The 71,767-nt window shown below is 45.1% G+C and overlaps 1 protein-coding gene, 1 long non-coding RNA gene and 1 pseudogene across 9 annotated transcripts in view; 1 reads left to right on the top strand and 2 right to left on the bottom strand.

Moving 5' to 3' along the window:
• NCOA3 (nuclear receptor coactivator 3) overlaps positions 1-8,827 on the bottom strand; it is a 133,099-nt gene extending 124,272 nt beyond the window's left edge. For all 8 annotated transcript variants that reach the window (XM_039249368.1, XM_039249372.1, XM_039249374.1 and 5 more), the window contains exon 1: positions 8,720-8,827. The gene's annotated coding sequence lies outside the window, so the exon portion shown is untranslated. The remainder of the gene's footprint in view (positions 1-8,719) is intronic.
• A 2,364-nt stretch (positions 8,828-11,191) lies between these two features.
• On the top strand, positions 11,192-12,172 carry LOC120243311 (annotated as a pseudogene).
• A 21,279-nt stretch (positions 12,173-33,451) lies between these two features.
• Positions 33,452-63,364, bottom strand: LOC120243316. Its single transcript, XR_005531270.1, has 3 exons — positions 63,283-63,364; positions 35,182-35,324; positions 33,452-33,583 (listed from the first exon to the last, which is right to left on the bottom strand). It is a non-coding gene; the product is annotated as an uncharacterized LOC120243316 (long non-coding RNA).
• Positions 63,365-71,767: the final 8,403 nt, after the last annotated feature.

Genomic DNA, 71,767 nt, shown 5'->3' with positions numbered 1-71,767 from the left:
AGGGTACTGAATAAAAACATTTGAACAACTCACAGAAAGACGGTCCAATCTTAGGACACCTGGGAAATATGAATCCTAAGGCCCAGACATGATGTATCTTCCTCTATAAGGAAGACACAGGTCCCTAGGACAAGGACTCTAATTTTATCTCAATTTCCAGATAGAAAAGCTGACTTGAGCATTAGAACTTTAGAAACTTTCATATAAAAATGCCAACCATTAGGGGGGGACCAAAAAGGAACATAATTGAAAAAACAAGAGGCAACTTTAAAAGCTTGTAAAAAGAGGGGCGCCTGGGTGGCTCAGTTAGGCGTCTGACTTGGGCTCAGGTCTTGATCTCGGTTCGTGGGTTCAAGCCCCGCATCAGGCTCTGCGCTGACAGCTAGCTCAGAGTCCAGAGCCTGTTTCAGATTCTGTGTCTCCCTCTCTCTCTGATCCTCCCCTGCCCATCTGTCTCTCTCTCAGAAATAAAATATTTAAAAAAAAAAAATTTTTTTAAAAGCTTGTAAAAAGAAAGGTCCCCCATGCCTCAAAAATAGAAAATCTGATTGAATCTGCCCCACCAATTAATAAATACGGATTTATTTATGCATGTCAAGAGATAATTACGATTCATATCAGAAAATAAGAACTGTATTTTCAGTTCTGGTGGTCTGGGAAATTGACTTAAACGAGACACGATCTAAACTGGACCTTAATGACCAGGCCATGACAGCAAAGGAGAAGAGGCAAAAAGCAGCAGCAGAACTCAAACTAGAGGCAACAAAAATGGGAAAGACTGATTTTAAAAAGACAATGATTAAGAACTGAATATTAAGTTAAGGAATTTGGATTGTACTCTGCAAATTTTTAAGCAAATAAATGTAATCAAAATGATGTTTAATTTTTTTTTTTTCTAGGAGAGAGAGAGAGAGACAGCGTGAGCAGGGGAGGGGCAGAGAGAGAGGGAATGACAGACTCTGAAACAGGCTCCAGGCTCTGAGCTGGCAGTCAGCACAGAGCCCGACGCAGGGCTTGAACCCACGAACCGCAAGATCATAACCTAAGCGAAAGTCGGACGCTTAACCGACTAAGCCACCCAGGCGCCCCCAAAATGATGTTTAATAAGTACAGAGAGGACGACTTAGGGAAAGAATAGAGACTACCTTGAAAATTACAATAATCTAGAAACAAAGGGCTTGAACTAGAGTTTTAGAAATTGTAATGAAAATATACCTAGGAGAAATGTATCAATAGGATTCTGCAAAAACAAAACCAGTTTAGTCAAATCCACTAACATTTATTGAATATTTAAATGACCAAGTCTTAAAATGGCTTACCTCTGAGCTATTGATAATGATTTCTCACCAACAGAAATTGTCATCTCCGTATTAAAATCTTACTCGTGCTTCCAAGTCCTGCATTCTGATCACCTGGTCAGTAGTCCTTTCCTTCTCTGAACTTCTCCTTGATCTTTATAAGCAAAATAGATTGCCTCGTGCTGAAGTGATGTGAATACCTGATTGATTGTGTGCACTTGGAGGTCAAAACCTTAACTCTCAACGGCGCCTTCAACACTACAAGCTTAATAAACACTGGTTAAGTATGTGTGCATGGGGGAGTGGGCAACCGCCAAACAGTAGCAAATTAAAGATGATTAAAGCTTAAGGACTCATAGCTAAGAGAAGGCTGAACGCTGGTATGAAAAGTCAGTTTAAAAAGTAACATGTGGAAGGCGTGCCTGGGTGGCTCCAGTCAGTTAAGCATCTCTTGACTTTGGCTCAGGGCTCAGGTCACAATCTCTGCCCCCCCCACCCCCCATCTCTTGGGATTCTCTCTCTTCCTCTCTGCCCCTCCCCCACTCATGCACACGCTCTCTCTCAAAAATAAATAAAATGTACAAAAAGAATTAACATGTGGGAGGTATTTCATACTTTGAACAAAGAAACAGAAAAGTGAGTGGAGTTTACTGGGCAAGTTCACAATCCCAGGTTCACCTAACTTGGGATCCCTATACCTAAGGCTTCTACTATTCTAGACGTGGTTGTTCACTTTGAAAGCAGCTTCCTGAATTCACTGTATTGATTACTGATGAGATTATTCTTAAAACAGTACAGTGATAGGCCTGTCTTATTATATGAAGAAGATACTACTGGTACTCCAATGGATGCAACATGTGTGTGGAGTTTTCTCACTGGCAAAGTTAGATTTTCCTAGATGCAACCAAATACTTGCTCAGACATCAGTGGGGCCAGCTAACATTAGCTGGGATGAAAGTCCTATAAAACACAACCCCTTTTACCAGCCCGGTAAAAGAGAAAAGAGATGAGTTTCGACGGAGCAGAGGGTGTTTAGACTAAAGACACAATTTGGTGAAAAGAATACTGGGTAATCCTTAAAACATTTTCAAATAAAGTTGCCAAATTTCAGTCTGGAAACAAAATCAAGCTGATACAGCTACTCTACAGAGTGACTTAAATTCAATAATCCATTTCACTGATGACAGCTTTACTGAGAGTAAAGAAAAATATGACTTCATTCTCTTACAAGAGAAGGAGGGGGTTGAAAATTCTCTCCCCCTCCCCCTTCCCCAGACACGTAGGTGCAGGCACACACTTTGCAGCTTGCAGCATATACTATAAAGTCAGGAGCTCAAAAATCATCCTATCTCCCACCTGATGAGTCAGCACTGAAAGGTTACCATTATCTGGTATAAAGAGCTTAATCCATTTAATGTCTAACCAACAAGATTTAAATATGAGGCCATTCTACATATCTATACAATGCTTTAAGTTTATAGAACTCTCCAATATAATGAACTTTGGAAGATCATATATTCACCCCCTTTGTTTTATAAATTTTAAGGAACATCTTGAGATTGATTTTCAGGAAGCTTACAGTACTAGCATGCAAATTATTCTCAACTCTTCACAAGTATCATTTTCAAAGTTAACAAGCAACAAATGATGCTGATTAGGTGACAAAAGGGGGAAATAGTCAAAGGCTTTCATATGTTGGTTTTTTTTCAAGTTTATTTTTTAGTAATCTCCACACCCAATGTGGGCCTCGAACTCATGACCTGGAGATCAAGCCTCAAGCATGCTCCTCCCACTGAACCAGCCAGATACCCCGAGATTTTTTATTATTATTATTATTAATGTTGTTTTAAAATTGAATGTATGTATGATCATGCTGCTCTTTCCACCAGTAACAATTAACTCTCATTTATAAAAATGTCAGTTTAGGACATTTAGATTACGATAAACATTTCCTCTCAAAGTAAAAATAATTTGGTTTTAGATTTCACTTAAACAGCAAAGAATATTTACTCTAAAAGTCTCCCCCACCCCCTTTTTTTGTTGTTGTTAAAACTCTTTCTTCCCCTCCCCACGCTTTCTCCTCTTTTGTGCTCAAGTTCTCAAATGCGTAAGATGGAGGAACAATACCACAATACGACTGCAGGCTTCCTGCCTACTAGCCAGTCATTATTCTTGACTTGAGAACTTTCAAAACACTGCTTGGGTTGCTTTGAAATTCCCTCTTTCAGATTTTCCCTCCTTCATGGAACGTCTATTTAAAAGAATGACTTCAAAACTGTCTTGTTGCACCCAATCAAAACTCTCTAAGCAAACTGAAAATGCTAGTCTTAGATGTGAAGGTGGGATATAAATGTCTCAAGTTCCTCGGACACCAATCTAAAAGTATAAGACAGGGGAAAAAATAGTGTATTTCTGGCCAGCCATAATAGAAATTTTTCTCATATGTATACTAACCCTGTTTCTGAAAACTTCCACATTTATAACTACAATACTACCATCACTTTTAATACTACCATCACTTTTTTTTTTAAACCATACAGATCTGTGTCTCAAACTACACTGAGATCAATGGAAAAGGACTACCTTAACTATTACCAAAAAAATAAAGTTCACACAAAAGTGAAGCATACTTATTTACTTTAAAAAGTTATCAAGGGCAGAAAAAATTACCAGCAGCAGTCACCTGGAAACCTGGGGAATTTCCCATTTCCTCTGTCCACACTTTGATGGTGGCAGTAGTACTTATAAATTTATTTGGCTGTTGAGATAAACCAATGGAGCTAGTCTAGATCTAAACGTGGGAGCGTGGGGGGATAAAGTACATGTCCAGTTCAACATGAGTTATTTTCCTTTTTAAAGGCAAAAAAAGCATTAAAATTGAACCTGGGACACACTGGTTCATGACTAACAACTTCTTAAATGGTTACAATACATAAAAATTTTTCTAACACCTCTAACAAAAACAAAAAGACTAATTTATTTCAAACAATATTCAAAAAAGCTCAATCCCAGTACAACAAAATAATTTAGCTAGTCCCCTGGAGTTTGTTATAATGGGATTTAACCTGTACACTCAACATTCAATTAACCATGAGGCTTATCCTAATTGAGGATTATGCGGAGTTCCACAGTCTTTCCCCATCTATCCATCTACTACTCCTACTCAGCGGCTGCAGCTACCAAAAGCAAAGCCCCAGGGAGCAGCAGATTATCCATTACTCTGTGGTACCCATGCCAATATTCCCTTTTCATCCTTACATGGATGATGAAGAGATTTTAAACTTAGTAATCTAATCAGCCTAGTTTCCAAAAACTGAACCTTCAGGACCCTCACTCTGAACCTCTCATCAAAGAAGGTAAACATTTCAGAAAAATACCTTCAGAGATAACAGCACACACAAAAAAGTTACACTCTCAAAAAAAAAAAAAAAAATCACACTCTTTCCCAGAAGGGATCGATAAATTCAATAAAAAATAGTAACAGAAAAGAAAAAATAAGACACAGACGTTTCTAAGGAAAAACAGGAAAAAACACTAACAGAAAAGACCAGTACTTTTGCTCATAAAATATTCTTTGAAATAGGTAAAGCCCATTTGCCAGGTAAGTCAGGCTTCGTTCCTTTGCCTCTAGGCCACAGATTTACTACTGTTAAATAAGCCTTTATTACTGCCACCACCCCCCAAACTGGCCCAGGCCGGCAGAACCTACCAAAGGAGTTAATGCTGACAAAGTTGGGAACTGGCAGTATGTGGTCTAAGATTATCCAGTTTGCGGATAAATCAGCCTCCCAGACAGTGCAGGTCTTCCTTTCAACTCCTGCTGTGCATCTTCTGGCCATTTTCCTGTTCATTTAACAACTCGCCACCAGAAGATAGGAAAGGGAATGCGGATTAAATTCAAGTCAGTTCCATCATTTGTTAGGAGCTGAAAATAAGGTTGGACTCTGGATAGACTGCACCCTCAACCCAAAATAATCAGCCAGAAACTCTGTCAGAAAACCAATGGGCTAAAGGAATTCACGTAGCTAAATGCTAAGGAAAAGAAGGAATAAGCCTCATTACAATACAGCCCCTCCTCCACTTTTACTGAGAAATGTTCATTTTGTGATCCCCTCCCCCACCCCCAAAAAGCACTCAATAAAATGGAAGAAAATGCCTACATTTTACTGCAGCATTCAATCCCCATGCTATCCCTGTGGATCTAAACCCACATACCTATTTCTTTAATCCGCTGAACTATGTATGAGAAGGAAGAAAAATTAACATTCATTTCCAATACTAATTTTCTGCTCCCAGAGCTTAAAACACTCAATAATGAAGGGGGCAAAAAAAAAAAATATATATATATATATATATTTTACACTACAAGATATATAATAAGTTCAAACCAAATGGGGACAAGTACTCTCTGGTTTAACCTATAAGAAACTACATGAGAAACTCTTTAACATGATCAACAACTCTCTCTAGTCCTAGGTAACATTAAAGTAACAACTGCATTAAACTGTAGTCACTTTCCAGTATAGATAGCCACTGGTGGCTATACTCATTCTAAAACTTGCAAAAATTAAGTTTTCGAAAGTAGTCTCCATCCTCAGGCCACCGCTTGAAATTATATATTCTTAAAAAAATGCAAAAAGAAACCATAAAGCCATTTATTTAAACACCAATTTGGGTTTATATCTTACCTTACTGTCCGAACTATTTTTAAATTATTCTTTTAAAGACTTCTCAAAAACATACTCGTCTTTAAAAGACTCTAGAATCATTCCAGGCTCATAGTTAATACACAAAAGATTAAATTTTTTTTAAAAACTTATCTTTAGTATGTCCCTTAAGTTTATTTCAAAAGACCAGTCAAGAACGTTTTAGTAAATAACCATTTCAAAAATTATTTTTTACTTTGCGTCTTCAAGAAAAAGGATCCAGAGTCCAATGGTACACTCCTCACTGAATGAATTCTAATTTATTTGTCTAGCGAGTGAAAGGCAATTTAGAGAAATAATTCTTATACAGGGATAAGAATATATCCCTGATAGAAGAAATAACTCTTATGGGGGGAGGGGTGATGCACAGTATACTCAATGTCAAAATATAATGAAATTATTTAATGCAATCCCTAATGGTCTAAACGCTAGTATTACTGAATTTCTTCACTGAATTGTTAGTGTGGGTAAATTTAAAACTACCATTCTGGAACTTGGAAAAACAGAAATTCTGTCAATTATGCTGGGGGTTGTTTTTGCATTTTCAAAGCCTCCGTAGATAAGGAATATTTTATAGCATAAGTATTTCCTACAACTGCTCTAGAGGCATCATAGCCACCCGGACTTATTCTACAATCTTCATGTTCAAAATGTAGTTCTATAAGCTAGAAGCTGGCATGTGCCCTTTTTTTTTTTTTAATGCTGATTGGACAATTAAGTCACTTCTATCAATATATAAAATACCACCATCATTTAGGATCACAGGCAACCTAGATTACTGCTCATTTAAATGCAGAACCTGAAGCAACCTCCAGTGACAGGAGCTATAGTGTTCAATATCATTTTACATGTTACAGAGGCTTCATCTTACAAACAATGAACCCTGGCAGCCGTTCTCCATCCTAAAGCCCTGCGGATTGTTACTTCTTCAAGGGTGTTGGTGCAGAAGGCAACATCAGCCTAAGTTCAGAAGCTTTTTCTAGTAGCTATCAACATTTGTGCAAGGCAGTGGAAAGGAAACAATATTCCCACCACATTTCCCCTTTCTTCTGTTCGCTTTATGTTTCTGCTATTGGTACCCAGCAAGGGTCATGTTTCAAATAAAAAATCTTAAAATAATTATTCCAAAGACGAAGGATACTCCAGCAACTCGCAACACTCACGGTCTCCGAGAAGCCGGGATTGGAGGGTTTACGCGGAAGAGACTCGTTTTTCAATGTGTGTGGACCTTTTTCCCAGCGGGGCATTATACCTGGTACAACCTATTCTAAACAGAGCAATAATTCAATTTTTTCCCCAAGAACAAATATTCCATGAACTTCCAGATTTCTGCTGAACACGTTAGTTTTGCGGCATTCACTAAGAGCTACGTTTGGGGGGGGGGAGGAGTTGGTTTTTGTCTTTTCCATCATCCTCTATACAACCTGCTGCAACAAATACTGAAGCTTTCTTGCAGCCAGGGGGCCAGTTAGGAGGATCCGAGGCTGGGCATTTCAGCCAGGAGATGCAGCGATCTCGCTCGACACCACTACCACTCACTCCTCTCGTTCAACTCCATTTAAAAAACCACTGCAGCGAGACAGCTGGTACTCGCCTTCCTGTTTCTTTACGGCACACACAGGCTTAATAACAAAAACAGGTTGGCTTTGAAGCGTTGCTCAAAAACTGCAAAAAAGGAAGTCTTCACCGTTCGAGACGGGGCGGCGGGGGGGGGGGGGGGGGGGAAAAAAAGTTTCGACTTCGGGACAATTTCATACCTTTCGTGTCATTCCATTGTGGAATCGCGACCTCCTCCCGTGACGGAGGCTGTGAGACGATGCTTCCCCCCTCTCCCCACTGCTCTTTGGGTTAACTTTTCCACCCCGAGTGCCCTCGAGCAGCCAAGCCTTCCAACGACTCACGGATCGTCTTTTTTTTTTTTAAAGGCATGTGCGAGACTATTTAAATCATTACAAACTCAATCAACGTACGTAAGGATCAGACACGGGATCGGGGGGGGAAACACCAGGACACGGATGAAGACAGCCAAAGCCCAAATGTGACCCACCAACTTCCCGCTTGCCGTTCCCCAAGCTTCACACCGGAGGTAGCAAAATGCCTTTTTACTGAGAAAACTGCGGAGAACCCTATCCGTGCCCAAAATGAGATTCCGCAGATAATGCGAGTTAAGAGATTAAAAATGCCCCCGAGCGCAGGAGGAAACACAGCACCAAAACGCAACCCGATTCTGGGTGCGACTTGGGGGCTGGGGTGGGGGTGGGCGGGGGTCCGCGCGGCTGCCCCCGCCCCCTAATTCCTCCGAATAACTGCGAAGGAGCTGAGGCAGCGGGAGGTGGACGCGGGGAGCTTGCTAAAGCAGCCCCAAGGGCTGGGAGGAGATAAAACTTCAGGCACTGGAGGGAAAAGTGGACCCCCGAGGTCCCCCCCAAACTCCTCAGGGTGAGCCCCTCCGCGCGGGCACCCCCTCGGACCCCAGAGCCGGCTGCCGCCCCACCTCAACTCCCCGCCGCGGGCCGCCCCAGGCTGCAGGGAAGCGGCGCGGCCCCGACACCCCAAAACTATCTCAGCGTCCCCCCCCCCCGCTTGGCGCGCCCCTCAGCGCCTCCGCGGAGCCGCAAGCTGCCGGCTCGCGGCCACCCGGGGACTCGCCCTCTTTACCCCCGCCTCGCACTCCACCCCCTCGCCCGCCGCCGCTCCTCCTTTATCTCCACTCACCGCCCGCCGCCATTTTCCTCGCAGCTCAGCTTTAAATCGGAAACTCGCCGCTCAGCCCGCAGCCGCCGCCACTGCCGCCGCCACCGACTAAGCCGCCGCGGCCGCCGCCGTCGCTGTGTACAGGCTGAGGCGGCAGCGGCTAGAGCCGCGGCGCGGGGGCCTCCGGGATATGTAGTCCCGAGGCCACGCCCAGCACTACCGGTCCCAGGGGGCCTTGCGCGGCCTGGGCCCTGGGTGCCCCCGCCCGGCGGCGCTGGCGCGCCGCGAGGGCGTGGCAGTGAGGACCCTCCGGCCGGAGTCCCTCGCTCACTGCCTGGGAGCTGCGGCCGGATCCGGAGTGTTGTAGTGCAGCCTCAGCCCTGCCCTGACTCTTGTCACACTTGCCTTCGTCCGGTAATAGCTAACCTTTACGGAGCGTTTATTGTGTGCCAAGTACTGATCCTCAAAGCAAGCATCCCTTTGGGACCACTAACATCCTCATTGTTCAGGTGAGCAAACTGAGGCACAAGCCACCGGGCTCTTCGGGCTCTTCGTTAGATGCTAAAGTCACTGGGCGAAAGGTTGGTGGGCAGTAGTATATTCACTATATATTCAGCCCCCAGGTGTCCCACGGAATAGCTTGCTTTGCAGCGGACAGTTCTGGCAGACACCACCTCAACCAAAGAGATCTAATCACCAAACACCATCGCTCAGCATCCCCAGTAATGGATCAAACTGACACTACTTGCCTCTTGAAATGATGCAATGGGGATAGCACAATGCCACCTCTGTAGTAGTATCCTTGCCAAAAAAATAGCTAACCTGAACCTGTGAAGAGACAATCAGGCAAATCCAGAATGTGGGACATGCTACAAAACACCTTGCCTGGACTCTAAAAAGCACAAAAGAGGGGCGCCTGGGTGGCTCAGTCGGTTAAGCGTCCGACTTCGGCTCAGGTCATGATCTCGGTGTTCGTGAGTTCGAGCCCCGCGTTGGGCTCTATGCCCACTGCTCAGAGCCTGGAGCCTGCTTCTGATTCTGTGTCTCCCTCTCTGTCTCTGCCCCTCCCCTGCTCATGCTCTGTCTCTCAATAATAAATAAACGTTTGGGAAAAAAAAAAAAAAAGCACAAAAGAAGTGAAAACCAAATGGCAATAGGTGAGCTTTGATTGGATCAAGATTGTTTTTCTTTAATGTAAAAAGGATGGCAGGAAGGGGGAGGGTTTAATATGGACTATATATTGGATACTATTATTGAATCAGTATTAAATGTCTTGATATGAATAGAATAAAGTAACCACTTTATGCTCCGCCACTCTCCTTTCCCACCTGGATTACTACAGTAACTTCCCACTGCTCTTCCTGCTTGCATTCCAGCCTGCTCTCAGCATAGCAGCCAGAGAGGCCCTGATAAAAACCAAATCATCTAATGGCTGTCCTCCAAAGTCTTTACAGTAACCTGCAAAGCCCCGACACAGCTGTCTATCCCCTTTCAGTCTTCATCACCCACTTCCTGTCCAACTTGCTGCTGTATTCCGGGCTCACCTGGCTCCTTGGAGTCCCTACAACTTACCCAGGACACCGGGACCTCAAAGGCCCTGCCCCTGCTATTTCTGCCTAGTTTACTCACCACCCCCCAGCCCCCAGCCCCTTACCCCCACCCTACCCACACCCCCCCACCCCCCCCACCACCACCACCGGAAAGTTTTAACAGCACCCTCCCTCATCTCCCTCCCCACCCCTCATGGTCCAAATGCCACTTCTTCAGTGAGGCTTTCCCTGATTTCTCTATTTTAAATCCCTGCCCATTGTGATCCCAGCTTTCTCTATCCTTCTTCTCTGCTTCATTTCACTTCACAGCATTTTTTATCGTTGGAAACAACACATATTTTTGTTTACTTAGGGCATTTATTATCTCTTTTCCTTACTAGAATGAAAACTCCATGAAGGGGGGCGCCTGGGTGGCTTAGTCGGTTAAGCGTCCGACTTTCACTTAGGTCATGATCTCGCGGTTCGTGGGTTCGAGCCCCGCGTCGGGCTCTGTGCTGACAGCCAGCTCAGAGTCTGGAGCCTATTTCAGAGTCTGTGTCTCCCTCTCTCTCTGACCCTCCCCTGCTCACGCTGTCTCTCTCTCTCTCTCCTAGAAATAAATAAAAATATTTGGAAAAAAAAAGAAAACTCCATGAAGGGAAGGCTTTTGTCTCTTTCCTTCTCCGACGCATTCTCAGGCCCCAACTACATAGTTTAGCAAGAGTACTCCCTCAGATGGTATATGCTCCTTGTATTCAATCCCTCATCAGACAACAGATAATAAATACCGTGTTAAATGTTGAGAATCCAGAAATGAATTCTAAACCTTGCATAAACTTTCACCTGAGCAACTGAAGCTCTCCTTCCCTTTAGTAATCCCACAGACAGTTCCCACACGGTAGCCAGAGGGATCTTTGAAAAATCATGCACTAAGTCATGTCACTTCCAACCTGAACATGATGCAATGACATCCTATTGCATTCGGGATAAAACCCAGACCCTAACTGACTTGGTCACTGCTTCCCTCTCCGATCTCAGGTAATAGATCTTCTCTCACATCTTATCCTGTATAAGACACTAACATTCCTGATGTTTCCAGAGCTTCCCAAGCATGCCTCAGGGACTATCTCTGTGCTGTTTGTTCCCTTTGCTGTAGGCAATTTTCATTCCTCCCGGTTTGCTCCCCATTGTCATTCAGATCTCTGCTACCAATTGTCATTCAGGGAGATCTTCTAAAGCAAAGAAGATGGGGGGGGGGGCACCTGGCCAACTCAGTTAGAGAAGCTTGCAGCCCTTGATCTCAGGGTCGTGAGTTTGAGCCCCAAGTTGGATGTAGAGATTACTTAAATAAACTTTAAAAAATATTTAAAAAATAAGCATAGAAGATCAGGTAGAACTTCTAAATCATAAGCTCCAAGAGGGCAGGGACTTTGTTCAGAGTTCACTGAAGTGTCTCCAGCACCTCGCTGATTGTCTGACTTAGAATAGACACTTAAGTCATTGTGAAGCAAAGGAAAAGAAAGAAGGAAAGAGAGGGAAAAAGAAGAAAGGAAAGAAGTTAAAATGAAACCAATCTATCAGTTATATACACACATATATATATATATATACACACACATATACATACACATACACATATATATTCAGCTCTCTGGTCTCAGGCCTAGTTTGCGGCAACATGACTAAACAGCAAGAAGTTTGGAATCCTCAGGAAATGTGGGACCCGTTAAGGTCCCACAGGAAAATGATGAAGACTGAAATAAGGCAGCAGGCCAAGTACACTTGCTTCTTCTATGGCAAAACCAAGATGAAAAGAAAAGCTGCCGGGATCTGGTACTGTGGTTCCTGCCTGAAAGCGGTCACCGGGGTTACCTGGACCCGTGCTACTACTGGCTCTACAGTATAGCCGGCCGTCAGAAGACTAAAAGGCTGGAAAGACCAGTAGAAGCTTCACCGTTTGAAACATTGCTAGCCTCGGGTGCCTGGGGGGCTCAGTCAGTTAAATGTCCGACTTCAGCTCAGGTCATGATCTCACGGTTCGTGGGTTCGAGCCCCATGTTAAGCTCTGTGCTGACAGCCAGCTCAGAGCCTGGAGCCTGTTTCTGATTCTGTGTCTCCCTCTCTCTCTGACCCTCCCCTGCTCACGCTGTCTCTGTCTCAGAAATAAATAAAACATTTTTAAAAATTTAAAAAAAGAAACATTGCTAGCCTATAATAAATGAATTACTTTATGTGACCAAAAAATATATATCTGAACATGTAGATATGTATAAATACGTATCCATATAGAGTACATATATTCACAGTAAGTGTAACTGAAATTACCAATTAGAAAATATGGGGGCACCTGGGGGCTCCTGAGTGGCTCAGTCGGTTGAGTTATCTGACTCTTAATTTCAGGTCAAATCACGATTTCTTGGTTCAAGGGATCAAGCTCCACGTCAGTCCCTTGGTTGATGGATCTAGTCCCTCTGTTCTGATGCCACAGAACCTGCTTGGGATTCTCCCTCTCTGTCTCTCTCTCTCTCTTGCTCTCTCTGACCCTCCCCTGCTTGCACCTACGCAGCACTTTCTCTCTCAAAATAAATAAATATTAAAAATTAAAAAAAAATATGTACTAGTTATTTGAGAACCCAAGAATAGACCTTTTAACTCAAGGGGTATTGGAAAAGGCTTCCATGAGAAAGCACTTTTGTGCTGAATTAGGCAGGGTTTGGATGGAACCCGCTCACAATCTCATACAGAGTGACATTTGGGAAACATTATTTTTTTTCTTTCTCTAATGTTTATTTATTTGCTGGGGTCTGGCAGAGACATAGAGAGACAGAGGATCCCAGGCAGACTCCACGCTGTCCACACAGAGGCCCATGGGGGGCTCCAGCCCTCCAACCACGAGATCATGACCTGAGGCAAAGTCCAATGCTTAACAGACTGAGCCACCCAGGCGCCCCTGGAAAATACGACTCTTGACTTAAAATTTAAGCCAAATGAGTGACACACTCTTATAAATAGTCTGTGAAGATGCCTGCTACCATTCCTTCCTGTTTGCACTAGCCAGTCCTCCATCAAGGGGTAAACTTTATTTCCTCTTCCTCGAATTGGGGTTTGCTCTGGACCTGGGTGATGAATGGAAATGGTGGCAGTTTTATGGTGGGACTTTCAGCTCACGCCTTAAGATGACACGCAGCTTCACCTTCTTCCCTCTTGGAACCCAGCCGCCATGTAATGGGAACCCCAGGCCACATGGAAAAAAAGGGAGGCACTCCAGTTGACAGTCCCAGCTGAGATCCCAGCCAGGAGTCACTGCCAGCCCCATGAGTCAGCCTTTCTTCACATTCCAGTCCCTGGAGGCTCAGGGGACTACAGCCCCCACCAATAAGATCTAGAACAGAAGAACCACCCACTGAACCAAATCAACCGACGGTATCATGAGAGATAATAAAATGGTTGTTCTTTAAACCATTAAGCATTGCAGTGGTTTGTTAACACAGCAATTGATACCTGAAATATTTGACAGGTGTGCGCTTTCGCTGACCTGCGGCTGAAAACTTTCAGTAGGTAGGAAGGGCAGTCTCAGATCCTAAAGTGACCCCAATAAAATTGCCTTGGTCTAGGGAACACAGAGGCAGAGATTCTGCCTACAACAATTCTGATTTCACGAAGCCTCTGCCTCCACGCCCCCAGGATGGGTGCTCACTTCCTCAAGGGCGGCTGTGTCCTTCGGGGCTCTTGAGCTGCAAGCAACAATAGACTATGGGATGGAGTAAAATGATCGGCAGGAACTCACAGAATCAAAGGAAAGACTAGAAGATCAGCACCGGACATGTCAGAAACCAAGGGAAAAGAAGATCCTGAATATCTTTTCCAGAACCAACAGTAAGTCTAGAGATCGAATCATGTTTTTCTATCTTCTCGTCGCCCTATTCCAAGATTCAAATTCAAGGAGTGCCTGGCTGGCTCAGTTGGTAGAACAGGCAACTCTTGACCTCAGGCTTGTGAGTTCAAGCACCGCCCTTCCCCCCCCCCCCCCCCCCCCCCCCCCTCCGGCTACAGTGTCATGATTGTTTAAAATCTTTAAAAAAAAAGATGAATTTGATCAATCAGTCTAGCTTGAGTCACATGCTGTATATGCAAGTAACAGGCTCCCAGGCTGGTAATCATACTAACTAGCCTACCTATGGCTTACTCTGAAATAATTCAAGTGGGGGGAAATATACACACATGCATGCACACGGAGAGAGAGAGTACATGTGAGCAAAGGTGGTAAAATTTTATCGATTAGTAAATCTAGATTCAGGGTATGCAGGTGCTTATTGTATTGTTGACATTTTTCTGTAGACTTGACATTTTCCAAAATAAAAACTTCTGGCACACACAAAAAGATACTAGCCAGCACTCGTAGAAAACTTGTATTTACCAGACAGAATTCAAAGTCCATTATATATATTAATTCATTTAACTCTTGTGATAAGCCTAAGCAGTGGGTCTTTTATTATCTCCATTTTACACATGAATAAATAGAAGCACTGAACAAGTGAGTAACTTGCCCAATGGTATAAGCTACTTAGTGCTGGAGTCAGGGTATAAACCCAGGCTCGCACGCCTGTAATCTTAGCTATTATGCTTTGTTGCCTCTCCATAGATGCATGAACAATAAAGACATTTAATCGTCACATACGTCTGAAGGTAGATAGACCCAGAGTATGCTCATCAAGAACCAGGATGCTACAATCTTTCTCGGTCCTCTTCAGTATATTGGCTTTCTGTCCTGAGTTTATAACCTCATGGGCACAAGATGGCTGCCACAGCTGAAGAATCACATCAATTCCCATTCCAGTTCAAATGCAGGAAGCAGAAGAGTGAATAGGTGTCAAGACAGATGCCACCTCTCTCCCCTTTTTTTTCAGACATAAAACTCTTTCCCCAGATTTCTCTGATCCCCCCACCCCCCACTGCCACCCCTGAAGCAAATGTCCCCTTACATCTCATCCTAGGAGAGATGGTCACCCCTGGCTGCAAAGGAATCTGGGAATCCAAGCATTTACTTTTCAATCATTCCCTTTGCGTGGATGAGTGAATGTTTCTCAGTTATTTGGGGATAACCCAGAGGCTCTGCTTTGTCCCAGTCCCCCTGACAGTCCCCTGCCTTCTTCCTTCTTTTGCTGTGACAATATAGCCTGGTGGTTCAGAGTGTGGGCTTTGCACTCACTGCCTGACTTGCTCAGCTGGTTCTGCTACTTATAAACCTGTGTGATAATGACTGGTTGCTTGAACTTTCTGTGCCTCCGTTTCCTAAAATGGGAACTAAAATAACACCTATTTCATGGGAGGATTAAATAAAACAACACAGTGAAAGCCCTAAAAACGGTATCAAGCACAAAGTACACCTTTGATAAATGTTCATGATGATCACATAGGGTAGTTCCACTGTTGGGGTTTGCAGGAATTAACACCCAAAGGTTAGTCACGCTTTCCTCCTTTCTCCCCATTTTGCCGCATCATACTTATTATAGTCTGAAATCTCCCTGCGAGTGAAAATAGAATACTTGGGTGGATCCCTAAACCCTGAACATGCTTGACACTCTGTTTTGAAATACCCGATCTGAAAATGCGCTGGCCCCAGGCCAGGCTCCGCCCCTTGGCCGTGTGTACTCTGAACCTCTCCGCTCCTGGGTAGGGGACACACAGCGAAGGGGCAGTCACACAGATAGGCGGGAGAGATTTCGGGTTAGGCATTGCTTTATTTGTTGTTTTGCTTAAAAAGGGAAAAACACCTCCGTGAAGAATCGCATTGAAGGCAAATCTGTAGTTAGCAAAAGGCAGCCTGAGCCTTCTGACCCACAGTAACCTCGTTCACACCTCTTGCTTCAAACCTAGGACAGGGGTTGGGGACGTGTGATCTAGGTCTCAGGAACCAGTGGAAATTGGCCCCTGGCTGCCTGCGACAGGCTTCCCTGCCCCCACACCCTGCACCTGACTCCCCACAGGTAGAAGATGTGAAGCCCAGCTCCCTTTTTGCTTTTTTTTTTTTTTTTTTCTTTCCGGGACTTATTAAATGTGTTTGCTTTAGGAAAAAAAATAGTTTGCTACCAAATGCTTTCAAAGTACCCATTGTGGGAGGGCTAAAATTAAAAAAAAAAAAAAAAAGCATTGGCAAGGATGAGGGAAAACTGCAATTCTCATCCGCGGCTGCTAGGACTGACTGTAAAATGAGGCACCACTTCAGATAAGAGCCTGGCAGTTTTTCAAGATGTGAAACATCGAGTTGCCGTATGATCGAGCAATTCCACGCCGAGGTGTATTCCCAAGCAGATTTAAAACAGAAGTCCACTCAAACTCTTACACAGCTGGGGCGCCTCCGTGGCGCTCGGTCAGTTTAGCATCTGACTTTTGATCTCAGCTCGTCTTGATCTCAGGTCGTAAGTTCAAGCCCCGCTCTGGGCTCAGTGCTGCACATGAAGCCTCCTTCAAAAACAATAAAAGGGGCACCTGGGTGGCTCAGTCAGTTAAGCCTCCAACTTCGGCTCAGGTTATGATCTCACCGTCTGGGAGTTCGAGTCCTGCATCAGGCTCTGTGCTGACAGCTCGGAGCCTGGAGCCTGCTTCGGATTCGGAGTTTCCTTCTCTCTGTGCCCCTTCCCCACTTGTGCTCTGTCTCTCAAAACTAAATAGACGTTAAAAAAAATTTTTTTTAACAAAACAAAAAAATTGTACCTATTCCTTATGGTCAAAAATGGAAACAACCCCAATGACCATCAACTGATAGATGGTTCCAGAAAAATGTGTACCCACTCAATGGAATATTATAGGCAATAAAAAGAAATGAAGTGCTGATACACATTATTGTGGGGGGGAACCTTGAAAACACCATGCTAAGTGAAAGAGGCCAGTCATATGTCACATGATTCCATTTATATGAAGCGTACAGAATTAGCAAATCTAAAGAAACAAAAAGTAGGTTGCTGGTTGCTAGGGACAGAAGGATGGGGGCGTAGGGACGTGGGGGTGGTGGCAAAGGAGGGGTGCGGCGTTTCTTTCTGCAGGGATGAAAATATTTTGAAATTAGGTAGTGGTGATGATAGTGAGACACTATGGATATGCTAAAAAACACTCAAGCACATACTCTAAAAGGGGGCATTTTATGGCATGTGAATCATATCTCAATAAAGCAGCTGTTTCTTTTTAAGTACCCATGGTGGTTAATGCAGTTGTGAAATTAGTAATTTTCACAGCATGGTCAGAGATATTAAAATAAAATAATTTATTTTATTTTATTTTATTTATTTTTTAAAATGTTTTATTGATGTCAGAGAGACAGAGAGACAGAGCATGAGCAGGGGAGGGTCAGAGAGAGAGGGAGACACAGAATCAGAAGCAGGCTCCAGGCTCTGAGCTGTCAACACAGAGCCCGACGTGGGGCCCGAAACCCCGAACCATGAGATCATGACTTGAGCTGAAGTTGGACGCTTAGCCGACTGAGCCATCCAGGCGCCCCTATTTTATTTTATTTTAGAGAGAGAGAGAGAGTGCACCCAAGCAGGGTCGGGACAGATGGAGAGGGTCAGAGAATTCAAAGGGAGCTTTGTACTGCCAGCAGTGAGCCCAATGTGGGGCACAAACTCACAAACCACGAGATCATGACCTGAGCCACCCAGGCGCCCCTGAAAAGAAAAAAATGTTAAATAATGGTAGAAATTCAGAAGGTAAAAAGAGTTTGTAGAAAGTAAAAAGGAAGCCTCTCCCCACCCCTGCTCTCCAATCTTCTTCTTTCCAGGGCTATTACCATCACCATTTTCTTCTTCTTTTTCTTTTTAGTATTCCATTTTTAAGTAATCTCTATACCCAACGTGGAACTCGAACTCACAACCCCGAGATCAAGAGGCACTGGGTGGCTCAGTCGGTGAAGCATCTGACTCTTGATTTCAGCTCAGGTCATGATCTCACAGTTTGTGAAATCAAGTCCCGAGTTGAGCTCTCAAGCAGGCTCTCAGAGGCTGCCTGGGATTCTGTCTCTCCCTGTCTCTCTGCCCCTCCCCCTGGCTCTCTCTCTCTCTCTCTCTCTGTCTCTCTCTCTCTCCCTCAAAATAAATAAATAAACTTAAAAAAAAAAAAAAAAGGCAGCCGACACTTCTCCAAATGAGCCAGCCAGGCACCCCCACCATCACCATTTCCTTACCTGTCCTTCTACACTTGCACAAACATATATGTGTTGCTTCTTAAGAGCATAACGTCCATACTGTTTTGGCCTTTGTGTTTGCAAGGACCTTATGATAAAGTCCACAGAGAGCCGTCATGCTTTTTCACAAGAATGTGAACATTATTAGCAGACATTCTGTTTGTTTCCTGACTGTTACTATTACAATGAATTTCCTTGCACCTCTCTCATAAACATCTTAACAGGTACTAGTAATCATAAAATATAAAGAAAGAAGTGGAGATCTTATAATGGAGTCTGTCTATTTAGAAAGTTTGATGATGTCAGGGGCGCCTGGGGGGCTCAGTCGATTAAGCATCCGACTTCAGCTCAGGTCAAGATTCTGCAGTTCTTGAGTTCTAGCCCCAAATCACGCTCTATGCTGACAGCTCAGAGCCTCGAGCCTGCCTCAGAGTCTGTGTCACCCCTCTCTCTGAGCTCCTCCCTCACTTACACCCTGTCTCTCTTTCTCTCTCTCTCTCTCTCAAAAATAAACATTAAAAAAAGTTTGACGAGGTCAAACCTAAGACTAGCAAAGGACTAGCAAAGGAATGGGACCAGAAGAGGCCATGAGATGAGACAGAGGTGTTTTCTAGCAATGGTCATGTTTTGAATCAAGGCAACTCAAAGTTCTGAAATGGAAGAATCACCAAAGTTGGAGCTTTTTGGTTCGATAGGAAAAGACATGTCTGAAGATGGACACATCAGTGTCCCCAAAAGGCAATACTGGAGTTGGCTTCATTAGACAATATCCTGTTTTCCAGATGGTGAGTCAAAACCCGTTCATGGCTTTGAAAATCAGGGGCACCTGGGGGGCTCAGTCAGCTAAGCCTCCGACTTCGGCTCAGGTCATGATCTCATGGTTTGTGGGCTCGAGCCCCGCGTCGGGCTCTGTGCGGACAGCCAGCTCAGAGCCTGGAGCTTGTTTCAGAATCTGTGTCTCCCTCTCTCTCTGACCCTCCCCTGCTCATGCTCTCTCTCCTCTCTGTCTCTCTCTCTCAGAAATAAATAAAACGTTAAAAAAAATTTTTTTTAAACAAAAACACTTGTGGGAATTTTACGAGGCATCGGAGTGGATCTCCTATGGTGTGTATTGTTTCTTAACATTTTTATCTCGAGTGTATATAGAAGTGTGACCACTGATCACAGTGTGAAATATATTTGTTGCTGTGATTCACAGTCAAATGCTTAAAGCCATTGAAGAAGGAGAGTGACTTTCTGGCCCCTACAGTCTCTCTCACAAACTCAAGCCTTTCTGCCAGGTCTAGTTGATAGAACCAAGAACCAGATCCCCCGCTCCTTCCCAGAGTAAGTTCAAGCGAGAAGTGGGAGGCTGATGGTCTATGAGATCGTGGCCTTGAGGAGCCAGATTCAACCCCACCCTTCTCTTCCCAAGAAGCCCCTCCAGCAGAACCTTCCTGCCTTGGTTGTGGGGCTTTTGTTACATTTCCCCTCCCTCATCTTCTCAGAACTTCCTTCTTTCCTTGTTTCGTTCTTTCTAAATTCCACAAACAAGATGCCAGGTAAAGTCCCTTGGCCCAAAGGTAACTACCATTACCAACCTCTTAGACCTTTTATAAGAGATGTGCTTACACATAAGTACGCATATGTACGTACAGATACATTTTTGTAACATGAACGATGGTGTGCTCTATGCCCTGCTTTGCCCGTAACTTTTTTCACTTCCGGTAGGTATCTGGGACATCTTTCCACATTGGGACCTGCTGAGTATCTTCATTGTGTTTATTGTCTGCATTGCATCTCATCATGAAATCGCAGGGCTGGTTTTGTTTTTTTTTAATATTTATTTATTTTTGAGAGACCTCAAGTAGGGGAGGGGCAGAGAGGGAGGAGAACAGAAAATCCGAAGTGGCCTCTGTGCTGATAGCAGCAAGCCCGACTTGGGGCTCGAACCCATGATCCGTGAGATCTGACCTCAGCTGAACTCGGACACTCAACCAACCGAGCCACCCAGGCGCCCCAAATCTCAGGGCTTTTAAAGGTTCGCTGACCCCGGGCCCTGGAATTACAGTTTCCTTCTTTATTATTATTTTTTTAATGAAGTTAGGTTTTAAAGTGATGACAGTGAGCTTATTTAATGGCTCAACCTTCTTCTAATTATTTAGTAATTATAGAGTAGGAACGTCAGAGGAATGGATGTGTTGAGGCATGAAAACAATATCTATGCCAGGGGTAACTGTGTGAGCCAAGTGAAGATTCTAGATTTAAAAAAAAAATTTTTTTAAACCACCCTCTGGCTATTGTCAGTCAAGTGGATTGCAGAGTCTGTTAAGGATCCGCCAGGACACACATCAATCATGATGCCTGCCCCGCCCATGGGTCCACTGAAGGAAGGACAGAAGTCACTGTCTCTGGTATTATGGATGTGGCCACTTCTGCTCACAACACAACTGACTGCATCGCATTTGAGCTCCGGCCCCAACAGCCCCAATGCATGGGCTGGCTAGGGATTTCTGAGGTGGCTGAGGACAAATATATTGGGCCAAACAGGAAACAGTTTAACAGGTCAGATTTCCATTTCATAGGACTTTGAATCAGAAAACTACGGAGTGGGGGCACCTGGCTGGCTCGGTGACTCTTAATCTCCGGGTTGTGAGTTCAAGCCCTACATTGGGTGTAGAGATTGTTTAAATAAATAAATACATTTAAAAAAAAAAAAAAAAGAGGGGCGCCTGGGTGGCTCAGTCAGTTAAGCCTCCGACTTCGGCTCAGGTCATGATCTCATAATTCGTGGGTTCGAGCCCTGCGTCGGGCTCTGTGCCGACAGCCAGCTCAGAGCCTGGAGACTATTTCAGATTCTGTGTCTCCCTCTCTCTCTGACCCTCCCCTGCTCACGCTGTTTCTCTCTCTCTCAGAAATAAATAAAACATTTTTTAAAATTTTTATTAAAAAAAAAAGAAAAGAAAATTCTGGAGTGAATCGACTCGTTAATAAAAGGATTTGAACCTGAAGGGATAAAGAACAGATAACAAGCGGATGTCCCAGGGTGGACTGAAGAACAGAAACTGAATACCCAGAGCGGGGGAGGCAGACAGGAGATACTAAAAAAGGAAAGTGAAGGCAATTCACCCCCAGCAATATAGCAGACTCAGACAACCTGGAACACCCCGCCCCCCACCTCGACAAAGGCATCTGACAATTCTGGGTAAGAGATAACAAATATTCTTGCAGACGAAAAACTGAGTTCACAAGAAAGTGAGGGAAATCCCCGCAGGCCAAAAAACAAAAATGGAACCAAAAACCAAACCAGTAAGTGCAAACTGACTGCTGTGAGTGCCCGGAGAGGGAGGTGTCGTGGGTCTTGGGTTGAAATGCAAAAGTAAGGACAGGAAATGGGGCCCTGGGCTCCGACAGCCCCAAGTGACAGCACACAGAAATAGTCCTCATCGAGATAGGAATCAGCAGACAAGTAAAGATGCGATTAGACCCCCAAGCAGACAAGGGTTCGGGGGAGATAGGATAATATATAGCGGCAGGTAAAGACACGCTAAAAAGGAACCAAAATAGGAGGGAAAGAACAATATATTTCATAAATAGAAAGACAAGCACATTTGACCAAGAACCAAGTAGAGTAGAGAGTGAAAAGCTAAGGGGCACCCGAGTGGCTCAGTCAGCTGGGCGTCCGACTTCAGCTCAGGTCATGATCTGAAGATCTCACAGTTAGTGCGCGGGTTTGAGCCCCGCGTCGGGCTCTGTCCTGAGAGTGCTGAGCCTGGAGCCTGCTTGGGATTCTGTGTCTCCCTCTCTCTCTGCCCCTCCCCGGCTTGTGCTCCGTCTCTCTCTGTCTCTCAAAAATAAATAAACATTAAAAAAATTTTTTTTTTATTTTTTTAAAGATTAAAAAGGGAGTGAGAAGATGGTAGGCTGCAGGAAGAAAACAAGATGGCGCCTGGAGACTTAACGATACAGAAAGTAACTGAAGGCGGAAGGGCAGAGCCCTAACTTTGCTAGAGACATCGGGGAGGGCCATGACCATGTGGCCAAGGCCAGCAGAACTCTGTGAGCGCTGGGAGGCCTTCGTTCACTCCTCTTCTTACCAAATACTTATTAGGAACTATATTTATTTCCTGTTGCTGGTATAACAAATTGCCACATAGTGGCTAAAAGCAACATAAATTTATTATCGTATAGTTTCAGACGTCAAAACCCTGGAGTGGGTCTTAAAGGGCTAAAATCAAAGACTGCGTTCCTTTTGGGGGCCCTGGGGAAGAACGTCTCCTTGCCTGTCCATCTCCTGGATGCTTTGCCCACATTCCTTGGCTCAAGGCCCCCTTCCATCTTCCCTCCACCTCTGCTTATGTTGCCACACCTTCTCTTGACTCTGACACTCCTACTTCCCTCTTAGAAAGGCCCTTCTGGTTACCTTAGGCCCACGCAGATAACTCCAGCTAATCTTTCCATTTCAAAATCCTTTTTTTTAAAAAATTTTTTAATGTTTTATTTATTTCTGAGAAAGAGAGAGGTGGCGTGAGCAGGGGAGGGTCAGAGAGAGAGGCAGACAAAGAATCTGAAACAGGCTCCAGGCTCTGAGCTGTCAGCACAGAGCCCAACGCGGGGCTCAAACCCACAAACCACGAGATCGTGACCTGAGCCGAAGTCAGATGCTTAACTGACTAAGCCACCCAGGCATCCCTGCATTTCAAAATCCTTAAGCACGTTTCCAAAGTCCCTTTTTTTTAAAGTTTTATTTATTTAAGTAATCTCTATACCCCTACGTGGGTCTCGGACCCAGGACCCTGAGAGTCACAGGCTCTTCCGAGCGAGCCAGCCGGGTGCCCTTTTACTATGTAAGATAACACACTCACGGGCACTATTTCTAGGAGGGGAAATAGAAGGGTGAACACACAGACCTGCTCGCACAAAGCCTGAGTTCCAAGAGACGGGGAGACGGCGAGGAGGGGTGGATGGTCCCAAAGCAAACACAAAAGTAGGCAGAATAATTACAGGAAGTGATCAATGCTGTGAAAGAAATAATCACAAGGTAATAGAACAGAGACAGGGGGCTGATGAGGCTACCTTAGAATGTCAGGTCAGCCTCCTGAAAGGAGATGGCATTTGAGGTGACACAGGAATGGTAACAAGACAGGAGCCCTCAAAAGATCTGAGGAAAGGGCACAAAACGGGGGATTCCCCTGGGGCGTCCCGGGAGGGGCGGGGAGGCAGCATGTCGAGTGTGAGGAGATGATCATGAGTCTCCCCTGACGCGAGGTTCTTACATCTGCTCTGCAGGCTTTCTGGGAGAATCTAGGAGAAAAAAATAGATTGTGCCCCAGAGAAGCCCACCCTCTCCTGGAGCAGACTGATCTATTGCAACCAAAAGTTCTAAACTGCTAGAGGACACAGAATATTATAAAACACCACGTGACATGGCGCAGCTGCTGTAGAAACCATCTAGCTCCGAAAAGGGTTAAACCTGGAGTTACCTCATGACTCAGCACCTCCACTGGTGCAAAAGAAATGAAAACGTACGTCTGCACAACACCTTGCACATTACTGTCCATAGCAGCACCTTCCTAAGAGTCCCAAAGCGGAAACAACCCCAGATGTCGGTCAACTGACGAACAGGTGCACAAAATGCAGTGTATCCATTGGTGGAACATGGGCCCGTCCCACAAAGGAACGAAGGCCTGATCCCTGCTTCGTGGGTGAGTCTTGAGACTTTAGGCCGAGCGAAAGACGCTACTCACCAAAGGCCACATATTGTCGGAATCTATTTATATGAAATGTGCAGACAGGCAAAACCGTGGAGACAGAAAATAGCTTGGTGGTTACCGAGGGGTGCAGGGAGCAAGATGTGAACACTGGTGGATTGCTGATGGGGAGAGGTTTTCCTTTGGGGGCGATGAAATGTAACACTGATTGTAGTGACGGTAGTGGATATGAATCCGCTAAAAACAATTGGACATTTGTTAATTTTCTTAATATATTTCTATTTGAATTGTATACTTTACATGGGTGAATTTATGGCAGAGGAACTGTATCTTCATAAAAGCTTTTTTTTTTTTGCTGATTTTTTTTTCCTTTATAAGATTTTAGTTTTAAGTAATCTCTACACCCAACATGGGGCTCAAACCTACAACGCCGAGATCAAAAGTCACATGTTCTACCAACTGAGCCAGGCAGGCCCTCTTATAACATATGCTTGCTTGCTTGCTTGTTTTCTTCTTTCTCTTGTTCTTTCTTTCTTGCGAGTTTATTTATTTATTCTAAGGGAAAGAGCGCAAGCAGGGCAGAGAGAGGTAGAGAGAATCCCAAGCAGGCTCTGAGCTGTCAGCACAGAGCCAGATATGGAGCTTGAACTCATGAACCGTGAGATGGTGACCTGAGCCAAAACCAAGAATCAGATGCTTAACCGACTGAGCCATCCAGACACCCCTAACATGTGTTTTATTTATCTTTATGTTTATTTATTTTTGAAAGTGAGAGAGACAGAGCACAAACAGGGGAGAGGCAGAGAGAGAGGGAGACACAGAATCCGAAGCAGGGTCCAGGCAATGAGCTGTCAGCACAAAGCCTGATGAGGGGCTCGAACTCACAGACCACAAGATCATGACCTGAGCTGAAGTCAGAGGCGCATCCGACTGAGCCACCCAGGTGCCTGGACTAACATGTGTTTTAAAAATCAGCTTTCATTGATGGGGCACCTGACTGGCTTACTTTGTAGAGTGTGTGACCCTCTGAATCTCAGGATCATGATACATGTTGGGTGTAGAGATTACCAAAAAAAAAAAAAAAAATGAGGCACCTGGGTTGCTCAGTTGGTTAAGCATCCAACTTCAGCTCAGGTCATGATCTCACGGTTCGTGGGTTCGAGCCCCGCGTCGGGCTCTGTGCTGACAGCTAGCTCAGAGCCTGGAGTCTGCTTCAGATTCTGTGTCTCCCTCTCTCTCTGCTCCTCCCCTGTTCGTGCTCTGTCTGTCTCTCTCAAAAATAACTAAACATAAAGAATTTTTTTTAAAAAGTAAATACATAAATAAAATAAATAAGACATATGTCCTGAGATTCAGTCGCTGCCCTCAAGGAACTGAAAATTTAGGTAAGGACAAAAATAATCAAATGTCAATTGCCTGGGGACATCTGGGTGGCTCAGTTAGTTAAGTACTCAGCTCAGGTCAGGATCACACAGTTTGTGAGATCCAGCCCTGAGCCCTGTGTTGGGCTCTTCACTGACAGCGTGGGCATGCTTGATACTCTCTCTCTGCTCCTCTCCTGCTCTTTCTCTCTCACGCGCGTGCTCTCTCTCAAAATAAAGAAATAAACTTTAAAAACATGTCAATTGCCCCATTCAGGTAAGTTACACAGATGGTAACCACAAAAGCAGAATGATAATGATCACGTTAGGACGCATATCTTGAGTTTCACTATGTTCCAGACCCTCTCCCCGACACATGTGGAGGTAGCTTCTAGTATCAAAGCTCATGGTCCAAAGGACTTGATAAATTCCCAAATGAGTGTCCTGGGGGAAATTATCTTCTCCATTCTGGGCCTCAGTTTCCCCATTTCTGAAATGAGTGTTTTCTCCACAGGCAGGTAAGATGATTTTTGGTCAAATATTCAGATGACTCTACATAGCACTGTGAGAAAATCACCCTTTTTTCAAATATCTCCCAATTCTGCCTTTAGTAGGAAGTCTCAATATGGTGCACTTTCCTTTTTGAACAAAGGACAAGCCATCAGAAATCCTCAAGTTCCTAGCCAAAATGTAATCATGTTAAGTTATTTCATGGTCTTTACCTTCCGTTGATGTCAAGGGATTCTGGTTTTCTGCTTACATTTTTATTTTATTTTATTTTATTTTATTTTATTTTTATTTTATTTTTATTTTATTTTATTTTATTATAAATTAAAATTTTTTTAACGTTTATTCATTTTTGGAGGCAGAGAGACAGAGCATAAGCAGGGGAGGGGCAGAGAGAGAGGGAGACACAGAATCTGAAGCAGGTTCCAGGCTCCGAGCTGTCAGCACAGAGCCCAAGGTGGGCTGGAACCCACAAACTGTAAGATCATGACCTAAACCGAAGTCGAGTGCTTAAATGACTGAAGCCACCCAGGATCCCCTATAAATTTTTTTAAACATTTATTTACTTTTGAGAGAGAGAGAGACAGAGCATGAGTGGCGGAGGGGCAGTGAGTGAGACACAGCATTCTAGAATGCTTAAGTCGGATTAACTGACTGAGCCACCCAGGTGCCCCTTCTTCTTACATATTGATACAATGTTTCCTTTTGAAATAAAGCTTACATAACTAAAATAAGTGAGTTGATTTCAAGAAAACTACTAACTAAATAAATGGTGTAGGTAGTATGAGAATAGGGCAAAAATCCTACAGATGGACGGAGAACGTTAATCCACTATGCCCATTTCACAGGCAGGAAAGCTGAGACCTGATACAGCCAATATGATTCCAGAGTTATTTTCTGGCTCTGACATGTTCAAGCAGCCACAGCTACTTGGCAACAGGAGTTGCAGAGGATGGTCAGGCTTTCAAAGTGTGTTACACAGTCATGAGCCTCTGGGATTCCGTTCCAGCAGGTCTGGGGTTCCGACAGGCGAGTTCTGATTCCCCGAGTGATTTTACTGCACCTTCCTCCCCAGGCTGTCCCTGCTGTCCAAGAGTCACTCACCGAACATAGTTTATCAAGTGACTCCCACTTCCCAGGCGCCCTGCTAACCCTGGGACCGGAACAGCGAGCCAGCGAGAGCAGCGCTTTCTGCTGCCAGAGCTTGTCGACCAGCGAGGGGGGCAGGGTCAGAGCACTAAAGTTAAACACAAGAGCAAGATAATTACAGATTGTGATCGGTGCTATGAAAGAAATAGCTTATTATGATAGGCCAGAGAGCAACCGCTTAGGCACCTTTTTAGTTTGATTGTGTTTATCTATTTACTTTGAATAGATAATACGTTAATGAAGTTCAAAATTCGAGGCTACAAGGGGCAGGGTGAACATCGTCTTCTTTCTGCGCTCCGCAAGATGCCAAGTTTCTGTCCCCAGAGGCAACCGGGGTTACCTGTTTTGCTAATGGCTTGGTGTGTGCGGAGCCCGGAGGCCGCGGTGCAGCGGGCGAAGAACCGAGCAGAGGTAAGCGTCCGTGGCACACAGGGACTCGGGGGCTGGGGCGTGCAGGCTCTTGGCAGTCGTAAAAGAAGTTTGCAATTACTTGTGACAGCAGTAGCCACTGGATGTGTTTCGGGCAGAAGGACAGGATCTGACTCACGTGTCAAAGACCATTTGGGTGCTGCGGGGGCAGGAGCGGGAGAAGACCAGGTAAGCAGCTGCCCCAGGACTGCGGGTGAGAGGGGGACGCGTGTCTGGGCTGGGACAGTGCAGGTCGGGGGCAGATTGAAGCTGGAACAGAGCAAGCGGATTAGATGCGGGGAACAAGGGAAAGCAGAGGCTTGAGCCCTTGGAAGAGGGGGTTGGCAGGTTTTGTGGGTGTCGTAATGTCTGTAATTGACTTTAAAATATTTCAATCGGGGCGCCTGGGTGGCTCAGTCGGTTAAGCGTCCGACTTCGGCTCAGGTCATGATCTCGCAGTTCATGGGTTCGAGTCCCATCGGGCTCTGTGCTGACAGTTCAGACCCTGGAGCCTACTTTGGATTCTGCCTGTCTCTCCCTGCCCCTTCTCCGCTTGCGTTCTGTCTCTCTCGAATATAAATAAAACATTAAAAATAATAATATTTTAAAGTGTACTTATTTATTTTTAAAGTTTATTTAGTTGTGTTTTTTTTAATGTTTTATTTATTTTTTTTGAGATAGAGATGGAGACAGCGTGAGCAGGGGAGGGGCAGAGAGAGAGGGAGACACAGTATCCGAAGCAGGCTTCAGGTTCTGAGCTGTCAGCACAGAGCCCGACGTGGGGCTTGAACCCACTAACCGTGAGATCATGACCTGAGCCAAAGTCGGACGCTTAACTGACTGAGCCACCCAGGTGCCCCCTATTTAGTTGTTTTGAAAGAGAGAGAGAGAGAGAGAGAAAGCTCAAGCTGGGGAGGAGCAGAAAGCGTGGGAGAGAGAGACTCCCAAGCAGGCTCGATGCAGGGCTAGAACTCACTAACCACAAGATCATGACCTGAGCTGACACCAAGAGTTGGGCACTTAACTGAGCCGCCCAGGCGCCCCTAAATCAAAAATCCTGGAGCTATGGCCCAGCAGTTACGATTTCACTAGCCGTCCAAATGGTTCTGATGTGTGTTCAAGCTTTAGAGCCTTCGCTCTAAGCCATGGTTCTGCAGATGGTCAGTGAAATGGCTCTCAGGTCCGTACGGCCCAGGGATAATTACCGGCGCGCTAACAGAACTGGCCACCCCATCACATGGAAATAAAAGTGAATCTCAGAGCAGGTAGGAGACAAAGGGAGTGCTTTCCGCAAAAGAAGCTTATCAGAGAAAGGAAAACAATGCTGTACGTGCCTGGAACAGCTCTGGTAGGTGTGGTCCTCCAGGCCCTGGGAAAAACAGGCCTTATCTTGAAAAGAGGAAGGATTGGATGCAAAGAAGTTTGTGGCAAACAATAGCAGTTCAGGCCTTGTTGGAGAAAACTGAGTTGTGTGCAAAAATAATAAGGAAAAAAAGTGTGTGTGTGTGTTTTTTTAGCAGAATTCTGACCAAAAAAAAGCACACGATGGGGGTTGGTGGGGGGAGTGGAGTCCATTTTTAAAAACACAAAAGGCTGGGGGCACCTGGGTGACTTTGTGGGTTCAGTGTCTGACTCCTGATTTCAGCTCGGGTCATGATCTCACGGTTCGTGGGATCGAGCCCCAACATGGGCTCCGTGCTGATGGCACAGAACCTGCTTCAGTTCTCTCTCTCTCCGGCTCTCTCTCTGCCCCTCCCCCACTTCTCTCCCTCTCTCTCTCTTTCAAAATAAATAAATAAACATAAAAAAAACACAGAATGCTGATGAACCACATAGATGTAGAAGGAAATAGAGACCAAAATTTGAGCCTGGGTTTACCAACTAAGAAGCAGATATGACGCAGGCCAAGGTACTTCCCCTCTCAGTGATTTCAATATTTTCCCTTCCGAAAGGTTGGACTGTCACCTGTTAAAAATTGAAAACTTGGGGTGCCTGGGTGGCTCAGTTGGTCAAGTGTCTGACTTTGGCTCAGGTCACAATCTCATGGTTCATGGGTTTGAGCCCTGCATCAGGCTCTGTGCTGATAGCTTAGAGTCTAGAGCCTGCTTCAGATTCTGTGTCTCCCTCTCTCTCTCTGCCCTTCCTCTGCTCACACTACCTCTCTCTGTCTCTAAAAAATAAATAAACATTAAAAAAAAACTTGTTTTGGGGCGCCTGGGTGGCTCAGTCAGTTAAGTGTCTGACTTTAGCTTCAGGTCATGATCTCATGGTTGGTGGGTTCGAGCTCTGCGTCAGGCTCTGTGCTGACAGCTCAGAGCTTGGAGCCTGATTTAGATTCCGTGTGTCTCCCTCTCTCTCTGCCCCTCCCCCGCTTGTGCTCTGTCTCTCCCTGTCTCAAAAATAAATAAACATTAAAAAACACGTGGAAACAATCAGGCAAAGCCAAATTTTGGGACATTCTGTAGAACTGCCCTAGACTCTGAAAACAAAACAAAACAAAACAACAATCACTGTCTTGAAAGAGAATGAAATCTACTTCCAGTAGGAGATAGGACCATAAAATGCAATATGCAGTTCTTGAATCCTGAATTAAAAAAAAAAAAGCAGGCATGAAAAACTTGATTGGGACAGTTAGGGACATTTAGGAAGAAGAGGTATAGGAGAAAAGAGTTTTATGTTCATGATCCATTTCCTGGACGCGATGGTGACCCTATGGACCCAGGTCAGATGGGGCTCCTGTTCTGAGGAGGAGGCTGCTGGGTTACTTAAGGTGAAGAACCACTGTGTGTGTGCAGAGCTTTCCAGTCGTTTAGGGGAAAAAGAACAAGCCAAAAGCATCTGCAAGAACTGCTGCTGCTGTTCATCTTTTTCTCTTGGAAATCACCCTTTCCTGGGGCGCCTGGATGGCTCAGTTGGTTAAGCATCTGACTTCGGCTCAGGTCATGATCTCACAGTTCATGGGTTCGACCCCCCCATCGGGCTCTGTGCTGACAGCTCAGAGCCTGGAGCCTGCTTCAGATTCTGTGTCTCCCCCTCTCTCTGCCCCTACCTTGCTTGTGCTCGGTCTCTCTCTCAAAAATAAATTAAAATATTAAAAAGAAAAGAAAAGAAAATCACCCTTTCCCTCCAAATTCAGGCTGGGATGAGGGTGACCAGTCATCCTGGTTTGCCTGGGACTTAACTGGTTTTAGGTAAGTGCTGAATCCCAGAACCCCCACCCCCACCCCACCTCAGTCCTAGGAAAATCAAGGTAGCTGATCGCCCTAAAGGAAGACCCAAATCTTCCCAGCTGGGTATAGCTCTTTCCCATCTAAAATAAGGAAAAAATGGGGGCAGCTGAGTGGCTCAGTCGGTTGAGCGTCTGACTTTGGCTCAGGTCATGATCTTGCGGTTCGTGAATTTGAGCCCCCTGTGTGGATGGTGTAGAGCCTGCTTGGGATTCTGTCTCTCCTCTCTGCCCCTCACCTGCTCAGGGTCTCTCTCTCTCTCTCTCTCTCTCTCTCTCTCTCTCTAAGTAAATAAACTTAAAACCAAAAAACCCTGCTCAGCAACTTGACTGGGACACCAGGTACACAACCACAGATGTCAACATTTTACAGACTAATGCACACACACACTTGTACAAATGAGTACAAGTCAAACTGGGGAAATCTGAACGAGACTGGTTGGTGGAGTGTATTAGTGTCAATAACCTGAATGTGATTTATACTAAAGAGTTGTATAACGTTATCACGGGGGAGGGGGGTGATAGGCAAAGTGTACAAGGCATCACTCCGTATGATCTCTCTCTTTTTTTAAGATTTGTATTTATTTATTTATTTTTAATGTTTATTTATTTTTGAGACAGAGAGAGAGACAGAGCATGAGTGGGAAAGGGGCAGGGACAGAGGGAGACACAGAATCCAAAGCAGGTTCAGGCTCTGAGCTGTCAGCACAGAGTGAGAGGCGGCGTTCAAACCCATGAACCTCAAGGTCATGACCTGAGCCAAAGTCGGATGCTTAAGCGACGGAGCCACCTGCTTGGACTTCCCCTCCAGAGCTAGTCTCTGCCTTGCCCAATCCCCTGAGATGAATATGTGACGTGCCAGGGGTAAATGAAAAGTTCAAGGTGACATGAGCCTCGGCTCCTTGGAATTCGGGGTCGGTTCCTGGATGAGGCGAGAAAGGAGGCTCAGGGACATACGCTCCGCCTTTCCAGTGTGGAGTGGGGTTTCCAGGGCCTGGTCAGCAAGGGCAAACTTTCTGTAAATAAACACCCTGGGATCTTCCAAGGCCGTGGATTCTGGATGCCACTCCAGGGTCTTGCCGGGGTTGCCAGCTTGTATAAGTAGGTTTTGCAAGACTTCAAAACCCAGACATCCTGGCCACTTGGTTCTTGTAACTGGCAATTAGTGTACACAGGGCCTCCTCTTCCAAAAATGAAGGTCTCGTTTTGAAAAAATAGCTGCCCCCCTCCCAGGTTGAAAAGAGCCCCGAATAAAGGCCGTTTGGATTTTGAAGCACCACCCGGAGCTGGTAGCTGCCGAAATCTAGAGATTTCTTTCTCAAGTGCTAGTTTTCATGCAAGGAATTTGGGTTCAGCTTCGTTCAGGCAAAAGAAAGCTCTAGAAGAGCTTCTGGCTGTACCAGCATTCCCCAAAGCTGAGTCACTCACACGAGGCCTTTGGGATTTTTGCCACAGCCACAAACTACCTGATTATTATTTACTTAATATATTTTTTTTAATTTAAATTGACTCGACTTCTAATCTAAATTTCTTTAAAAAGGAAAGTGTATATGATCTGCTTTTCTTCCTTAACTCAATTGCGGTTTCCTCTGGAAAGCTGAGATAATATCCAGGAAGCACTTGACTCCATGCTATTCAACGTGTGGTCCACAGTAATGTAGGCCCTCAGGGTCCAAATCACAAGTGCTGAATCAGAAGCTGCATTTTTAGGGGCACCTGGATGGCTTAGTCGGTTAAGCATCCGACTTTCACTTAGGTCATGATCTCACGGTTCGTGGGTTCGAGCCCCGCATCAGGCTCTGTGCTGACTGCCAGCTCAGAGCCTGGAGCCTGCTTCAGATTCTGTGTCTCCCTCTCTCTCTGACCCTCCCCTGCTCACGCTGTCTCTCTCTCTCCTAGAAATAAATAAAAAAATATTAAAAAAAAAAAAGCTGCATTTTTAAAATTTGCTTATTTATTTATTTTACTTAAAATTTTTTTATTTATTTAAACATATTTAAATTTTCATTTATTTATTTTATTTATTTTTGAGACAGATAGAGTGCAAGCAGGGGAGGGACCGAGAGAGAGGGAGACACAGAATCCAAAGCAGGCTCCAGGCTCTGAGCTGTCAGCACAGAGCCCCACCACATCGGGGCTCGAACTCACGGACCGACCGCGAGATCATGACCTGAGCCGAAGTCAGGCATTTAACTGGCTAAGCCACCCAGGTGCCCTCTCCACTCCACATTCTTAATCTACATGGATATGGTAATAATCTCATTCAGAGGCAGGAACAAGATTTATGATTGGTCAATGAGAATCTTCCATTCCTCTTGGATATGGTTCAAGGATGGGCTTGTGATCCAAGTCAGGTCACTGAGGCTCAACTCTTAAAAACATTCCTTGGAACAGTTGCCTAACTTCTGAGGTCATCATTTGATAAGCTTCTGCCTGAGAATAAAGCCTGCACTTAAGAAAGCAGAGACAGGAGACAAAAAGAGAGACCAAGTATTATTGATATTGTTGCCTGGATCCAGCCATGCCTGAAGCTGAAAGCCTCTGAACTTCTGAGATATGCAAGCTGATACGTTTTTCCTAACTTTTTTTTTCTCCTTGGTTTTCGATTTCTTGCAATTGGCTGGTATAACATATATATGAATATCTATAATAAGGGGCAGGATATATTGCATATCTTATTGTTGGCCAACTCAAAAAAATTCAGTCCTTTTATTTTGTATTTTATTATCATGTTTTAAATTCTCCCTCTTTAGATCAGAATTCAGGTTGCAATCAGGTTTTCCCCTTCCTCCTGGTGGCCATGTTCTTCCAGGGAGCTGGTCCTGGTCTCAGCCTCAGCCTGAGGAATAGAATCAAGATGGAAACGGGCCAATCATGATAATCCAGACACTTGCCAGGGATTGGGTTGGGCACTGTTATGTGATACTCTCTGGAGCATCAAGACAAGAGGAAAGATCTGCTGAGCACTTCTGAGAAAGGTTTTTCTCAATAACAGAGATGCATGACATTGTGACCTGAATGTCTGGAATCACAAGCATTATTTTGCCACAAGCGAAAAAAACTAACATGTTGAAAGATGCAGAGAGGAAACGCAGGAAGAACTTAGGTCCTAACATTGCTTGAGCCCCTGGGAACTCTATCTCCCTGTGGCTTCTTGACAGTCCCAAGCATTGCCCTCTTGGTAGCTAAATTATTACAGTAACTGGAAGTCTCACAAACCTACACCACCACCTGGAAGAACAGAGAGGTATATTCAGGGCTCTCTCTCTCTATCTAAAGAGAAGGAATTGTTTCCCTTCAGGAGCCTCAGCTAATATTTTATATCTCATTGGCTCTGACTTGGTTATGTGCTCATCTGTGAACCAAACACTGAGGCTAGGGAAAAGAAAATGTATCAGTTGACTTTAGCCAATCAGAACCCAACGTCAGAACATTGGGTAAGGTATACCCTACCCCAAAACACAAGATAGGATAGTGTAGGAATTGATGTTTGTGGTTCATAGTGCCTAGAAAGATTACAAAAAGACACTTAAGTGCTCTGCCAATCCATGGAGCCATATGACTTTGGAGGAAGGGAGGGAGGGAGGGAGGGAGGAAGGAAGGAAGGAAGGGAGAGAGAAAGAGATCAGGAGAGAAGGAGAGAAGGAGAGAAAGAAAGAAAGAAAGAAAGAAAGAAAGAAAGAAAGAAAGAAAGAGAGAGAGAGAGAGAGAAAGAGGAAGGAAGGAAGGAAGGAAGGAAGGAAGGAAGGAAGGAAGGAAGGAAGGAAGAGAGAAAGAGGCCAGGAGAGAAGGAGAGGAGAGAAGGAGAGAAAGAAAGAAAGAAAGAGAGAGAGAGAGAGAGAAAGAGGAAGGAAGGAAGGAAGGGAGAGAGAAAGAGACCAGGAGAGAAGGAGAGGAGAGAAGGAGAGAAAGAAGGAAAGAAAGAGAGAGAGAGAGAGAGAGAGGAAGGAAGGAAGGAAAGAAAGAAGGAAGGAAGGAAGGAGCAGTTGGTTGAGTGTCCGACTTTGGCTCAGGTTATGGTCTTGCTGTTTGTGAGTTTAAGCCCCACGTGGAACTTTGTGCTGACAGCTCAGAACCTGGAACCTGCTTCAGATACTGTATTTCTCTTTCTCTCTGCCTCTCCCCCACTCATGCGCTGTCTTTCTGTCTCTCTCAAACATAAATAAAACATAAATTAAAAAAAAAAAAAAAGAAAAAAGGAAAGGAAGGAAGGAAGGACGAACATGGTGCTTAGTATCATGAGGGAATAAGAAAATGTGTACCATACGATCCCTGCTCTCCGAGAATTTGCAAGTGAGATGAATTCCTCCTTAGTAGATCAGCTTGGAAGACCTGCCATTCAGAGACTGTATTTTTTACTGAACACTCGATTACACCAACACCAGCCACTGTAACAAACAAACCCCAACATTTCCGGGTTGCATGAGAGAAATCTACCTCCTGTTCACATTGTTGCCAGTTGCCTGACAGCTCTCCACGTGGTCTGCATCCAGCGCTGGAGGGAAAGGGCGGAGAGTGCACACGCGTCCCTCAACTGCCTGGCCCTGAGCTTGCACATGCTGGTTTTGCTCACACTCAGTCTGCAAGAACAAATCATGTGGCTGTACTCAGATGCAAAGGGGAGTGGGTGGGAAATATCCCTAGTTGGGCAGCTTGTTTTTGGCGACAGTTCTACCCTAAGGGTAAGACACTCCCATTCTGCCTCTAATAATAGCGAGTATCCACATGGATGGGGAAATTCCTTGATCGTGTGCAAGCACTGTAAACCATATACAACATTTCTAGTCTCAGCACTGTTGACAGAGCCAGATACTTGTCTGTTGTGGGAGCTGCTCAGCGGAATCTCTGGTCTCTCCCCACCAGACGCCAGCAGTACTCACTCTTTCCACCAGTTGTGGTCACCAGAAGTGTCCCCAGACATTGCCACCTGCTCTCTGGAGCACAAAACATTTCTGTCCCTAGAAGGTTCCCTCCGCCCCTTCCCAAAGCCAGCGAAGCACTCTTTTGACCTCTGTCACCTTTAGTTTTGGCTATTTGCAGCCTTCGTAGAAATGGAACCACACAAAATGAACTCCTGGACTAGGAGTTTAGGTTGAAACCGACCGGTGCGGATCTGGTGTCTTTCACTCAAATACCGTTTTTTGGATTCAGTCATGTTCACTGTTGGAAGCGTGGGTAGTTCATTTGTTTGTGTTATTGAGTGTTCCACTCCCCCACCCGCCACCATCACTTATCCTTCGCCTTGTCGATGGTCATTTGCTTGTTTCCAATGTAGACTGTTATGAAAAAAAGCTCTTATGAACTTTCTTTTTTGTGTGGGTTTTTTTTTTAAGAGAGAGAGAGAGAGCGCGCGCATGCGTGCAAGCAGGGGAAAGGGGTAGAAGGAGAGGGAGAGAGAATACCAAGCAGGCTCCACACCCAGCGATCATGGGATCATGACCTGAGCCTAAATCTAGAGTTGGACGCTCAAACCAAGCCACCCAGGTACCCCTGCTAGGAATATTCTTTTTCTTTTTTTATAATTTTTTTAATGTTTTAGTTTATTTCTGAGAAAGACAGAGAGGCAGCGTGAGCAGGGGAGGGTCAGAGAGAGAGGGAGATAGAGAATCCGAAGCAGGCTCCAGGTTCTGACTGTCAGCACAGAGCCCGACTCGGGGCTTGAACTCACAAACCGTGAGATCATGACCTGAGCCGAAGTCGGACGCTTAACCAACTGAGCCACCCAGGTGCCCCAGGAATATTCTTGAACAACTCTTTTGGTGGTTAAGTGCATTCATTTTTCTCAACCCAAGAGTGGGCTTCCTGGGTCATAGAGGAGGCATATGTCTAACTTTACCAGACACTGAAGTTGGCCTTTTAAAAGAACTAATTTATTCTTTTCATTATTTTGGAAGTAATTAGTACACATTCATGGGGAAATGCCAATAATGGTCAGAGTAAGAATAGCTAAGCTGTGTGTAGTATTTACGATGTGACAAAGCACTGCTTGAAATGTTTTGGGAATATCTTACCTCACTTAATTCTCACAGCAACCCTATGAGGTAGGCATTATGAGCATCCTGTCTGCACTCGGGGAGGGAGAATCCTGAACTGTAGGGTGGTACGCTCTGGCTTTTGAGTCTGGGCTCTGAGCCCAGCACAGCTTACTTCTGTCACCTGCCTGGCCCAAGTATCAGGTAGGAAATAAAAGCCTCCTCACACCCTTTCCTTTCCCCTTCCATCCAGCCCAGGCTCAATCCCCAGGGGCTCACTAATTACTATGAGCTCTTTTTCTGCTATTTCTCTAGAACATTCTTCGTGTTGAGGCAGCTGGTTTTTAATGGTTAAGACATTGAGGTTCAGGGGCTCCTGGGTGGCTTAGTCAGTTAAGCGTCCGACTTTCGCTTAGGTCATGATCTCGCGGTTCATGGGTTCGAGCCCCGCGTCAGGCTCTGTGCTGACTGCCAGCTCAGAGCCTGGAGCCTGTTTCAGTCTGTGCCTCCCTCTCTCTCTGACCCTGCCCTGCTCACGCTGTCTCTCTCCCTCTCCTAGAAATAAATAAAACATTAAAAACAAAAAAGACATTGAGGTTCAAAGCATCCCACAGTTAACATGAGCCGGGGCACATCTCTGAACATCCCTAAAAGGGACACAGTCATAGTACCCCTCCCCCATGGTGGTTGTAAACACCAAAAGAGTTTGGGTTTTGGTTTTTCTTTTTGCCTTTTTTAATGTTTTTTACATGTTTATTTTTCATGTTTTAATGTTCTTTAATTTTTTTAACGTTTATTTATTTTTAGGGGGGGGCACACCTGGGGGAGGGGCAGAGAGAGGGAGACAGAGGATCTGAAGCAGGCTCTGTGCCGACAGCAATAAGCCCAGATGTGGGGCTCAAACTGAGGAACTGCGAGATCACAACCTGAGCCGAAGTCAGATGCTCAACCTACTGAGCCACTCAGGTGCTCCTGTTTTTTTTTTTTTTTTAACATTTATTTATTATTGATAAACAGGAAGTGACAGAGCATGAGCATGAGAGGGGCAGAGAGAGGCGGAGACACAGAATCGGAAGCAGGCTCCAGGCCCTGAGCTGTCAGCACAGAGCCCGACGCGGGGCTCGAACCCACAAGCGGTTAGATCATGACCTGAGCCGAAGTCAGACGCTTAACCAACTGAGCCACCCAGGCGCCCTTGTTTTCTTGTTTTTAAATGTTTATTTATTTACTTTGAGAAAGAGAGAGGGGGAGAGAATGAGCAGGGGAGGGGCAGGGAACGAGGAAGAGAGAATCCCGAGCAGGTTCCATGTTGTCCATGCAGAGCCCAACATGGGGTGGGGGGGTGAGCTGGGGGGAGTGTCGACCTCACAAACCATGAGATCATGACCTGAGCTGAGTTGGACCCTTGACCGCTTGAGCCGCAAAGGTGCCCCTGTTTGTTTGCTGTCTAGTTGTTTCAGTAAAAAGCACTGAGCAGAGTGGCTCAAGGTGAACACTCAAGAGATGTTCACTTCCAGCATCTCCAAATCTCCAAGCCCGCAGGGGGCAAGAAGGGATTTTACTCACCTTATCACACCTCTTTCCCCTGGCCACCCTAATAATAAAGCTTGAAAGCAGGGCCCAGGGAGGCACTCAACATCAGCAAGAGAAAGAGGTGTGTGTCTCACACACATTCCTCCCTGAAAACTTCTTTTTTTTTTTAAATATTTTTATTTATTTCTAGGAGAGAGAGAGAGCGTGAGCAGAGGAGGGTCAGAGAGAGAGGGAGTCACAGACTCTGAAACAGGCTCTAGGCTCTGAGCTGGCAGTCAGCACAGAGCCCGACGCGGGGCTCGAACCCACGAACCGCGAGATCATGACCTAAGCCGAAGTCGGACGCTTAACCGACTAAGCCACCCAGGTGCCCCATAATTTTTAATTTTTTATTTGAGAGAGAGACAAAGACAGAGTGTGAGCAGGGGAAGGTCAGAGAGAGAGTGAGACACAGAATCTGAAGCAGGCTCCAGGCTCCGAGCTGTCAGCACAGAGCCCGATGTGGGGCTTGAACCCACGAACCGTGGGATCATGACCTGAGCCGAAGTCGGACACTTAACTGACTGAGCCAGCCAGGCGCCCCTGATGAGGTTCTCACACCGCCTGATGATGGATACAGGGGTTGGTGCTACTATTTTCTCTCCTCTTGAATATGTTAGAAATTTTCCATAATAAAATAGCAATAATGTCATAACGGAAAGCTCCATGCTAGATAACATAATTTTTCTATTTAAGCCTATAAAGTTGTCTTCCCCATCAAAGGCATCCTCGGTTCATACCAATAGAAAACCACCGTTGAAAATCTAAACACTATATACGAAATTAGAAATTGGTGAGTTAAAGCTACCCGACCATGAACTGGGCAAGATTGCTTTCTCGTTTGTTCACAGCTCATCTCAGTGGCTTCCTGATTCTCTGAAGGCTGTTGGCCGAGACAGAGGACACCTCTGAAAAGTCTATGTTGTACACCGTAAAAAAGTGGCTCCTGGAAACTGAAGTCAGGCCCCACAGGTTACTTATAATAATACACTTTTATGTAACAGTAACTGCGTGCCAGCAGTATTAACCCATTGAATTCTTTTGTCAGTCTCAAAAAATATGTGCTATTACACTATTATATTTGTTTTCTGAAAGAGGAAACAAAAGCAGAGGGTTTAGATGACTCATGCAAGGTCTCATAGCTAGTGAGAGGCTGAACTAGGACTTGAACTCCATGACCACCTGTTTCATCCTTATCGTCTACTGCCTCTCCGTTAACATGTGTCTCCGGCAATTTACTGAGTACCAGATAGAGAAACAGGCGATAGGTTGGAGAGAACAATGAAGATCCTTCTGTGCTCATTCCGCGGAAATCTGAGGTCTCCTTAGAAATAGCAGATCGTCTAGGGTACTGGGTTGGCTCAGTCAGTGGAGAGTATGACTCTTAATCTTGGGGTTGTGAGTTCAAGCCCCACATTGGGTGAGAGATTACTAAAAAAAAAAAAAAAAAAATACGCTTAAAAATATCTACAGGGGCACCTGGGTGGCTCAGTCAGCTAAGCATCTGACTCATGATTTTGGCTGAGGTCATGATCTCACAGTTGATGAGCTTGAGCCCTGCATCAGGCCCCTCGCACGCTCTGTCTCTGTCTCTCAAAATAAATACATAAATAAATAAACATTTAAAAAATAATAATATTTATGTTATTTATCTCCCCTGGGAAAGCTATACAATAATAGCCCTCATTTAGGGAACTTTGATGTATAAGACACTATGCTAGTGCTAGAAAAATTCACTGTGATAATCTCATTTATATCAGCAAATATTCTATGTGCCAGGGCGTGTTCTGGGCACCAATGGCACAGCTGTGAAAAGGCCAACATGGTTTAAACATGCACGAAGCTTAACGGAACTAGCTTTGAATAATAGGACAGGATAGAAGGTCTGTGCACAAGTTCTAGAGCCTGACCTTGAAAGCTCTTGCAGCTTTCATTTCCGCTGCCTTGGGACTCTGCTCTGAGTCCCCCATGCCAGTAAACGCCCTGAAAGAAAGGCCACAGGATGGAAGAGATCCAGCCATCTGGCTGTCCTAGCTGACCCCCCACTTGAACGCCGCTGCATGAGCAAAGCCAGGTGCAACTCACAGATGGTCCCCACATCGACCCAAAGAACCCTAGGAAATGGGGGGACCTGACTGGCTTAGTCAGTAGAGTATACGTTTGATCTCAGAGTTGCAAGTTCAAGCCCCACACTGGGGGTAGAGCTTACTTAAAAAAAAAAGGCTCGTCATAAATGATTGGGGGTTTTGTTTTGTGTGTGTGTGTGTGTGTGTGTGTGTGTGTGTGTGTGTTTAAGATTTTTTTGGTTTATTTATTTGTTTTAAGAACAAGAAAGAGAGCACAAGTTGGGGAGGGGCAGAGAGAGAAAGAGAGAGAGAATCCCAAGCAGGCTCTGAGCTGTCAGCACAGAGCACGACCCGGGGCTCGAACCCATGGACAGTGAGATCCTGACCAGAGCCAAAATCAAAAGTCAGATGCTTACCCGACGGAGCCACCCAGGCACCCCAAGATTTTATTTATAAATGATCTTTACACCCAACATGGGGCTCAAACTTAAAACTCCAAGATCAAATGTCACATGCTCCCCCAATTGAGCCAGCTAAGTGTCCCAGTAAATGATTATTTTAAGCAACTATATCCTATGATAGTTTGTTTCACAAAAATAGGTAACTATTATAATAATGAAATTTAGTAAGTACTATGCAGAAAACTACTTGATGCTATAAAATCATGTAATGGAAAAATCTGACTTAATCTGAGGATGGTGGAGGGTCACGTAGCAAAAAGATCATGAGCTCTGGGGCATGAGTCTTTTGGGGGGGGCATTTTTTTTTTTTTTGTTTATTTTTGCTAATTCACAGCTTGAGCCTCTAAAAGGTAAGAGATGCAAAAAAACAAAAGTTAAGAACTGCAATAGGATTTAAAAGCCAGCTTTGTTTTTCTTGGTTCACTAAGAAAACAAGAGCAAAAAAAAAAAATTGCATTTCTTCACTTGTGTGGCTTTAAGCAAAAAGAAAGGGGAAAAAAAGCAAGTCAATTAACTTGTGAGTTTCCCCAGTCACATGGCCAAGGGGCCTTCCTGCCCAGGACAATCACTTACACAAGAGTGGAGTCAGTATCAACCAAGGAGCTCACCTGATCATTGTCAAAATGTTTAAATACACCATTACAATGTGCAAACAAGACTTTATCTCTTTGCCACTCATCAAAACCTCTGGTTTAATTCCAGCCGCTTAAGCTTCCAAAGGAATGTTCAAGGAGGGCAGCTGGGAGGAGCTGAAATCTACACCTTCCACCAGGCAGGGCTGGTCCTCAGCAAACAATCTCCCTGGACCGGGTCCTACTTCTGACCCTGCGTGAAACCCTCTCACACTGCCTGAAAAGCAGACCAGAGATGGATCCAGGCTTGCTGGGACAGAAGTTTATACAATGGGGTGGGGAGTGGGGTGGAGTAGGGTGGGGGGCTTCTTTAAAACAAAAATACAAAATTAGTATAAAGGCGAGTAGTGATTTAAAATGAAAAAAAGAGGGGCGCCTTGCTGGCTGGGTCTGTGGAGCCTGTGAGCCTTGATGTCAGGGTTATAAGTCAAAGCCCCACATTGGGTGTGGAGCCTCCTTTAAAAATAAATACATAAATAAACTGAGGGACATCTGGGCGGCTCAGCGGTTAAGCATCTGACTTCAGCTCAGCTCTCAATCTCACGGTTTGTGGGTTTGAGCCCCGCCTCGGGCTCTGTGCTGACCGCATGGAGCCTCTTGGGATTGTGTCTCCTCTTTGCCCCTCCCCCTGTTCACACGATGTCTCTCAAAAATAAATAAACGTAAAAGAAAAAAACGCTTTTTAATAAATAAATAAAATGAGATAAGGAATCACAAAAAATTTGTGGGCGTTTTGGTAGCCAGAGTCCAAAATGGCACCCAACAAACCTTTGCTCCCTGGCCATCACACCCTGGTGTGGCCCCCACTCTCTCATGGCTCCAGCTGGTCTGAATGAATCGGAGAATTCCCCAGAAGTGAATGATACACCCTCACTTCTGAGATTACATTACAGGGGCGCCTGCATGGCTCAGTCGGTTAGGCGGCCGACTTCAACTCAGGTCATGATCTCATGGTTCATGGGTTCAAGCTCCACATCAGGCTCTATGCTGCTGGCTCAGAGCCTGGAGCCTGCTTTGGATTCTGTAGTTCCCTCTCTGTCTGCTCCTCCCCCGCTCGTACTCTGTCTCTCTCTCTTTTTCTCTCAAAAATAAATAATAAAACATTAAAAAATAAAGAAAGAAAAAATAAGTTATAAAAGACGCCAAAGCTTCTATGTTAGGGGCTCTCTCTCTCTCTCTGTTTTAAATCACTTGCTTAGGGGGGAAGCCAGCTGCCATGTTCAGAGCAGTCCTACAGAGAGGCCCGTGTAGCCAGATGGAAACTTCCTCCCACAACCACGTGAGTAAGCTCAGAAAAACCCTCCAGCCCTAAGTGACCTTCAAGGGGACTGCAGCCGCAGCTCCCAGACCCTGGTGAGAACCACCCAGCCAAACCCTCCTGGATCCTTAACCCACAGAAACTGTGAGATAAAAGCTTAGATTTATTCCTTGTTTTAAGCAGCTAACTTTTGAACCAATTTGTCACCTAGCAAAAAACGACTAATACTACTACACAGGCCTTAGGAGATGCACTGTTCTGTTCTGTGCCCACTTTAGGTAATATACCAGACATGCTCGCAGCGACTTCCTGCCTGCGGCCCGGCGTCCCTCCCACCAAAAACCTTGTACAGCTCTTAGCCCTGCTCTGTGCCCCTGCTTCCTGGACTAGTGTGGGGCACAGAGCAGAAACCCAAACTGGATTTGTTGAATAAATGAGTGAATAAGACCCTTGCAAGAGTGCTATTTCATCCTTCTTTGATAGTTCAGGACACAGAGGCTGAGAAATGTTAAGTAACTAGCTTAAGATCACATAGACTGGGGGCGCCTGGGTGGCTTAGTCGGTTAAGCGTCCGACTTTCGCTTAGGTCATGATCTCGCGGTTCGTGGGTTCGAGCCCCGCGTCGGGCTCTGTGCTGACTGCCAGCTCAGAGTCTGGAGCCTGTTTCAGTCTGTGACTCCCTCTCTCTCTGACCCTCCCCTGCTCACGCTGTCTCTCTCTCTCTCTCTCTCACCTAGAAAAAAAAAAAAGATCACATAGACTGGTGGCATTTAGTGGCTCAGTCAGTTAAACGTCCAGCTTCGGCTCAGGTCACCATCTCATGGTTTGTGAGTTCAAGCCCCGCATCAGGCTCTGCACTGACAGTGTGGAACCTGCTTGGGATTCTCTCTCTGCCCCTCCCCCTGCTCCTGTGCATGGGCTCTCTCTCTCTGAAAATAAATAAATAAAAACTTAAAAGAAAAAAAAGATCACACAGACTGAATCTTGCTTCCTTAATGGATGGCCTGTACTGCCCATTTCTTTCATGTTTTCCACAGTGCCCAGTATGTATTAAGTGCTTAATAAAGCAGATGAACAGAAAGAGCTAATGGTGTGACACATCTTTATCTAAATCAGGTAACCATCTCTTTAATACAGAAACAGGAACAATGTGGAATGGGGGAAGCAGATAAATTGACGTTGCCTTCTTTTTATCTCAGATAGCAGAGAGCAGTTCAGTATGAGTGCAGACAAATCTATAAAACTAACAAAACCACTTCAAAGTGTCCAGAGACTAAAATTCAGAATAAAAGAAGTTTGTATTTCATTTCACACATTATATTAAAGAGCGGGTTTTGTTGACTTTAAAAGGCTATGTAAAGAGCTTTTTTTTTTTTTTGAAGGCAATATAAAAACAATTTATGGTTCGTGTTCAACTCTTTTGAACAATTACAAAATCTCCGCATTGACGCACATAGTTTGGGGTCCAGCTATTCAAGAGTAACCATGGGCAACCCTTGGTGGGCACCTTCTTCCCTTTAAGTGGTCACTACAGTTAGTCAAGGTCAAAAGTTAGCCATGAGTCCTGGGCGCCTGGGGAGGGTCACAGTGAGTCATGTGATGGATCTGGCTTCCTCTGAATCCTTGAATTCTCTGAAATTGCGGTGATTGAGAAGGATTATGGGTATTCTAATTGGACCATATATAATTTAATTGTGGAGTGGTGAAATTTACATGGTCTTCTAAATGTTCATTGAATAAACATTAAGTAAGCCTTTGAAAATTAATGGATTTGTCCACTGAGTTATTATTCACAAGAGTCTCTTTAGCTCCAAACTTAGGATCTGGCCCCTGTTTGGTGCCCAATAAATTAGTGAAGTTGTTGACCTGAATGTGAGTTAATTAGACCTAAAAGAGAACGCGTTACTTGGCCTGCCCACGAGCTCCATATCTTTTATGGCCCCCAGGCCTCTGGACTTGCTACCTTGCCTGATTATAAGATTTGATTCTCCTCTTTGGATGGTCAACATCCATTGATTTATCCTCTCAATATTCAGTTTCCTCGTCTTCAGACACAAGCACTCATTTCTTATGTTCTTTCTAAGCTTAAGTGTCCATCAACTGATGAATGGATCAAGAAGATGTGGTTTACCTATACAATGGAATACTACATGGCAATGAGAAAGAATGAAATCTGGCCATGTGTAGCAACATGGATGGATCTTGAGGGTGTTATTCTGATTGAAATAAGTCAGGCAGAGAAGGACAGATACCATATGTTTGCACATATAGGAGGATTAGGATGAACTTAATGGAGGACCATGGGGGAGAAGAAGGGGGAAATAGTGGGGGAGAGGGAGGGAGGCAAACCATGAAGAGACTCTTGAATGCCGAGAACAAACTGAGGGCAGATGGGGTGGGGGGAGCTGAAGGGGGGTGATGGGCAGGGAGGAGGGCACTTATGGGGATGAGCACTGGGTGTTATATGGAAACCAACTTGACAATAAACTATTAAAAAAATTTCTTATGTTCTTTCTAAAGTGCTATCCCTCCCCTCCCCCATTCCACGTGCTTCTGGAGGGCTGATTGCTCTGGTTCCAGAGAGGGACAGGCACCTGGACCCGATCAATCAATGTGCTCAGTTGATCAGAGAGGCACATGACCCAACTACACTCACTGATCAGCTAGAGGCATGTGACCCTGTCTGGTCCTACCAGAGCCAATTCCTATATTATTTTTAAAAAATAGATTTTTGGGGGAGGCACCTGGGTGGCTCAGTTGGTTAAGCATCCCACTTCGGCTCAGGTCATGGTCTCACAGTCTGTGAGTTCGAGCCCCGAGTCAAGCTCTGTGCTGACAGCTCAGAGCCTGGAACTTGCTTTGGATTCTGTGTCTCCCTCTCTCTCTGTTCTTCCCTCACTCATGCTCTGTCTCTCTCTCCTTCAACAATAAACACTAAAAAATTTTTTTAAAAATAATTTTTTTTTTAAAGAGCAGTTTTAGATTCACAGTAAAACTGAGTGGAAAGTACAGAGTTCCCATGTTAGCCCTCCCCCTCCCACACACACACATTTTCCTTGCTATCAACATCCCTTACCAGAATGGTATGTTTGTGCGATCAGTGAACCCACATGGATACATTATTATCAACCAAAGTCTGTAGCTAACATTAGAATTCACTTTTTTTTAACATTTAAGTTTTTCATTTTTAAAAAATGTTTATGTATTTATTTTTGAGACAGAGAGAGCACAGGGGAGGGACAGAGAGAGCACAGGGGAGGGGCAGAGAGAGAGGGAGAAAGAGAATGCCAAGCAGTCTCCGCGCTTAGCGCAGAGCCCGACTCGGAGCTCAAACCCACAAGCTGTGAGATGGTGACCTGAGCTGAAATCAAGAGTCAGACACTTAACAGACTGAGCCACCCAGGCACCACCAGAGTTCACTCTTGGTGTTGTAGATTGTATAGGTTTGGACAAATATGTAATAATATGTATCTACCATTACAGTATCACACAGTCACTTCGCTGCCCTAAAAGTCCCCTGTACTCAACCGATTCATTCCTTTCCCCCAGCCTCTGGCAGCCACAGATCTTTTTACGGTCTCCAGAATGTTTTAGCTTTTCCAGAATGTCATATTGTTGGAATCATACAGCAAGCCTATTCATTGGCCTCTTTCACTTAGTAATATGCCTTTAAGATCCCTCCATGTCTTCTCATGGCTTGATAAGTCATTACATTTCATTTATTTGTTTCCTTTTTTGAGAGAGCGCAAGTCAGGGGGCGGGGGGCGGCAGAGAGAAGGGGACAGAGGAAGCAGGCTCTGCGCTGACAGCAGTGAGCCTGGCATGGGGCTTGAACTCACAACTCATGAGAACCTGAGCCAATCGGACGCTTAACTGACTGAGCCACCCTGGCAGGCACCCCGAGTCATTTTACTTCAGTGCTGAATAATTTTACTCCACCGTATGGATATAACATGTTCACTTACCTAAGGAAACCTTGGTTGCCACGATGTTTTGGTAATTATGAATAAATATGCTTTAAATATCCATGTGCAGGTTTTGTGTAGATGTACATTTCAACTAATTTGGACTTAACCAAGGAGGACAATGGTTGGATCGTATGGTAAGAGTATGCTGAGTTTTGTGAGAAGTTGCCAACTGTCTTCCAAAGTGGTTAAACCATATTTGCATTCCTGCCAGGAATGCATGAAAGTTCCTGCCCCGCTTCCTGGCCAGTATTTGGTGTCAGTGTTTCTGATTGTAGCCATTCTAGTAGCCGTGCCGTGTAGAGATATTTACTTATGGCTTTAGTTTGTATTTCCTTGATGACATATGATATAAAAAGCGTCTCCTTGTATATTTGCCGTCTGTATATAAAAAGTTTTTAACATTCTTATTTACTATTGAGAGACAGAGCATGAGCAGGGGAGGGGCAGAGAGAGGGGGAGGCACAGTATCTGAAGGAGGTTCCAGACTCTGAGCTGTCAGCACAGACCCCGATGCGGAGCTCGAACTCACAAACCATGAGATCATGACCTGAGCCAAGGTTGGAAGCTTAACTGACTCAGCTACCCAGGCAACTCACCATCTGTATATCTTCTTTGGAGAGGTGTGGGTCCAGGTCTTTTGCATGTTTTTATTTTTATTTTTTTTCATGTTTATTTATATTTGAGAGAGAAAGAGAGTGCGCTTGAGTCGGAGAGGGCAGAGAGAGATGAGACAGAATCTGAAGGAAGCTTCAGGCTCTGAGCTGTCAGCACAGAGCCAAATGCAGGACTTGAACTCTGGAGCCATGAGATCATGACCTGAGCTGAAGTTGGATGCTTAACCCACTGAGCCACCCAGGCGCCCCTTTTAGCATGTTTTTAAAATCTGGCTGTGGGGCGCCTGAGTGACTCAGTCAGTTAAGCTTCCAACTTCGACTTCGGTCATGGTCTCACCGTAAGTGAGTTCAAGATCCACCTCGGACTCTCTGCTGTCAGTGCAGAGCCTGCTTCAGATCCTCTATCTCCCTCTTCCTCTCCCTCTCTCACTCTCTCTTTCTCTCTCAAAGATACACAAATAAACTTAAAAAAAATAAAATCTGATTGTTAGTTTTCTTACAGTTGGGTTTTTAAGAGTTCTTTGTATATTTTGGATAATAGTCTTTTACTGCATACAGCACTCCCCCTTTCTCTGCAGTTCGACTTTCCCCGGCTTCAGTTACCTAAGGTCAACCTCCTTCAGGAAGCAGATGGTCCTCCTTCTGATCCATCCTTAGAAAGTCAATAGTAGCCTAACGTTATGTACAACAGCCAGGACATTCACCTCACTTTTATGGTCTCACATCACCACAAGCAGAAAGGTGAGTGCAGCCCCATAAAATTTTTTGAGAGAGAGACCACATTCAATAACTTTTATTACAATATATTGGTATAATCGGCCCATATTATTATTAGTTGTTGTTGTTCATCCCTTGCTGTGCCTAGTTTATAAATGGAAATTTCTCATACGTACGGGAAAAACATGGTATATATAGGGTTCAGTGCTATGTGTGGCTTTAGGCATTTGCTGGCAGGCTTGGAAGGTATCCCTTGTGGATAAGGGGGGGGGGGGAGGGGCTAGTGTGTGTCTTTGGCAAATGTTTTGTCCCGGGCTGTAGGTTGTCTTCTTGTTCCCTTGACAGTTCCCAAACTTGTGGTGGATCGTCCGGGAAAACAGTACTCTGTCTGCCGAGGTCGCTGAGAAGATGCAATAGAAGCCAGCAGTTGCTGGTGGCCATTTTATAACCACAGAGAAGAGGCAGCCTGAGCCTGGAGTCAAGAAATAGATCAGAATAGACAGCTCACAGGCAGAAAAGGGACAAATGGCTCATAAGCATATAAAAATAAGATCAACGCTTAGGAGAAATGAATTTAAAGTGATAAAGCGGCATTGCCTTTTCACCTATCAGACTTTCAAAATGAAAAAAAAATTGTAAATGCAATGGGTTGCTTAAGGTGCGAGGGGTGGGGGTGGGGACGGTGCTGTCAGTTAGACTCAGGTTTGGAATATCAGTCACAGACAAGTGGCAAAGTGGTGACTTAAGTGAGATAGAAGTATATTTCTTTTATGATGGAAAAGAGGGCTGTAGGTCATCCAATGAGAGCTGGTACTGTGGGTGCGTTTTCCTCGGGGACCTGGCTTCTGTCTGTGTGCCTGCTTTATCTAGCACTCCGTTCTTAAAGTCACACGACTCACAATATTGGCTGGAATACCCTCTGTCACATCTGCACCCCAGGCAGCTGGTGGATACAGGGAGAGAACGAGAAGAGCACATGCTGTCCCTTCTGGAAGACCCCTCCCCCACTCACTTCCATCTCATTGGTTAGATTCAGTCATGTGACTATACCTAACTGCAAGGGAAGCTGGGAAATTCAACTTTTATTTCAAGCGGCAATATACTAGAATAGAAATTGGAGTTCTGGTAATATGAAAAAAGACACACACACAAAAGATGTTAGGAAGTGAGTAGGTATTCTCATACTCTATCAGCAGTAGTGTAAATTGGTGTAACCTTTCTATCCTTCCCTTTTGCTTTTCAAAAAATTGCTTCCTTTGGGACTCTTGATTTCGGCTTAGGTCTTGATCCCACCATTTGTGAATTCGAGCCGGGAGTCAGGCTCTGAGCTGAAAGCACGGAGGCTGCTTGGGATTCCCCTTCCCCACTGGCTCCCTCTCCCTCTCTCTCTCTCTCTCTCTCTCAAAATAAATAAATATCTTTTTAAAAATTTGCTTCCTTTAGGGGCGCCTGGGTGGCTTAGTCGGTTGAGCGTCCGACTTTCGCTTGGGTCATGATCTCGCGGTTCGTGGGTTCGAGCCCCGTGTCGGGCTCTGTGCTGACTGCCAGCTCAGAGCCTGGAGACTGTTTCAGAGTCTGTCACTCCCTGTCTCTCTGACCCTCCCCTGCTCACGCTGTCTCTCTCTCTCTCCTAGAAATAAATAAAAATATTAAAAAAAATTTTTGCTTCCTTTGGTTGCTACTCCCCTCAGGAAACTGAGGCAACAGATGAAATTGCTCAGCCAAGGACATTGTATTAATCAGGTTTCTTGACAGCAAGTGACAGAAACCCACATCAAAGTGTGAGAATTCATAGGCTCATGTGACTGCAAAGGTCATAGGTAGCACCAGGTTCAGGCCTGGATGGATCCAGACGGTGAGTCAGAACTCTCTCCTCCTCTCTTAGTTGATCTCCTGTGTGTCACCTTCATCCTTAGAAGGCAGCGAAGCTCACCACTGGGCCACCCGCACCGCACTTGCACCTTTCACAAGCCTTCCCCAGACAGTGGCCCAGAGCAGATACAACCCTGCTCCCCATCACATCATGGTTAGAAAAGAGCACTTCTTGTCCGGTATTTCCCGTAAACATCCTAGAACTGACTCTCCCCGGACGGCCTTGGGTCACATGCCCAGCTCTGACCTGACGACCGGGGCCTGAGATGAGCCGTGCTGATGTCCGGGCAGACCTGAGTCACTTGCTTATTCTTGGAGTGCAAGGACGGGGGTCAGCCCCGCTGCAACCAGACAGACCGAGTGGGGGCGGGGACATCCCCCAGGAAGGTTGGAGTGCAGTTTCCAGAAAGCGGAAAAGGTTGCCGGGTAGATGTAAGTATGAACGTCTACTCGTGTCGAGCGGCAAATTTGGGCAGGGCCACCCAGCGGCCCGGGTCCCCAAGTCCTGGTTCGGGTCGCACCGCCGCCTCCCTCGTTCTCTCTGTTGCCTAGGAACTCATTTTTAAGAAATCACAAAATGTAAACACAGACGAAAGGAGAAGTAATCAGAGGAGAATCGCACACGAGGGGGAGGGTTAAGAAGGCCCCGGGAAAACATTCAGCTGAGGCCTTTGTTACCTTATTCACCTTGTCAGAAAGTTTTAAAACCTGATGAATTACATTCCCAAGGACTGAAACAATTTGCAGATGTGATCAGGAAAATGCTGACAGTAATCTCTGGGAAATCGTGGAGATTGGGAACGGCGGGAAGACTGGAGTCAGGCAAATGTATAAAGTTTTCATGTTTATTTATTTTTTGAGAGAGAAAGAGAGAGCGAGAGAGAGTGCGCTCAAGCAGGGGAGGAGCAGAGAGAGGGAGGGAGAGAGAAATCCCAAGCCAGCTCTGTGCTGACGGCTTCCAAGCAGGCTCCATGCTCAGCTTGGAGCCTTCATGGGACTCCATCCCCTGACACTGGGATCATGACTAGAGTCGAAACCAAGAGTCAGCCACCCAACCCACTAAGCCACCCAGGCGCCCCTTGTTTACGATGGTTTAGGGGGAAATATGGGGAGGGATACATGGTGATTTGTTAACAGTAGATCTCTAAAAGGTAGGGTTGGGGCATCTGGGTGGCTCAGTCGGTTGAGCATCTGACTCCGGCTCAGGTCATGATCTCACAGTTCGTGGATTCGAGCCCCGCATCGGGCTCTGTGCTGACAGCTCAGACCCTGGAGCCTGCTTCAGATTCTGTGTCTCCCTTTCTCTCTGACCCTCCCCTGCTCGTGCTGTCTCTCTCTGACTCTCAAAAATAAATAAAAAACATTTAAAACAATTTTTTAAATAAAGGGCAGGGTTAACAAGAGAATGAATGGTCACCTTTTAATTTATTCCCTTCTGTATCATCTGCACTTTTTACCACAAATGTCTTGCTTTTAGAGCCAAAATATTTTATTTTAACCAATATATTTTAAAAAGCAATAACAATATTTCCACCTGAAGAAAAGAAGGCAAGAGGCGCCTGGGTGGCTCAGTCGTTTAAGCATCTGACTCTTGATTTCAGCTCAGGTCACGATTTCACGGTTCATGGGTTCAAGCCCGGCATCAGGCTCTGCATTTGCGCCCTGCATCAGCTCGGTGCAGAGCCTTTTTGGGATTTTCTCTCTCCCTCTCTCTCTGCTCCTCCCCCACTCATTCTTGCTCTTTCTCTCTCAAAATAAATAAAATTTAAAACTAAAGAAAAGAAGGCGAAATGTCTAGAAAAGGCAAATCCACAAAGCTAAAAAGTGGATTCGCGGCTGCCTGGGGCTGAGGTGGGAACAGGAATTGAAGATAAATAGCTGAGAGGTTTTCCTGAGATGATGAAAACCTGCATTATTTTGAAATACTACGAAAAATCATCGAATTGTTCACTTAAAAGAGGTGAATTTTATGACCTTAACTTATACTGCAATAAAACTGTCTTTAAAAATAGAACTGTCACTAAAAATATATTTTTTTAATTTTAAAAAGGGGGATAAGAAAGGAGGAGAAGAAGCCAGAGGAAAGAGAAAGATGAACACTGAGTCCAACCAGTCAGTCTGCAGGACTTGGGTTGCAGTTTGTAAAAATGGTATAGATTTGGGGCATCTGCGTGGCTCAGTCAGTTAAGCGTCTGACTCTTGGTTTTGGCTCAGGTCATGATCTCACGGTTTTGTGGGTTCAAGCCCCGCATTGAGCTGGAGTCTGCTTGGGATTCGTTCTCTCTCTCTCTCTCTCTGTCCCTCTCCCCCACTCATGCTCTCTCTCTCTCTCTTAAAGAAAAAAAAAAGATCATTGTAAACATCAGCTAGATCGCATTGTGCTTATTTTTACTGAACTTTAGGTAACATTGGCTTCCTTCTTCTCTGGATGGTACTACCCCTCGTTTACCTGTGTAAAGTGTCTTTCACCTTCAATCCTTATAGACCGACTGTAGGAGAAGGAAATGAGGCTCAAGTATGGCCAGTGTCTCCTCTGTCCTGAAGCCATGGGAAGGTGGGATAGAGGGGTGTGTGTGTGTGTGGTCACCTGCAAATATAGGGTCCTGATACTGTGCTATTTATAACCCGGCTTTGTAAACTTGCAAATATATTCTGGGGACGACTCTGCATCAGTACGTAGACCTTTACCACATTTATTTTAATGATTTTACAACTGCCCTGTTTGCTTGTGTCATACTTAATTTGAACAAGTTTCTGGGATCATTCTCCTTGACCATGATACTAAAGAATATATACCAGTGTTTTTCAAATCTCAGCTTTCAATACGTTAGTAGGTTATAAAATTAACTTTCTGGGTCATGACTACTATTTTATTTATAAGCAGACTAGACTAGACCAACATGGAATAGAAAATAATAGTGGCAGGGGGAGGGGGGGCTGGCTGGCTCATCTTGATCTGGGGGTTGTGAGTTTGACCAACCACATGTTGGGTGTAGAGATTGCTTAAATAAAGAAATCTTTAAAGAAATAAATAAATAGATAAATAAAATATTTTTTAATGTTTATTTATTTTTGAGAGAAAGAGAGCACAAGCAGGGAAGGGGCAGAGAGAGAGCAGGGCAGAGGATCTGAAGCAGGTTCTATGCTGTCAGCACAGCATCCGATGCGGGACTCGAACTCAAGAACCCTGAAATCATGTCCTGAGCTGAAGTCGGATGCTTAACTGACTGAGCCACTCAGGCACCCCAATAAATAAAATCTTTTAAAGAAAATGATGGAGTGACATAGAAAATACCAGAATACACTAAATGACACACGTTAAAACCAGTACTTTTATTTCAGCATGTGTGTAAACCCGTGTGTGCTGGGTCACAGGAAAACATTTCTGTTTTACTATGGATCGTTGTCCAAAAGTTTGAAAAATGCAGCTATTGACAGTATTATTATGACCTAACTTTTTACATGAGTCTCTTTTCTCTCATAAACTGAACTTTCAGGAAATCAGGTTATCTTTTTATACCTGTTTTATTGGTGATAAAGTGCTCTTCCCATCATCAAAACAGCAAAACCGGAAAGGTTTGATTTAGTCTTAGTTAAGGCTAAATGTAGTTCTAGGTCACTTTGGTTTTTTGTTAACCAAATAGGTTGAATTTTCAATAAGATATAAAGGGAAGGGGGTTGGGGTCTGTTCTCATCCCGACGGCCTCACTGGCGTAGACAAGGGGAGACCCAGACAGTAGATAAATGTCTTATGAAAGTTTACAGAAGCTCTGGCTTGTCTAATGTTCTTTAAGATGAAGTAAGAAAAGGGGCGCCTGGGTGGCTTAGTCGGTTAAACGTCCGACTTTCGCTTAGGTCATGATCTCGCGGTTCGTGGGTTCGAGCCCCGCGTCGGGCTCTGTGCTGACTGCCAGCTCAGAGCCTGGAGCCTGTTTCAGTCTGTGACTCCCTCTCTCTCTGACCCTCCCCTGCTCACGCTGTCTCTCTCTCTCTCTCCTAGAAATAAATAAAACATTAAAAAAAAAAAAAAGATGAAGTAAGAAAAGGGGCACCTGGGTGGCTCAGCTGGTTAGGCGCTTCGGCTCAGGCCACGATCTCGATCCTGCGGTTCATGGGTTCAAGCCCCGTGTCGGGCTCTGTGCTGACAGCTAGGAGCCTGGAGGCTGCTTTGGATTCTGTGTCTCCCTCTTTCTGCCCCTCTCTGCTCCTGCTTTGTCTCTCTCTCTCTCTGTCTCTCAAAAATAAATAAACATTAAAAAAAAAAAGGAAAATGAAGCAAGAAAATTCTCAGGTTTTTTTTGAGTTTCGTGAGCTGTTTAATTTTTGAAAGTCCTCAGGGGCGACAGCTGGCTGGCTCAGTTGGTAGAGCAGGGGACTTTTGATCTCTGGGTGGTGAGCTTAAGCCCCACGGTGGGTGTAGGGTTTACTTAAAAAAAAGAAGAAGAAGTAGTCCTCATGGGATGGTCATTTAATATTAAAGAGCCCCTTCTATTTCTACAAGCATGCAAATGATGACTTTGTTCTTTAGAACAGGGACCTAAAAACTGTTTATGCAAAGGGCCAGATGAATATTTTAGGCTTTTGTGGGTCCTCTTCCTCTGTATCTCAACTCTGCCATTTTTCGGCCCAAAACACAAAGGAATGAGTGTCGCTGACTTTCAATTCATTTTTGATGGTGGACATTGAAATTTGAATTTTATATAATTTTCATGTGTCAAAAAATTATTTTTTCAATTTTTTCCCCAAGCATTTAAAACTAAGAACCTGGGGTGCTTGGGTGGCTCAGTCGGTTAAGCCTCCCACTTCGGCTCAGGTCATGATCTCTCAGTTTGTGGGTTTGAGTCCCTGTGTCAGGCTCTATACCAACAAATAGCTCAGAGCCTGGAGCCTGCTTCAGATTCTGTATCTTCCTCTCTCTCTGACCCTCCACTGCTCACGCTGTCTCTCTCTCTCTCACACACAAATGAATAAAAGCATTAAAAAAAAAATTTTTTTTAATCAAAACCTATCCTTAGCTCACTGGTTGCACAAAGAATATATGTGCTAGTGAAAGGAATTTGTTCACTTTTTCATTTTTTTAGTATTTATTTATTTAAAATAAACTCTATGCCCAACATGGGGCTGGACTCACAACCAGGGGTCTCATGTGCCACACTGAGCCGGCAGGTGCCCCAACTTGTTCACTTTTTTAAATTTAAATTTTGGGGGCACCTGAGTGGCTCAGTCAGTTAAGCGTCTGACTTTGGCTCAGGTCATGATCTCATGGATCATGGGTTTAAGCCCCATGTCAGGCTCTGTGCTGACAGCTAGCTCAGAGCCTGGTGCCTGCTTCAGATTCTGTATCTCCCTCTCTCTGACCCTCCCCTGTTCATGCTGTCTCTCTCTCTCTCTCCTAGAAATAAATAAAAATATTTTTAAAAAATAAAAAAAATAAAAGTCTCCAAGAAAGAATCCTTCCTGGCCACCACTAGCCTCGGGTTGGTGCTGGCGATCCTTATTATTCCTTGATTTGTAGATCCCTCCAATCTGTCTCCAGCTTCATGTGACCTTCGCCTCTGTGTGTCTGTGCCTCTCTGTCCAAATTACTCTCTTCTTACAAATTGCATTTAGGGCCCACCCTCATCCACTACAACCTCGTTTTAACTTCCTAAGGTATGCAAACACCCCATTTCCAGATAAAGTCACATTCTTAGGTCCCAAGTGTACATGAATTTTGAGGGACACTATTCAATCCAGTAAAGTAGTAAATTTGGTATCTGCGTACGTTTTACATTACAAAAGAACCATGTTAATCAGACTCATCACTATTTAGATAGCATAGACTCATCTGCTTGTTCACAATCTTCATGCCCCAGGCCTATTTGCATTCCCAGCCCAACATACAACTCAAATGAAAATGGCAGCTCCGGACATGGACCCCAGTGTTCACAGCAGCACTCTCAACAATAGCCAAAACATGGAAAGAGCCTAAGTGTCCATCAACGGACGAATGGATCAAGAAGATGTGGTTTATCTATACGATGGAATACTCCATGGCAATGAGAAGGAATGAAATCTGACCATGTTTAGCAACGTGGATGGACCTTGAGGGTGTTATGCTGAGCGAAATAAGTCAGGCAGAGAAGGACAAATATCACATGTTTGCACATATAGGAGGATTAGGAGGAACTTGACGGAGGAACAAGGGGGAGAAGAAGGGAAAATGGTGGGGGAAAGGGAGAGAGGCAAACCATGAGAGACTCTTGAATGCTGAGAAACAAACTGAGGACTGATGGATGTCGGGAGGAAGGGGGAGATGGGCATGGAGGAGGGCACTCGTGGGGATGAGCACTGGGTGTTATATGGAAACCAATCTGACAATAAATTATTTGTAAAAAAAAAAAAAAAAAAAGGAAATGGCAGCTCCGGGGTGCCTGAGTGCTCACTTGTTTGAGTGTCTGACTTTGGCTCAGGTCATGATCTCGCAGTTCATAAGTTCAAGCCCCACATCAGGCTCACTGCTGTCATCATGGAGCCCACTTCAGATCCTCTGTCTCTCTCCCTCTGCCTTTCCCCAGCTCACATTCTCTCTCTCTCTCTCAAAAATAAGCATTAAAAGAAAATGGCGGCTCCAGCAGATTCAACCCCAAGCACAGTATGTAGCCTGATGTTATCCACAACTGAGTTTTATCCAATGGAAAGCAAGGTTGGGCACTTAGAAGGAACTAAGCCTATATTTGATAAATTGAAGTGAAATGTGAGAAGAAGTATCCTCGTAAAACAATGATTGCTAAAATTATTATTTATCATAAAATTATATAACATTTGTGAGTGTTTCCTAAGAGCCAGGCACTTTTCTAAGCCCTTTACATGTATTAGTTCAGGGAACCCTTCACAGGTACACTGGAAGAGGCAGAGGTAGGATTTGGACACAGGCAATCAAACTCCAGGCCACTCTGCTAAACTTCGTGAATAAACTTAAAAGGGAGGGAGGAAGTTTTCCATCTCAGAACTATGTGTTGTTTTGTTTTTTAACTTCCTCTCTTAGATTTTAAAATATGTGACATCATGGGGCGCCGGGTGGCTCAGTCAGTTAAGTGTCTGACTCTGGGTTTCAGCTCAGGTCATGATCTCATGGTCTGTGATTTGAGTCCCACCTTGAACTCTGCACTGACATTCTAGACTCTGCTTGGGATTCTCACTTTCCATCTCTCTGTCCCTCCCCTGCTTGTGTTCTCTCTCTCTTCTCTCAAAATAAAGAAATAAACTTAATAAAATAATAAAGTATAATAAAATAAAATATGTGACATTGTGGTGCCTGGGTGGCTCAGTCTGTTAAGCATCCAATTCTTGATTTTGGTTCACGTCATGATCCCAGGGTCATGAGACTGGGCCCTGCATCAGGCTCTGAACCGACACAGTGGAGCCTGCTTGGAATTCTCTCCTTCTCTCTCTCTCTCTCTGCCCCTCCCCTGCTAGCACACTGTCTCTCTCTCTCCAAATAAATAAACATTTAACAAATAAAATAAAATAACTGATACCAAATACAATATACTATTCAGCCTATGATTTTGAGCACTTTCTTCCTTTAAAGGACGTCTAAGCTAGCCATCACCCTGGGCTTTTCTTTTCTTTTCTTTTCTTCCTTCCTTCCTTCCTTCCTTCCTTCCTTCCTTCCTTCCTTCCTTCCTTTCTTTCTTTCTTTCCTTCCTTCCTTCTTTCCTTCTTTCTTTCTTTCTTTTCTTTCATTTTTTTTATGCTCCACTTCCTCCACACTCTTCCTTTACCCTAAGCTGCTAGTTCAGATCAGGAAGATTACGAAGCCATAAATAGCTTTTCTGTGAATTATTCTACAGGAAGTTCAACTTGATCAGATCCTGGCCATCAGCAGCAGAGCAAAAACAAACCAATACAAAACCCAAGGCAGCGTTTCTGCCTCCAGGGAGGAGTGACAAAGTCACATCCAGTTTTTCAACAGAGCCATGCTGTGCAGAGTGTGTTGAACACGGTAAGTAATCGATCAACTCCCCTACTTTTTGCACATCACGCATGACTGGGAGAAACTTGCAGTATCGGTAGTTGAATAACATAGTTAGGTGTTACAAAAAGTTGCCAACTTCAATGCTCGAAAATCTATCACTGATCCATAACTATATTTTCCTTTGCAGATACGATGAACAGCAATACATTTTCAGCATTTATATGGGTTCCTTAAATGAACCCAGCTGACCAGTAGAACATACCCGTTTAACACAAAGACCATCCGATTTAGTTACTTTTGTTATTTTTTGAAGACTTACTTACTATATGCTAGGAGGAAGGGAGGAAGACAGGTGTTTGTTTGTTTGTTTGTTTGTTTGTTTTTCTCTTCCCAACATTGAACTGAATGAATGTGCTCCAAGTTGGGACCGTAGCTTCCTTTTTTTTTTTGAACCATAACTTTTGAAAGTTACAAGCAGTCATGCAGGCTGGAGACGCTCTATCACCTAAGAGCTGTGGGAATTTGGGCAAGTTACTTAACCTCTCTGTGCCTCAGGTTCCTCAGCAGCCAGTGGGCAAGACAATAATACCTCTCTTACAGAGACATGATACATAACATGTCATATTATATAAGTATTACATATAGTATGCAAAATACATACTAATACAGTACAGTATGTAGTATATTTAATGACATATGAAAATAGAATACAGAAATATGTATATGCATATGCAAAACATGTTCCTGACAGGGGCACCTGGGTGATTCAGTCGGTTAAGCGTCTGACTTTGGCTCAGGTCATGTTCTCGCAGTTCATGGGTTCAGTCCCCACATGGGGCTCTGTGCCGACAGCTCAGAGCCTGGACCCTGTTTTGGATCCTGTGTCTCCCTCTCTCTCTGCCCCTCCCCTGCTTGCACGATGTGTATCTCTCTCTCAAAAATAAACAAATAGTTTTTAAAAACCATGTGCCTGGGATATATAGCAATGGCTCAATTAATGTTTATTATTAGTATATATTATATAATGATTAAACTAATGTACATTATTTGCATTAATTATTGCTATAGTAAGAGCTCTCACAGCAGACCACGGCCTTCTAACTTCTAACTGTATAACTTGTTAGAAATGGATGCTCCCCAGGGCTCCTGGGTGGCTCAGTGGGTTAAGCATCCGACTTCGGCTCAGGTCATGATCTCACAGTGTGTGGGTTCGAGCCCTGCGTCAGGCTCTGTGCTGACAGCTCAGAGCCTGGAGCCTGCTTCAGATTCTGTGTCTCCCTCTCTCTCTCTGCCCCTCCCCCACTTGTGCTCTCTCTCTCTCTCTCAAAAACAAACATTAAAAAGTTTTTTAAAAAGAAAAATAAATAAAAGAAAAAAAGAAATGGATGCTCCCACCGAGGAATGACCTTGTCACAACCACGATGTTCACATGGGTCTTTTATCTCACATCCATATTTTTACCCAAAGGAAAAAGTTTTCCAGACAGACGGCCTTTCAGCAGTCATGTTAATTACTTGAGGTTGAAATATCTACATGTCTGGACCTGCTGCCCATCAACTAGTTGAAAGAGCTCACAGACAAATGCTTCTGTAAGGTATGCAGCTTAGGAGCCATAAAGAAAAAGGAATCAAGTTAACACCATCAGGTTTCCCATTGTAGGCATTTTGGTTCTGCTCCTTCAGTTCTCGAAACACACACGGGGTCGCAGCGGGGACGGGAAAGGCAGGCTCACTGTGGTGTCAGCAGAGCCCAATGTTAAGAAGAAGGTCGTGAAGTTTAATGCTCCCGAGCATTTCCGGAATAAGGAGATGTGCTGTGGTCTTACAGCCACCTCTAACCTGTTCCTTCCACGAGTCACTTAAGCCCCCTGTGCCTTGATCTCAGCCCTGGATCTGTTGTCCCAGAGCAGTTTCTGGGAGGGAGATTTGCAGATAGACCCTTTGCTGGGAAGTGCTTAACAGCCGTGAAGGGGTGAGGGGGGCAAGGGGGTGCGGAGGGAGAAACTCAATTATGAGACAGTTGCAGTGAAGGCCTCAGTCAGTCCCCCGCGGGGCCATGAAGCTGGGGAGACCCTCAGAGATGTTCTAAAGTGAGGCTGGGGGCCGGGCCTTTGCATCTCTGCATCAACCAGGCTTTGGTTTCTTTCTCTTTTGTTTTTTTATGTTTATTTTTTTTTTATTTTTGAGAGAGAGCACACGTGGGGGAGGGGCAGAGAGAGAGAGGAAGACAGAGACTCTAAAGCAGGCTTGGGACTCTGAGCTGTCAGCACAGAGCCGGACACAGGGCTCAAACCCACGGCCCATGAGATCATGACCTGAGCTGAAGTCGGACGCTCAACCGACTGAGCCACCCGGGCGCTCCAACCAGGCATTGGTTATTAATGCAGGGAGGGGGGGCCAATTTTGCCCCCAGAGAACACTTGGCGATGTCTGGAGACATTTTGGTTGTTGCTGCTGGAGAAGGGGTACTAGTGGGCGTCCGATGGGAGAGGCCACCATGCTGCTAAGCATCCTGCGGTGCCCAGGGCGGCCCCCACAATGAGCAAGTCCTGTCCCACAGGGTCAAGAGTGCTGAGGCTTCTCGGGGCGCCTGGGTGGCTTAGTCGGTTAAGCGTCCGACTTTCGCTTAGCTCATGATCTCGCAGTTTGTGGGTTCGAGCCCCGCGTCAGGCTCTGTGCTGACTGCCAGCTCAGAGCCTGGAGCCTGTTTCAGAGTCTGTGACTCCCTCTCTCTCTGACCCTCCCCTGCTCACGCTGTCTCTCTCTCTCTCTCCTAGAAATAAATAAAAATATTTAAAAAAAAAAAAAAAAGAGTGCTGAGGCTTCTCAAGGATACGGAATGCTCTTGATGTAGACTCAATCTTAGAGCGGCTTCCTTTAGTGAGGGGCAATTTCTGAAGAATTCACTAGAAATGTGAGTCATCAGCAGCTCCCGGCAGCTGGGGGAGTGAGGACCGGTCCCTATGTGGACAGCACATCACAGTATCCACTACAGCCTTTTGAAAAGAAATCAACTTTTAACTCTGCAAGTAATACTTGAATCCCATCCCCTTATAAAACTTAGAATGTTCTATGGGGCGCCTGGGTGGCTTAGTCGGTTAGGCATCCGACTTTCGCTTAGGTCATGATCTCGCGGTTTGTGGGTTCGAGCCCCGCATCAGGCTCTGTGCTGACTGCCAGCTCAGAGCCTGGAGCCTGTTTCAGTCTGTGACTCCCTCTCTCTCTGACCCTCCCCTGCTCACACTGTCTCTCTCTCTCCTAGAAATAAATGAAACATTTAAAAAAAAAAAACTTATAATGTTCTAGACCAGGGTTTCTCGATGTCGGCCCTATTAGCATTTTAGGCTAGATATCTCTTGGTTTGAAGTCTGCTCTGGGCTCTGAATGTCAAGCAGCATCCCTGGCCACCACCCATCAGTTGCCAGTAGCACTTTTCCCCTCTCCCAGCCTCCTTTGGACAACCAAAAACGTCTGGAGACATTGCCTAATGGCCCCCGGAAGGCGGACTTGCCTCTGATTGAGGGTCATTTTTTCTAGGTAAATTTAAAATAGCCCTAAACTACAATTCCCAATCTCGGGACCCTCCACAGAAGTAACCACTACTGTAAGTTTGCCGTGGATCTTCCAGAATTCTTAGTATGTATTTACACCAATATGTGCGTGACCATAGAAAATAGTGTGGGGTCTTTTGGGTTTTTTGTTTTGTTTTGTTTTACATAAATATAATCATGTAACCATAGAAAATAGATCACATCTTTGTTCCGTTTTCTTTGGAAAGTGCTTAAATTTTTATTCTGGTCACCACATTTGCCCCACATAGCCCATGTATATTACGAGCTTACTCAGCACTAGAAATGGGCATGTAGCATAGACCCAGATTAATCCACATGAGCCAATCTCCTGGCTATAATTCTTAGGTTAAGGATGGGCACATGGCTCGAGCTAAGCTAATAAGAGGCTAGATTTTCTGGGACATCTGGAAGAGGAATTCTCTATCTCCCTCTTTTTTTTTTTTTTAATTTGCCTAATCTTTAAAAACAATTTTTTTTTAAGTTTATTCATTTTGAGAGAGAGAGAGCAAGTAGGGTAGGGGCAGAGAGAGAGGAGAGAATCCCAAGCAGGCTCCGTGCTGTCAGCACAGAGCCTAATGTGGGGTTCAAACTCACGATCGGTGAGATCGTGACCTGAGCCAAAGGCCGACACCTAACTGACTGAGCCCCAGGTGCCCCTCTATCTTCTCCTTTGAACGTGACTGAAGAGTTATAACTGCTGAAGCCTTGGCAGCCATCTTGTGATCAGGCAGCCATCTTGTGGTCATGGAATTAGAAGCCATCTTTTGTTTCTAGCTGCTGCCATAGGAGACGGAGCAGACAAACTGAAAGGAAACCTTGTGCTTGATGAAATCATCAAGCCCCTGGGGCGCCTGGGCGGCTCAGTCGGTTAAGCGTCCGACTTCAGCTCAGGTCATGATCTCATGGTTCATGGGTTTGAGCCCCACATCCGGCTCTGTGCTGACAGCTCAGAGCCTGGAGCCTGTTTCGGATTCTGTATCTCCATCTCTCTCTGACCCTGCCCTGCTCATGATGTCTCTCGCTCTCAGAAATAAAATTAAAACATTAAAAAATTAAAAAAAAGAAATCATCAAGCCCCTGATCCAAACCCAACCGGAGGCCCATGTTACCACAGATTTTGCAAGATGATGAATGACTGCCTCCAGTGATCCCTTCACCCGGTCAGTATTAATTACATTTTCTGTTACATTCAACCTAACATACTCTAAATGATCCCACAATCCATAACACGGATATCCCATAATTTATATATGGGATAAAGCATACTTAACTAGTCTCCTATTTTTCACTTTAACCATCCAGACTTTTTTGAATTCAGACTCTTTTCTTTAATGCCTTGGTTTTGGATATTAAACAGATCACTCACATATTCATTCCAAAAACATTATGAAAACTTACTGTTACACTCACATAGATACTGAGAATATCTAAGGGGACAATACCAGATCCCTGCCCTCAGCGAGTTTCAACTCTTATAAGGTAGATAACAAGCAAGTAAAATACCATATGAAACATTACAGCATGAAAAAATATTATAACATAACACTACACCTTATATGATCATGTGACGATAAAGTCTATGGGCAAAGTGGTTGGTTTTTACCAGTCATGGTTTTTGGGCCCAAGCTTCATGTAGCTTGAAAGCTCTATTTTCTAGGAGGAATTCATCTCAGAGCTCTCAGTATATATGGCCCTCCTCACGGGAGGAAGATCAAACATGCAGTTACTTAGAGTAGCGTCTGGGTGATGTTTCAGGGTGCGACTATAGGGTTGAAAGCCCCAAAGAGGTGAGATCTCTACGTCAAGCCATCAGAGCTTGTTAGTACCCGTGGCCTGTATGAAAGGGAATCATTTCCTGTTTCCATCTTTCCTTACCTCTGATCACCATCACTAATGAATGTAGCTGAGATGGGTAATTAGAGCATTTCTGGATCAAAGATAGATTGAAGCAAGTCGGGGGTGGGGGGCAAGGCTTTCAAATCAGAAGCCCTGGTGGCTAAGAATGTGGAACCACTGCTCTGTTAAGAATGTGAAGAATGAGGGGCGGCTGGGTGGCTTAGTCGGTTAAGCGTCCGACTTTCACTTAGGTCATGATCTCACGGTTCGTGGGTTCGAGCCCCGCGTCTGGCTCTGTGCTGACTGCCAGCTCGGAGCCTGGAGTCTGTTTCAGTCTGTGACTCCCTCTCTCTCTGACCCTCCCCTGATCACGCTGTCTCTCTCTCTCTCTCTCTCCTAGAAATAAATAAAAATATTTTTAAAAAAAGGAATGTGAAGAATGTTAGCCGTTGCTCTGACGGATATATTTATTATTCAAAAATAAATTAGAAAACATTCAAAAAAATTTTTTAATACTTCAGTTTGCTCTTTTATCTAGAAAACAATTGTGTGATCACATCACTGTCCTTTGAGAGGTCTTGGACCTATGCTTCCCTCCTCATCATTACCACAAGTGGTATTATTCAGGCCTTAACTGTTGTTGGTTTGTTGGTTTTTTTAGGAGTCTTTTTTTTTTTTTTTTTTTTTAAGAGACAGAGTGTGCAAGCAGGAGGGTAGCAGAGGGAGGGAGAGAGAGAATCCTAAGCAGGCTCCATGCTGAGTATGGATCAATGCAGGACTTGATCCCACGACTCTGGGATCATGACCTGAGCCAAAATCCAGAGTCAGATGCTCAGCTCTTGAGCCACCCACTCTCCCCATGGCTTTTAGGAGTCTTAATAAGCAATATCTTCTGCCCTCATCCAAATTCAGAATACACTGAAAGACAAATGTAGGTGTCTGAGGGAGAACAAATGATTGTTTTTATCTCTGAGAAGACTGATCAGAGGACATGGCTTCCAATGCGTGGACAGGTGGGCTTGCAAACGTTTCACCCCTGAATGTGAGCAGGCTCATTTACTAGGGTGCTGTCAGGGTCATTGACAGCTAAGTCCCAAACCTTGGTGGTTTGGCCCAATAGATGGTTAATTCTTGCTCCTATAAATTCCTGATCAGAGGAGCATCTCCTCCAAGTGAAGATCTCGGAATCCATGTCCCTGAATCCTCATTTTATGACTCCACCATCTTTTTTTCAATTTTTGAAAAATTTTAAATAATCTCCACACCCCATGTGGGGTTCAAACTCATGACCCTGAGATCAAGAGCCGCACGCTCCACTGACCGAGCCGTCCAGGCACCCCTGGGGCTCCACCATCTTTAACACTTGTCTCCCAAAGATGCACACTGGCAACAAGTCAAAGAGCATGGATGTGGGGGGGAAAGCATGGGGTTCACAGGGAGCTCTGGAGAGAGGGTGTCCGGCAGACAGAGAAAAGCACAGTGCAAAGGCCCTGCGGTGTGTGCAAGCCTGGGCTGCTGGAGGAGCAGCAAGGAAACAGTGTGGGTGCAGGAGTGTAAGCGAGTAAGGGAGCCGTAGAAAGCTTGAGGAAATTTTAGGGGCATAAGACAGACTCCTATGGTCCCCAACTCCTCTAAAGGGCCACACACTTAACTAATTAACTCCTTTATAGGAGTGAAATGGGCCCCATTGGCACTGGCTTTCAGGAAAGCTTGACTCCATCTACAGGAGATGGTCACTTCTCAGCTCAACTAAGAGTTTTGAGGCACAGATCGTGGGGCCCAGTATAGCCAAATCATCTGCTTATTTCAAGAATGAACATTGGGAGGAGACGGGTCTCAGAAAGTCTTATGTATGCGATGCACATAGACTCGCGCTTTATCCTGTAATGGCTGGAGGCAGTGGGAAGTGGTACTTAGAATACCCAGGACCAGGCTCAAGTAGGAGGGCACTTCCTCTCCCCCACCAGTTGGGTGGAGCCGTGTGAGTCATTCCGGCCAATGAGTGACATGCAGAAGCGACAGATCACTTCTGGTTGGAGCATTTAATTGTAGATCCAGGACTCCTGGGTAGCTTTCTTTTCCTCTAGTTGGGCGGTCAGCAGTGCTCAAGATGGCGGCTGCTTCCTGACTCAGGGTCCATGAGTCACTGCAACTTACTGAGCCCCCTAAAAACTGGAGATGGACTGGAATACATGAGCTACCAAGATTTGGGGGGGAAGGGGGTTCTACGACAGGTACTTGTGAGTCCCCACCTGGGACCCTTCTCTGGACCTCACTTAGGGTGGAGCCGTCGGCAACCCTAGATGGGATAAGCCTGACATGTGTCCGAGGTGCCTTGAACATGAACGCTCAGGACCATAGGAGGTGGAGAGCCTGGGCCCCGGGTCCGTGCTGAGCACAAAGAATTCCTATTTCCAGTCTCCCTGCAGAGAATTTCATCTGAGTGGTGGGAGCTTCCAAAATGGAGAGGGAGGAGGGACCAGGAAATGAGGGGATGGGGCTGCCTGGAAATCACTTCACCCGTCGGCATCCAGGTCCCTCTAGGTAAGCATTTTAATCTGCTTTCTGTAGGGGCATGGAGTTAGGGCGTCCCTCCCTTCCCGCCGCTGGTCGTGTTCCCCCGTGGTCGGCAGGAAGGAAGCAAACGCCCGATGTGACACCCAGCAGCCGCACATGGTGCATATGGTGTTAGTTCCGCCGACAGCAAAGCCGTCTGTCTGGAGGGGCCTCCTTGGTCAGGAACTACCCCCTGCCTACATCTCATAATGAGAGGGGACATTTTAACCCACCTTGAACTCACGTTTGGGAAGCGTCGATTACCGCTGCCAGAAGCAGCCTCTCTCTGAGCTGTCAGAGAGCAGAAGTCTGGTTTTAGGGCTCTGATTTCAGAGCTGCCGAATTGCTGCCTGCTTTCTTCCCCAGCACTGGCTTGCTTCTGAGTCCGTCCTGCGTGGGGACAATGCACACATCAGGAGAGAGCTGCTAGCATTTACCAGTGCAGGGGCTGGGTGCCCTTGAGGAAAGGATCTGGAAAGAAAGGGGGGAAGGATCCTTTGTCCTGTCTGGATGTCCTCAGGAGAACAGAGGGAAGGTGCCAGGGCCTGGATGGAAAGTCCCTAAGATCTCGTGAGAAAAGAGCATCAAGAATCAGACACATTCTGCTTCCGAGATTTCCATATCAAGTGTGAATTATCCCCAAATGTGGATGATTATTCCTGATGGTTCCTGCTATTAAGACAACCAAGCTCACAATCATATGAGGACACACTGCCTCTTTAACCTCTGCAAATATGATCATCCATAGTGGTGGGCCTTTCTGCTTTTCCTAACCCTGTATCTTTCCTTTCCTGGGGGCATAAAATGATGGCTAAAAAGGCCACGCAGGGCTGAAACACTGGATATTGCGATGGTGCTGTGCTGGGACCAAGAAGCATTTGAGTTTTTCCTCGCAAGGGTGGTGATTGTTATAGCGGAAATCATCGTGCGGGCATTTTCCAACATTCACCTAATATTTGGAGAGGCTCTTATATGACTTGGCAAATATCTGCATTCATTTGCCTATTTGATCACTACTGCAAACAGGAGGAAACCTTGGCCTTGTGGAATAACCTCTGCCCTCAGCTCTAGGCAACAGCACTATTCCTAGTGACCAGCGTATTTGGGTATCAAACCAAGATTGGCGAGAGCACCTTATATGGGTAAGGACCCCCATCCTCAGAGTGCCCTGGTTTTATTTCAAAGGGTCCATAGTTTCAGGGGGGAAAAGTCAGTCAGCTGCCCAGATCTCAATTCCTTCCCTGACCCGCAAGTTCCTCCTTTCTGGCGAAAGCCTGTTCTGATTTCTTGGTGCTAATTGGCGGTTCCCTCTGACTCCTGACCCTCGGGACCCTTCGGCCTCCCCTTTGGCAGTGTTGTGCCGCTGGTAAACGGCTTTCCGGGAGAGGAAAAACACCCTGGTTCGTAGCATTTGCCAGCTCCCACGCTGGAAATATCTCCATCATAACTGATTTCAAGCAACCTGCATTTTAACAACTGGCTCTTAAGATTCCTGAATTTTGGGGGCGCCTGGCTGGCTCATTTGGTAAAGCCTGCAACTCTCGATCTCACTCAGAGTTGTAACTGCAAGCCCCACGCTGAGTATAGAGATTACTTAGAAATAAAATCTAAAAAAAAGGAAAAGAAAGATTCCTGACTTTTGTACAGCCAGCTCTCTGGAGCAGGTACGAACCTGTTGTGACGTGTTATTGCCTGTGTGTGAAATATGAGCAAAAATAGTCACTACGCTCTGTCCAGCACTGTTTGTAATAGCGAAAAGTTGGGTTCAACCCACAAGTTCATAATAGGGAATGCTCTGAGTTCGAGATACAAAGGGTCACGATAGCCACTAAAAGATGAGGCAAATCTGGATATGGACCCATGTCGGAGAGAGGACTGGATGAGGAAAGCAAGGCGTGGCAGGGTGCAGCAGCGACCGCAAACCAAGTCTTTGTATAGAGGCCAAGAAGGCAAAGCAAATGAGTGAACCCAGCTAACTGGATCAACAGGGAAGGGTGGGGACCACGGAAAGACAGAGACCACATACTCCATCCACTGGCAGCAGCACTTTGTCGCCATGTTGGAATAAAGAGCGATCGTTCCCAGGTCTTTTTTTTTTTTTAATGTTTTATTTATTTCTAGGAGAGAGAGAGAGAGACAGTGTGAGCAGGGGAGGGTCAGAGAGAGAGGGAGTCACAGACTCTGAAACAGGCTCCAGGCTCTGAGCTGGCAGTCAGCACAGAGCCCGACGCGGAGCTCGAATCCACGACCCGCGAGATCATGACCTAAGTGAAAGTCGGACGCTTAACCAACTAAGCCACCCAGGTGCCCCCCCACCCAGGTCTTATTTTTTAAGGGAAACAGGAAATCTGGATTTAAAAACTTGGGGGAGGGGAGCACCTGGGTGGCTCAGTCAGTTGAGTGTCCGACTTCTGCTCAGGTCATGATGGCACAGTTCGTGAGTTCAAGCCCTACATGGGGCTCTGTGCTGACAGCTCAGAGCCTGGAGCCTGCTTCGGATTCTGTGTCTCCCTCTCTCTGTCCCTCCCCTGCTTGTTCTCTGTCTCTGTCTCACTCGAAAATAAACAGTAAAAAAAAAAAAAAAAAAACTGATAAAGAATGCTGAGTTTATACCTATTTTTGTAGGCCATTTGCCCGAGCCTGTGGAGGGAGGTCTTTATGTAAGTTTTTAAAAGCTCTCCTCTAGGGGCGCCTGGGTGGCTTAGTCGGTTAAGCTTCTGACTTTCGCTTAGGTCATGATCTCGCGGTTCGTGGGTTCGGGCCCCGCGTCGGGCTCTGTGCTGGCTGCCAGCTCGGAGCCTGGAGCCTGTTTCAGTCTGTGACTCCCTCTCTCTCTGACCCTCCCCTGCTCACACTGTCTCTCTCTCTCTCCTAGAAATAAATAAAAACATTAAAAAAAAATTTTTTTTAAATAAAAAAAAAAAAAGCTCTCCTCTAAAAGGCAAATTTTAAAAAAAGTTCCTTCTTGACCAGAGTGAACACTGAATTGTAGTCCCCTTCAGCCTGGTGCTTTTGTGCAGTGCACAGTCCACATAACAGTGTCAACCCTCCATGTAAGCTGCTTTTCAGCTTGGGACCTGTGGGTACCCTCCAAGAGGTATCTGGTTGGGTCCCATCCCAAGGCTTTCTCTGCCCAAGTGTATGCTGTGAGCTGGGCCCCACGTGGGTCCAGTGCTGCAGATGTCCCCAAGCTTCCACTTACGATCTCCACCCAGGCCCGGCCAGGGCTTGCCACCTGCCTCACTGCGGGGTCCCCTGGAGCCTAGCTGTGATCTACCCCACAGCAGGCAGCGTGCGAGTCTCGGGAGTGCTCCCCGAGCCTGCTATCTGACTGTCCACACCTGTGTCAGGGGCAGCTTTACAGCACCCTGCACACTGAGCCCGAATCGGGCGTGGACGAAGGCCCTCCTCCCACACCTTCCCCTCTATTGGACACTCTTTCCCCTCCGGCCCTCCGCTCTCTGGTTTTCTCTTCTCCATCACACTCCACTGGCCGGAAACCTGAGCCACTAGCCTCCCTCTTCCCTTCTTCATCATCCTCTGGCTTTTTGGTCACTTATTTTCTCCAGGCATCTTTAGAATACTGTAGATACTCACTCGTACATTTTTTCTTAAATCCCATTTTTTAAACAGCTGAAAAGGGTGTAATGTTTGCACCCCATAAATATTGACGTCTTAAAATAGTTCCTTCACGCTGAAATTGTCCCCAAAGATTATCAATAGTATAATAGTGTGTTTTCTACCATCATCTATTTTTAAACAGCCGTGAACAATATGGGGTGCATGGGTGGCTAGGTGGGTTGGGCCTTTGACTCTTGGTTTTGCCTGAAGTCATGATCTCACTGTTAGTGAGTTCGAGCCCTGCATCAGGTTCTGTGCTGACAGCACGAAGCCTGCTTTGGATTCTCTGCCTCTCTCTCTCTCTCTGCCCCTTACCCGCTCTCTCTCTCCAAAATAAATAAACACTTTAAAAATAAATAAATAAGCCACGAACATTAGAATGGAAATTTTACTTGACCCTCTTTGCCAATACAATTTTCAAATATATATATAGTAACTTATTTAAGTAATCTCTACGCCCAACACAGGGCTGAAACTCACCAGTCCAAGATCAAGAGTCACATGCTCCACCGACTGAGCCAGCCAGCCATGCCTAAAAATAGTAAGATTTTTAAAATTAAAATTAACAATGAAATAAGATTTTATTTCATAATAATGAATAATGAAATAAAACCAAATAATATTTTAATACTATTATATTAAAAAATAGAGAGAGAAGTGTGACTGCCTTTTGTAAAGGGACAGAGGGGCTGGCTCGTGGGCAGAGGGCAGTAAGAAGGAAAAGCTGTCAGGAAAGGTATAAAAGGAAGGAGAGGAGCTATAAACTGATTCCCTCAACATGCCCCTAGGCTCCCCATGTTCAAAGCGCGCTGTCTTGATGTTCTAAACACGTCTCCCTTTCCAACAGGGGCTCCTAGCCTTGCGCATGATCCTGTTATCAGAGAAGGAAGGAAAAGGCTTCCTATACTTTGCAAGGGACCCTATTGTCTAAGCCCTCTAGGCCAGGCTCCTGAGTGTGTTGCTCTAGGACCAATTATTTTTACACATTGGATTAATGTCCCCCAAGTACAAACACACAGGTGTGCATGCGCGGGTTATGCTTATATAAGCATAACGTATTTCAAAAGGACACACAAGAAATCAGGAAGAGTGAATGACTCCGGTCAGAGAATCTAGAACTTTTTAATTTTACAATATTTTGTTACAGTTTGAATATTTTCCATATACATGGACAATGCTTTCCATGATAAAAGGAAAGTAAGCTTACAGGCATATTGTGCAAAGAGCTTCCTTATTTGTTTCACTTTTGTGCTGATATAATATATACGTGCTAAGACAGTTAACTTTATGTGTCAACTTGACTTGGCCACTGGGTGCCCAGATAACTGGCCAAGTATAATTCTGGGTGTTTCTGTGAGTGCATTTTAGGTGAATTTAACATTTAAATCATCAGACTGAACAAAGCAGATTGCCTCCACCATGTGGTGGTCCTCATTCAGTCAGCTGAAGGTCTGGATAAATTAAAAGATGGCCTTTGAGCTAGGACAAAGGATCTACCACAGCCTGCTGGCCTTCAGAGTTGAACGACGACACTGGCTTTGCAGATTTTGGGTTTGCCAACCTCCAGTATTTGTGTGAGCCAATCCCTTATATAAAGAGATTATATAACATATCTCTATATATTGTAATATAGTAACACACACACAAACATCTCGTATTGATTCTGTTTCTTTGGAGAATCCTAATACACATAGGCATTTTTCTTTACATTAAAATTGTTTTAATGTTTATTTACCTATTTTGAGAGACCCACAGAGAGAGATTGTATATGCATGAGCAGGGAGGAGAAGAGAAAGAGAGAGAGAATCCCAAGCAGGCTCCTTACTATCGGTCCAGAGCCCGACACAGCACTCAAACTCACAACTGAGAGATCATGACCCGAGCCAACGTCAAGAGTCGGATGCTTACCTGACTGAGTCACCCAGGCAGCCCTTTGCTACATTTTAAAAATATTATTTTCTTTTTCTCCCCAGCTTTATTTGAGATGTATTTTACACACGGTATAATTCATTCATTTTTTTAAATTTTTTTTAATGTTTTATTTATTTCTAGGCAAGAGAGAGAGACAGCATGAGCAGTGAAAGGTCAGAGAGAGGAGGAGACACAGACTCTGAAACAGGCTCCAGGCCCTGAGCTGGCAGTCAGCACAGAGCCCGACAGGGGGCTCGAACCCACGAACCGTGAGATCATGACCTAAGCGAAAGTCGGACGCTTAACCGACTAAGCCACCCAGGTGCCCCAATTCATTTTAAGCTTACAATTCTAGGAGTATGGGCATCCGGGTGTGTAACTACCACCACTATCAAAATAAATAAAACATTGTTCACATGCATATAATTTAAGAGTC

This window comes from Hyaena hyaena, unplaced genomic scaffold (assembly GCF_003009895.1).
Source record: "Hyaena hyaena isolate Hyena2069 unplaced genomic scaffold, ASM300989v1 scaffold_335, whole genome shotgun sequence".
NCBI lineage: Eukaryota > Metazoa > Chordata > Mammalia > Carnivora > Hyaenidae > Hyaena > Hyaena hyaena.
The sequence above is the reverse complement of the archived record's forward strand: the minus strand, read 5'-3'. Positions and strand labels throughout refer to the sequence as shown.